General features: G+C 39.8%; 4 protein-coding genes across 5 annotated transcripts in view; all 4 read left to right on the top strand.

Annotated features, from left to right (window-relative positions):
• The first annotated feature begins 22,947 nt into the window (after positions 1-22,947).
• Rhbdl2 (rhomboid like 2) lies at positions 22,948-53,996 on the top strand. Its single transcript, XM_026393468.2, has 7 exons — positions 22,948-23,199; positions 27,141-27,289; positions 31,044-31,156; positions 46,326-46,426; positions 48,702-48,762; positions 53,012-53,073; positions 53,817-53,996. The coding sequence occupies exons 1-7, from the start codon at positions 22,960-22,962 to the stop codon at positions 53,994-53,996; spliced, it is 906 nt and encodes a 301-aa protein (XP_026249253.1). The 5' UTR covers positions 22,948-22,959.
• A 4,603-nt stretch (positions 53,997-58,599) lies between these two features.
• On the top strand, positions 58,600-60,147 carry Gja9 (gap junction protein alpha 9). The gene has a single exon (XM_026393466.2). It carries the CDS (start codon positions 58,600-58,602, stop codon positions 60,145-60,147), a length of 1,548 nt encoding a protein of 515 aa, XP_026249251.2.
• Positions 60,148-61,444: 1,297 nt separating this feature from the next.
• On the top strand, positions 61,445-67,608 carry Mycbp (MYC binding protein). Its single transcript, XM_026393467.2, has 5 exons — positions 61,445-61,528; positions 61,723-61,795; positions 65,570-65,618; positions 66,019-66,148; positions 67,558-67,608. Exons 1-5 carry the CDS (start codon positions 61,445-61,447, stop codon positions 67,600-67,602), a joined length of 381 nt encoding a protein of 126 aa, XP_026249252.1. The 3' UTR covers positions 67,603-67,608.
• A 4,047-nt stretch (positions 67,609-71,655) lies between these two features.
• Positions 71,656-72,089, top strand: part of Rragc (Ras related GTP binding C) — an 18,688-nt gene continuing 18,254 nt past the window's right edge. For both annotated transcript variants that reach the window (XM_077791121.1, XM_077791120.1), the window contains exon 1: positions 71,656-71,965. In XM_077791121.1, coding sequence (XP_077647247.1) covers positions 71,729-71,965 — 237 coding nt within the window. In that variant the 5' untranslated portion in view covers positions 71,656-71,728. The remainder of the gene's footprint in view (positions 71,966-72,089) is intronic.

The following is a 72,089-nucleotide window of genomic DNA, read 5'->3' as shown; positions in this document are numbered from 1 at the left end:
GCAGGATTTTAGGTAAGAAACGAATTGGTTCATCTTGGGTCAAATATTTTCCCCTCCTCTAATTACTGTGACTATTGCTGACCACACAATACACTGGCAGTATTCAGTCCTGAAGGGTGGTGTGGATAGGGGCAGCTCTTAGACAAAGGGGCTTGTGGTGAGCTAGAAGGATCCCTGGCCTTGGCCTTTCTAGCACCCAAACTTAACCAATCCTACCACCTCCCTTCTCTTAGTTGCTCATGTCTTTGCCCTGAATCCCACAGAAATTTCAGAGGAAATTTAAAGGCTCTCTGGGCTTTATTCAGTGGGCTGGATGGACAGAGATGGTGTGGAAGAAGACTGGTTTGCTGATTCCAAAGAAATATGATCTTGAAATTACAAGTCCAAGGTCAACCTCTGAATTCTGCAAGACTAGTAACTTTGTCAATGTCTCAGAACTCATCTGATTTGTAGGTCCTGACTCACATGACTGAGGTTTATAAGAAAACGCTGTACAGAAGCTTGGCGCGGAGTTCTGTGCAGTGGCGTCTGTAGCGGGTTGCCCAGCACGTCCAGTGCCGGAGGTGATCCGCAGAGGGATGCCGAGAGAAGCGGTATTGCTGCTGCCGCCGGCTCATCGGCTTCAGCCTGGAACCCAAGCTGGAGTCCGGCGTCTCCATGCAGAGTTTGCGGCAGAGCGGGACTGGGACCAGCTCCATCAGCCTAGGAACCTCCTACTGGCCTTGGTCGGGGAAGAGGGAGAGCTGGCAGAACTCTTTCAGTGGAAGTCTGATGCAGAGCCTGGCCCCAAAGCCTGGCCCCTGAGGGAACGGGCAGCCCTTCAAGAAGAGCTTAGTGATGTCCTCATCTATCTGGTGGCATTAGCAGCCCATTGCCACGTGGATCTGCCCCAAAAAGTGCTCTCCAAAATGGATACCAACCGGCGACGTTACCCTCGTTCATCTGTCACGTGGCTCAGCCCGCAAATATACAGACTTGTCTCATGGGGCCATCTCTGAAGACCAGACTATGGGTCCTGCAGACCTTGACCATGAGTCCTCAAGCCAGACCTCAACATAGAAACATGGGATCAGAACCTGCAACTCAGCATGGCATCTGAGAAGCAGAGGGTGGCCTAGCTACAGAACTTATTATAGTCCTTTCCTAACAAATCAGGGCTTAAGGGTCCCATTTCCCAGTTTTCAAGGCCCAAGAGCCTCCAGAAGATAGCCTTCTGGTGTTTTCTCCCCCAATAAAATGGTTTTAACTTCTAGATTCTTCTGAGGTGGCTAGGTAGGCTATCAGTAGCATTGCAGAAGGGCACCAGGAGTGTCTCTGAGCCTAGTCCTCACAGTTCTCTATTTTACCTTCTATCTGCAGGGCAGTGATCCAGTTGTTGGTAAATTCCTACTGGAATTTCATTCAAGTCTCTTCCCACTTCTGGACCTATAGTGGACATCAGAGGCTGTATACGGTGTCAGTTAACAGTTCACATTCAGAACCAGGTTCTCTAGGTTCAGATACTTAGGGGCTGGATAATAGTCATCATTTTACTTCATCTCTTGTAAAATGAAAGTAATAGCCTGGCACATAGTTTAAATAACTGTTAGTTTGTAGTTCTATTTTGCCTTTTCAACTCAAAGCTTTCAGGGGTCCATCAGGGACACAAATCAGGGCCAGATCTCTGATGTAGAGCAGAAGGGAGCTGCTTCTTCTCATGGGCACCTTCATAAAATTGAAGACCACATATCAATTAGGTCAATTTCTTGTTCTTCCTCTCCAAGTAAATTACATTGTTGAATTTGTACAGTTTATCTGTTGTGTAACCTTGGCACATCACTTTCCTATCTGAAACACCTATGGACTGCCTCTCACAGAGCAGGGTAATACCAAGAAAAGCACCTTAAAAAAAAGAAAGAAAGAAAGAAAGAAAGAAAATGCTGTACAAACTTTAAATGAAAATGTATTCGTTTACAAATTTTTTAACTTTTCCCAGATCTGTTTTGCAAATATTTTTTTGAATAATAATAATAATAATAATAATAATAATAATAATGGCCATGTCCTGTTCTGACTGCTGGGTATAGAGAGATAAATAAGATGTGGGCTTTGCTATCAAAGAGCTCCCTAAATTGTGTGTGCATTTGGTGTGGGAAGACATATTTTCTGTCTGAAATCATACAACTTAGGAAGCCAAATCACAATTAGGAAGTTGCTTGTTGAGCATAATCCTAACAAGAAACGTTGGTGGAGAGTTGGAATAGCAATGAGTGGTATGTCTGTGAGCCAGAGATATCTGGATACGAGAGTAGGCGTTGGCATAACCACCTTCCCCAGCACAGTTCTATAACGAGGCCCTGCCAGTGTTTGCCTCCTGATGCTCTTTGCACATCGATGGTTGCTGATAGCCTTTTTGAACAGTCCCTTTCTCTCTCTTTTTTCCTGTATACCTTCTTTCCATAGACATTTTTCATCTTACATAACAGCACAGCCTGTAGTCTGGAAGTGGAATGAGTTGATTTTCACTTTGGGTCTTACCCACATTGTACTGATCTTACTAGCACATTACTCAGGACAGGATATCCTCACTCCTTGAGAGTCCCTGAGTCTTTCATTCTTAATTGTGCCACTCTGATTAGATTCTTAGCATCTCTTTGTGGTCCTGTATCTTGCATAGGTCCCTTTTCTTTCCCCTCTCAGCTGTTTTTTTCAAAGTTGGCAAATGCCTTCAAGCTTCCACCCAGCCTCTCTTCCTCTGATCCCTAGTAGGTAATCTTGTCGCTTATTTTAATTAATAAAATTTTATTTTATTTTATTTTTGTAGTACTAGGGATTGAACCTAGGCGTGCTGAACCACTGAACTACATTTCCAGCCTTTTTTATTTTATTTTGAGACAAGGTTTTGCTAAATTGCTAAGGCTGGCCTCAAACTTGCCATCCTCCTGTCTCAGCCTCCTGAGGAGCTGAGATTATAGGCATGTGCCACTGTGCCCCCTTCTTGCCACCTACTTTAGCTAGAAATGGAAGTAGAGTGCAACTTCTTCATATGTAGATATAAGCTCCCTGCCAAAAGCCTCAGCTGTCCATCTCTAGTGCCCCAGGTCATATCCTGGGCTCCCCCTGCAGCCCACTACTGTCCCCACAGTTCTCATCTACTTTTGTGCCATCTGAGTCTGGGAATAGGAAAGTTGTAGAGAGAGTGGCTGAGTATTTCTTCTTGTTCCCCTCTGATCCACCAGTGGTCATTTCTCTCTTCAGTGGAAGCCATGTCAGGACCCTTGTCCACAACTCCAGCTCCCAATGGGCTCTGTCTACACTGTTTCTTCTTCTTGTCCCTTTAGACCCAGAGGTTGTAAGGGCTTTCCACTGTTGCTAGTTCCTGGATATTCAACATCTCTTCATGGCTTCCTTTACTCTTCCCAGATCTCTGTAAATAGTTACTTCATTAACTTTTTTTCCATTTATTGGAATAGACCTTCTCCTTCTTGTTGGGTCCCTGAGTGATACATAATTCGTATCTTTCCCTGGAGCAACTGCTTCCTGAACATTCCCTGACTCAACAAGTTCATAACACAATTCATTTTTTTCTCAAATTCCCAAACTGCTTTTCCTCTTGACATTCCCACTTTGGTTAACTATAATCTAGTCAATTATTTAAGTTGAAAACCTGGTATTCATCCCAGACTTCTTATTTATTTTATTTTTATTTTTTGTGGGGGAGGGTGTACTAGGGATTGAAGACAGGAGTATTCTACCACTGAGCTACATCCCCAGCCCTTTTTTTTTTTTTTTTTTAATTTTGAGAGAGGGTCTCAAGTTGCTCCGTCTGGTCTTGAACTTGGAATCCTCCTGCTTCAGCCTCCAGGGTTGCTTTGATTACAGGTGTGCATCATGGCATGCTGCTGAATTCCTTATTCTTCAAATCCATCAGTGCTACTCCCTAAGCATCCTTTGCATCCATCCCTTCTTTTCACTCCCACCCAGTGCCCTGGGTTAGGCCCACATCATCCATTATCATTGCTTTAACTTTTGTAGCAATCCGATTGGTATTCTTGCTTCAGTCTTGTGTCCCTCAAACCCTTCTTTATGTGGCATTTAAAATGCAATCTGAGGAGGGGGTGTAGCTCAGGGTAGAGCACTTGCTTAGCATCCACAAAGCCATCACCAGGAAAAAAATGCAACCTGAGAATTTGTTTCCTGTGTTTAAAACCTCTGATTCTCTAATACCTAGATGATAAAGTCTGAGCTCTTTAGCAAGGAATACCAGGTCCTTTTGGATCGGACACTCCTCACTCATACTCTAAACTTTTAATAGTCTATTTTGTATGTTATCTACTCTAAGAACTTTTCCAGAACCCTCCTCCATAGGGGAGTCCTCCTTGGTCCCTGCTGTGCCTCATTCTTTGTCTTCCCAGTAGAGTAGGAGGGCAGCAAACACATTAATCCACCTCTTCATTCTCAGGGCCTGGCACAAGGCAAACCAGTCTCAAAATGCATTGAATAAATAACCAGAAATTGGGTCGGTGTGCCAGGGACCAAGGCACAACCTTTGGTGGACAGAGCTCAGGGGGTTTGTGACTAAGCTTTGTGTGTGTGTGTGTGTGTGTGTGTGTGTGTGTGAGAGAGAGAGAGAGAGAGAGAGAGAGAGAGAGAGAGAGAGAGAGAGAAAGAGATATCAGGTCACCCCAGTCCAGTGCCCAGTACCAGGCCAGGCTTCACACCAGAGAACAACCCAGTGCAGAGTGACAGAGACCACCCATGAGGCCCTCCCCCGAGGGTTGAGAGTGCAAGGCAAGGGGCCAAGACACACAACTGGACTGTGGGACTTGGAGGAGGCATGGAGAGGGTGCAGCGCCCAGGAGAAGGCACAGGGAGGCGTCACAGGTTCCCTGGCACAGATCTAAGCAGGCGGAGGGGGAGGATTCATTCATCCAAAGCCAGCCTGAGAGCGGGACTGCCCGACAGGCTGGCCCGGCCCAGGCCCGGGAGGGGATTTCCTCAGACTCCCTGCCCCTGGGCTGGGTCCTGGGAACCTGTCTGCACGGTAGAGGGGAGGGAACTGGGAGCGCCTGGCAGGGCGGGAACTTGGGGCTGCTGGCAGCCCCGGTAGCCCGGGTCGTCTCAAACTCGGTGACCGGACTGTGCTGCCTGAGACGCCCCTACCTCGGGCCACCCGAGGTAAGGTCCCCGCTGGGGCGGTGAGGGAGTCCGGGTGTCCACTGGAGGCGGCGCAGGAAGCCCCTGGGCTCTATAGTCCAAGTCTGGCGTGGGTGCTCCCTCCTAACCACCCTTCCGGAGCAGCCTGGAGTGGCCGCTTGGGGTCCTGCAACTTTCGTTTTAAAAGTTGGCAGCAGTTGGACCAGGAGTCAGGGACTGTTTCCTCCAGGGACATGAGGATGGGGGAGATGTCCAGGTAATGTAATGCCCCTTCCTTATCCTTTTCAATCGCTGGCTTTCTCTCCTTCCATCATTTCTTCCCAGCATCCCTGAACCCCCAATTTTGGGCAGGAGTGTTGGGGATTGAATCTAAGGCCTCAAGCATGCTAGGTAAAGGGTCTACTGCTGAGCACCATCCCCAGTTATAACTCCATTTTTTTCTACCTTCAACTGAGCAGATTCCCAGCCTTCCTACTGGCAGACCTCTGCTCCCGCCTGGGCACTGGCGACCACAGGGTCTGCTGTGCTGCTTCCAGCAAGGCAGCTCCCGGGCTTATTTGTTTCCTCCTTTCGGGTCTGAGCATCTGAGGGATTTCACTACCTCATTCATTTATTATTATTCATTTGTTTCTTCCTCCTCTGTGAGTGTGTACTTGGATTCTCCAGGGACCGGGAAGCACTATGTCTGCTTCTCCTGGGATTAAGAAAACTGAAATTTATCCATAAACATTTAAAGATCATCTACAAGCTGGCAGGCAGTGTGGCAGGGTAGAAAATTATTTTGGAGTCACAGGGAGACTTGCCGTATCCCACAACTCCCACTTACTTCCTGGACCTCAGTTTCCTTGTCTGTAAAATGGTAGTTTTACAAAGATGACAAGAAACAAAACATGCCAAGTACTAAGGCTGGGCATATCATGGAGCCTGGATAAACATCTGCTCTTTCCTTCTTCTTTGAACCCCTTCCTGCCACACCCCTCATTGGCACCTCCCTTGCCTTAGGCTTGTAAAGATACCTGCTACAACCCCTGGCCTTGAAAGCACCTAGGTGGACTTACAAACACAGAACTGGGCAAAGCAGGGAGCAGGTGGAGGAAGAGGGAGGCCAGAAGGTATGGATATGGGACTGAAGAGGGAAAGCACTGGCAGCTGGTTGGAGGTAAAAACACTGAACCAGCGCTGGGTCCACACCTTCCTGTGTGTCTGAACTTGCACATTAAATCTTTAAAACCAACTCTGCCTGGCTGCAGGGCAAAGGCTTTGAAATACATTATCTCACAAAATCATAAACCTGTTATGATGTTATCCCCATTTTTCAGATGAAGAAATGGAGTAACACTGGTTAAGGAATTTATTTACCTAAAGTCACATGGCTAATAAGTAATGGATCTAGAATTGAGTCTTGTAGATCAGACTCTAAATTCCATGCTCTTTGCCTGATTCTTTCCTGTCTTAAGTTTCCTGGTACTAGAAAGGCTGAAAGTGAGGCCGTCATGATCCCTCAACTACTTAAGACACTAGTCTTTTCACTTCCTGTGCATCTCCAGCTTTGGGCTGCCTCAGCCTGGTGGGGAGGAGCACACTCTCTGATTCATTAATTCATCCACTCATTCATTCAATCAAGTGCCCTGTTCATCCCATGAGACTGCAAGGTTCCAAGAGGGTAAGTTCATGTCTGTTGATTCACAGTTATGTTACCAGCACCTTGTATGTCTCTAGGGTAAAACTGTTGGGCGAATCTTTTGTGAATAAATGAAGCTGACAGATATTTATTGATGGATTCCATTGACTGGGATAATAGGGATTCAAAGATAAGTAAGACAAAAGTCCTGTTTTGGGATGTTCACATCTCGTGACAGTTATAATACAAAGAATATACTTTAGACATGAGCAGAGGCTGCTGAAGGGCCTAAGAGGGGCATTTAATTCTACCATGCCTCCTTTCTTTCTGCCAGGCCTAGCACAGCACCAGGTATGAGATAGATGCCCACTAAGGCTTTGCAGACGAGGTGTAAAGGTCAGAGGGGTACTCAGACTTCTCCAGGAGAACAAACTGGGAAGGGAAGATGTTCTAACAGAGGGAGAAGCTTATGAAGAGGCTTAGTGGAAAGTGGGAGCTGGAACTGCTCAGGGCTCAGTAGGCTGGAATATAGGGTGTATTGCAGGGAATGGCAAGAACTGGAAAAATAGGTCTCAGGTCAGGAAGCCTTTGTGAACCTTGTTAATGAACTTGGACTTTATACCACAGGCCCTGATTTGCATTTCAAAAGTGTGACCAATGCTCAGGGTCTAGGTGATGACAGAGGTTTTCTGGCTAGTGGGGTCCTCTCCTTAATGAGGAAATAAGATTTTCTTTTTAGGACCTTGTGATGGTTTGCTCATGAACAGCCTCTTGAGTTGTCCCATGTCCTGGTCAATTAACATTTTGTCCTTAGTTGTACACTGGATCACTGCTAACTGTTCCTTCTAATAAAAGCCCTGAAATTTATGAATAATTTACATTTGTATAACTTGGAGCAGATTCAAAGACGTTCTTCTTGCTAACTTGCAGTCCCATGTGCTTTCTTATGTAAGAGATAGAGTTGTAGATGGGTGGCCAGGAATTCCACCTAGCTCTGCATGTGCCTGGGGAGGGTGTGTGGAATATGCCAGTCATCCTGCAACTGATGGTTTTGAAGGAGCCAGTTTCCAGATCCTCAGCCTCCACAGGTATTGCTTCTTAAATGCTTTCTTCTTCTTTAGATTCCTTTCAATTCTCCTTTCAATTTTGCTCTCATTGTTTCTCTTCTTTGGCTTTTCAAAAAAAGGTACACCTCTATCCATCTTTAATCTTTCTGTGACATATTGTTCAAAAGGACAATTGGAGAAGCTCTGTTCCTGAAAGAGAGCAAGCAAAAAAGTAAAATAAAATAGTAAGGGGTCACGCCTCACTACAGACTCATAGTATTTATTTATTCAGTTTAGTTTAATTCAATTTGCAGTACTGGTGATTGAACCCAGGGGTTCTCTATCATTGAGCTACATTCCCAGCCCTTGTTATTTTATTTGGAGATAGGGTTTTACTAAGTTGCCAAAACTGCCCTTGGAATTGTGATCCTCCTGCCCCAGCCTCCTGAGTCATTGGGATTACATGCTGTACCACCAGGCCCAGCTCATAGTATTTATTTTATTTTAAAATACTTGTTTGATGCTATTTATGTGCTAGACACTGTTTGAAGAATTTTACAGAAAAGGAACCAAGTCTATAGATACTTTGATCTTTTTTTTTTTTTTTTTAAACAGATGAATTTCCTGAGGCATGGAGAGGTTTGGTGAGTTGCTTGAGGTCATAGAGCTATTAAGTGATAAAATCAGGATTTGAACTCAGGCACTTTGAACTCCTCTAGAATTGGGGCTGTTAACCGTGATGTCTTTCTATTAACCTTAAGTTATTTAGCTCTTTATGTATTGTACAATTAGAGTTGCAATGAGCCTGTTGTCATGGGAATGCAAATGAACACATTTATAAAACTTTTTTTAAAATGCAGTGTATTTTCTTACAGATAGAAAAAAAATCCATCTAATTTGGCTGGTTGGTTTGACAGTGAGGAGTGGCTTTGCCAACGGGATTATATGGTAGACATTTCCTGTAAACTGAACAAGCTAAATCTGTAGCTCCAAGGTTTGGGTGAAGATATATTTAAAGCATGTCTCTAACAAAGACTATGCCAGAGAACTTGGTCTTGGAACCCATTTTAGCTTGCGAAAAATAATTTTAGATATTAACTTAAAAATGTGTGACAGGGGCTGGTGGTGTTGCTCAGAGGTAGAGCTCTTGTTTAACATGCATGAGGCCCTGGGTTAGCTACCCAGTTTAAAGAAGGGACATAACATTTTCAAAATACTTATGGGGACTCATAAACAAAAATATGTAAAAAAAAACCTTCCAAAGCGCAGCACATGTAGACAGCACTGGCCATGTAACTTAGTGAGGGTAAGGTTCCTGATGAGGTGAGGTCAAGTGGCTTGCTCACAGGAAGGCAGGGGCAGAGTTACAGCAGGAACCAGGTTTTCTTGGCTCCTACAATGTCAGTGTTCTTTCCATACTCCATATTTCTTTCTTTTAATTTTAAATACATTTTTTAGCTGTAGATGTACACAATACCTTTATTTTATTTATTTATGTGATGCTGAGGTTCAAACCCAGTGCCTCACACATGCTAGGCAAGTGCTCTACCACTGAGCCACAGCCCCAACCCCCCATACTCCATATTTCCTCTTTTCTTCCTTCTTTTTCATTTGATGGATAATTCAGCAAACTCTTAGCCCCATTCTGTGCTAGGCTGGAGTACAGATGGAATAGAAAAACAAACATTTCTGTCTTTTCTGGAGCCAGTAAAGAGTCAGACAATAAATATACCAGATATTTTTAGATATGATAAATGCTGGGTACAAATAAGCAGGAAAATGTGCTGGAGGATGTGAGGGTGGGAGAAGGCGTGGCTGGGGGAGACTTCCTAGGGAGGCACTACTTGTTATGAAGAAGGGTGTGTGTGTGTGTGTGTGTGTGTGTATGCTAGAGTGAGGAGGAGGAGGGAGTAGAAAAAGCTACACCAAATGAATGGCAAGTGCAAAGACCCCGAGGCAAGAGTTTGATGTGTTCTAGGAACAGAAAGAATCCCTGTGGCTGCAACTCAGAGCTGTTGGGAGAGAGTGGTAGAAGCTGAACTCCATAAAGAAGGCAGGAGCTGAGGTCAAACTGGGACCTTACCAGTATTTATCCTGAAGACAGTGGGTAACCATGGAAGGCTTTTTTAATTTTTTATTTTTTATTTTTGGCAGTTCTAGGTATAGAACCCAGGGTCTTGTATGTGCTAGGCAAGTGGTCTACCACTGAGCTACACCTCCAGCCCTTTTTATTTTATTTGAAGACCAGCTGGCCTTGAACTTGCAACCCTCCTGTCTCAGTCTTCCAAGCAGATGGGATTATAGGTGAGCACCATGGGGGCCCAGCCCTTATTGAAGGTTTTAAAGGAGAATTAATATACTCTGATTTATGGGTGTTTTTTTTTGGGGGGGGGAGGGTAAGTAGGAGTGGAAATGGAGGTAGAGACTGATTTGGGAGGCTATTTCAGGTAAGATATCTGCAGTCTGATCCCTGGAGGGATCCAAAGATGGTCAAGGTTAATGAAAGGCAGAATGGTATGAAATGTCATTCTGTCTCTGGCTCAGATGAGGGACGTTGGTAGCTGTTGCTGTATAATAAACCACTCCAAGATTTAGTGATTGAAAACAATTACCATGTTATTTTGTCTTTTGCTGTTTTCCGCATGGGTAGCTTGGGCTTCCTCATAGCTCGGTGGCTTCAGGGTAGCCAACCTTCTTACGTGGTGTCAGGCTTCAAGGAAGGAGCTTTCCAAGAGGAGCCACATCTCTTAGGGCGAGGCCTTGGATGCACTCTTTCTGCTATGTAGTATTGGCCAAAACCAGTCATAGGGTTGGCCTAGATTGAAGGAAAGTGGAAACAAACCTGATCTTTCAGAGGGAGGAATGGCAAATAATAGGCTCCATTTTTAGTCTGCCATGCTAGGCTTATGGAAACTGAGTACTGTAACCACTCAGATGGGGCTGACCCATTTTTTAGTCTAAATCATAGCACATTGTGTTGGAACAATTTATAGGTCTTTATTCCCTACTGAATTCGGGAGCCTGGAGAAATGAAAAGTTTTTTTTTTGTTGTTGTTGTTTTGTTTTGTTTTTTCCCTATGTGTTTCCAGAGCCCATCGCATATAAGGCATTCAGAGAAAGTGTGTCCAATGAATGTCCACATAAGCATTCAGTGGTTATCAAAACATGGTGTGCAAAAGACTACCTGGGAAACCTGTTAAAAATGCCTACAGATTCCCAGCATGACCCAAGCCCAGAATCTCTGAATCTTAATCCCAAGGTTAGGATTTTATTCTTTGATGCTCATTAAAAAAAAATTCCCAGACCCAGGTTTAGTGGTACACGCTTATAATCCCAGTAAATCCAGAAGCTGAGGCAAGAGGATCACAAATTTGAGGCCAGCTACTTAGCAAGATCCTATCAGAAAATAATAAAAAAATCTGGGGATGTAGCTCAGTGGTAGAGTGCCCCTGGGATCAAACCCCAGTGCCAATTAAAAAAAAAAAATCCCAATGTACATGTCCCAGCCTAAGAGACTCTGATTCCATTGATCTGGAATGAGTCCAGATAAATAGGCTCATCAGAAGATTCTGATATGAGGCCAGGGTTAAGAACAATAGCTTTAGGTATAAAACCAAGTATCTTTACCTAACCTCCTTGGATGATTCTGAGCTGATTGATCTGGGACAGGGTGATCAAACACCCTTGGTTTGCCCAGGTCTGACCTGATTTTAGCTCCAAAAGTTTCACATCCCAAGAAACTCACAGTCCTGTGCAAACTGGGATGATTGGTTATTATCAATAGATCACTGAAATGTTTAAGAAACATTTCATTGAGGTAGCAAAAGTCTTTATGGGAGAAAACACCTATAAATTTCTAATAAAAAAGCAATGATTTTTATCTCATTACTTGAGAGATTGAGGTAGTATCATGATGCTTTCAAACAGCCAACTGCTTGAATTAGGGAGGAAATGTCTCAGGGTCAGGATCCCATCAGCCCTGTGTGCTGGTGTGCTAGGTCTTTTGGCTCACGTAGTGTGTCCATTTGGGGGGATTCTTCCAGACTGTATTTCCTAGTGTACATGAGGAAGCTTCTAAAGCTCAATCAATAAGGATGATGATGATGGGTTGAGGATAGTATAAGATGCAGGAGGGATTTCCCTATGTCTCCTACAGCAATGTGTGTTATTATTACTATTATTAACATTATAATGGGGGTACATAAATCTCTGTAACATATTAAACAGTTCTGGGAGGAGGCAGACCATATAGTGGAGAGGCCTAGGATCTGGCCTCTCCTGGATGAGTGGATTTGTTCTCCTGCTGTGCTGTCACGAGATAAGTAATCCTGGGTGCCTTGTTTTTGCCTTAGTTGTTCATCTGTAAAGTGGAAATAACAATGATTTCGCTTTCATAGATAAGGCAGATGGGAGGAGCCACCAAAATAAATAGGAGAAAGTGGTTCTTAGACTGGAAAGGGTGAGGTGTTATGATGGTCTAATGGGAAGGACACGAAGAAGCTATTCTGTGTGTGATCAAGGCTCTGGTCCCTCCACCCTGAACTGCAGTCAGAGCTGTGGGGGTCCAAGGAAGACGCCTTTAAACCATGATGAGCTCTGGTGAGACCTCAGGAAGCAGAGTGGCCCTACCTTAGTTGCCCTCACTGGGGAGGGTATGTGTGCTTTGCCTCAGAAAAACTGTTGAAAACCTGGGTTTGTGAAGCATTTTTTTGTTTTTAAATCTTTTCCCCTATTTATTCCAAATGTGCCTTCAGAGATGGAGCAAAAGGCAAACAACCACAACCACAAGCCCATAATATTGAAAAGCCAGTTTCTGAATTTATGTAGCTAAAAAAGCATCGTTTCAGGCTGTGACCACAGAGAGATTGCTGGACTCCTGAAACTGGGCATAATGATGGTTTGCTGTATGATGAGGGAGGCTGTTAATCTCTGTGGCCCCAAAGCCCAATCTGTGGCCTCTCCAGTTACCCAGGTTGCCTAGCAACGCCACCAAAAGCCTCCCCACCAGGCAGCAACTGGGCGCGCCCAACCAGCCAGCTGCTTGCCTTCTGGGCTCCCTGGCCACATCAAGGCTGGACTCAGCCCGGGAAGGGGCCCGCCTGGTACCAATGAATGGGTGGAGCCAGCTGTTTAGAACAACAATCCAGATATTTTAAACCTACTCGTTTCAATGCAGCTAGGAAACAGCACAAACTACTGACCATGAGTGTCTTCCACCAAAGAGGAGTTGTCCTAAGGGTATTGGCCTTGCCAGTGCCCTTCTGGGCCAGGTGAAGGAGGTAAGGTGAGCCTGACTTAGTCTTTCCGGTTCTCAGAGAGGCAGATCCTTTTCCTGTCCTGGGCACTTGACTCCATCCAGATCCCTGTGGTAGAAGTGGGGGTTGGGGGATTCCCAGCCCCAGTGACCTGCCAGTTCTTCAACAGTTTTCCTTTGAGAATTCCCTGGGTTTGGTCTGGGTCTGTCTGTGCAGCCAGACTATGAAGAGAATATGAGGGTGGAGGGAGAGGGATGGGATGGAAATAATCAAAATGCGCAGCAGAACACTCAGGGCTGTGGAATTAGAAGCACGGGCTCTCCTGGCACCCTCCCCTTGCTTGCTGTAGGGCCTCTGGAGCCTGAGTTTCCTTATAAGATGGGGATGTTACTACCCTGCCTCCCAAGGTGGCTGTGAACTATGATGAAGAGGAAGCTCACAGGGTGCGTAGTGTGGAAGCTGGCACCCAGTGCTCACTACCGTGGCCATCAGGCCACTTGATTCTTACAATTCCGTGAGACGCTCAGGGTAGAGGTGAGCTCTGTTACAGCCAGGGAAACTGAGGCCTAGTGACATGCGGACACCGGGAGTGGACGGTAGGCGTTCACGGTGCCACACAAGCCGTGCTGTTCCTCAGGGGCAGTCATCACAACACAGTGGCTCTACTGGTCTCCTCTGAGGACTCAGAGAGGGCAGGATGGCGGTGGGCCATGCGAATCCAGAGGAAAAGGCGCTTTGCAACAGAAAGTGACACAAGATCTAGTCCATGTGGTGTGGATGTAGTTCCTTCTTCCTTTCCTTTTTCTCTCTGTACCTCTTTCCCCCCTCCTTTCCACTAGCATTCTTTTAAATAAACTTTTTTGGGGGGAGAAGGGTAATTTTAGATTTATGGAAAATTTGCAAAGGTAGTGCCGAGTTTCCTATACCCTTTATTCAAATACGAAGTTATTTTTATTTTTTTTGGTGCTAGGGAGTAAACCCAGGGCCTCATAAATACTAAGCAAGGGCTCTACCATTGAGCTACATCCCAGCCCACAGATATTTTTTTGAACACCTACTATGTGCCAGGAATGGTGCTGGGTACAAAGAATATAGCAGGGAACAGGTCTCTGCCCTCCACGACAGCATGAGTATAGTATGTGAGCTGGAGTAGACTTGGAGACCCTTATTCTGGTTCTTTATTATTATTTATTTTGGTACCAAGGATTGAACTCACTGAGCCACACCCCAGACCCTTTTTATTTTTTATTTTGAGACAGTCTTGCTAAGTTGCTTCAGACCTTGCTAAGTTGCTGAGTCTGGTCTCCAACTTGAGATCTTCCTGCCTCAGCCTCCTGAGCCACTGGGATTACAGGCATGTACCATCATGACCAGCTCAGTCTGGTTCTTAAAGGGGCTGCTGCCTCCACTTCATCTGGTATACTTGTCAGAGATCTACTAAATCTATTCAATAACTCTTTGGCAGTGGGTCTTGGGAATCTGCATGAAAACAAGTGCTACAGGGGATTGTAAAGCCTAGTCAGTATCTTGAGGAACTACTAGTCTAGTGAAGACTATTCACTGTGCAGGTAAGACAGCTGTGACTCAGAGACAGAAGGAACTTGTCCCTGGTCACAAGAAGTGGCAGAACCTAGATCAGATCACAACTTTCCTGAATCTGTGCAACTTATACTATGTCTCCTAAACACAGAGAAATGAATTTCACTTGTAAGAAAAGACTCCAAGCTAAACATGCTTAACCCAAGGCCAGTATCATTCTAAATGGAGAACAATTGAAAGCATTCCCCCTGAAAACTGGAACAAGACAATGATGTCCTCTTTCACCACTTCTATTCAATATCAACCTTGAAACTCTAGCCAGAGCAATTAGATAGAAGAAAGAAATTAAAGGGATACAAATAGGTAAAGAAGAACTCAAACTATCACTATTTGCTGATGACATGATTTTATATGGAGAAGATCTGAAAAATTCCATCAGAAAACTTCTAAAACTAATAAATGAATTCAGCAAAGGAGCAGGATATAAAATCAACACCCAAAAAATCAAATGCATTCCTATACATCAGCAATGAATCCATTGAAAGAGAAATTAGGAAAATTACCCCATTCACAATAGCCTTAAAAAATAAAATACCTGGGAATCAATCTAACAAAAGAGGTGAAAGACTTCTACAATAAAAACTACAGAAAACTAAAGAAAGAAATTGAAAAACCCAGAAAATGGAAAGATCTCCCATGCTCCTGGATAGGCAGAATTAATATTGTCAAAATGGCCACACTACCAAAAGTGTTATATAGATTTAATGCAATTCCTATTAAAATCCTAATGACATTCTTCATAGAAATAAAAAGGCAATCATGAAATTTATTTGAAAAAATAAGAGACCCAGAATAGCTAAAGCAATCCTCAGCAAGAAAAGTGAAGCAGGAGGCATCGCAATGCACCAGACCTTAAACTACACTACAGTCATAGTAACAAAAATGGCATGGGATTGGCACCAAAATAGACTTGTAGACCAAAGGTACAGAATCGAGGACACAGAGACAAACCCACGTAAATACGGTTGTGATATATTAGACAAAGGTGCCAAAAACATTCCTTGGAGAAAAGATAGCCTATTCAACAAATGGTGCTGGCAAAACTGGAAATCCATATGTAGCAAAATGAAACTAAACCTCTATCTTTCACCCTGCACAAAAATCAACTCAAAGTAGATCAAAGATTTAGGCACTAGAAAAGAGACCCTGCACCTAATAGAAGAAAAAGTAGGCCCAAATCTTTTTTTTTTTTATATATTTATTTTTTAGTTTTCGGCGGACACAACATCTTTGTTGGTATGTGGTGCTGAGGATCGAACCCGGGCCGCACGCATGCCGGGGGAGCGCGCTACCGCTTGAGCCACATCCCTAGCCCAGTAGGCCCAAATCTTCATCACGTCAGCCTAGGATCTGATTTCCTTAACAAGACTTCTAAAGTACAAGAAGTAAAATCAAGAATCAATAAATGGGATGGATTCCAATAGAAAAGCTGCTTTTCAGCAAAGGAAACAATCAATAATGTGAGGAGAGAGCCTACAAATTGGGAGAAAATCTTTACCACATGCACCTCTGATAAAGCATTAATCTCTAGGATATATAAAGAACTGAAAAAACTTAACACCAAAAAACCCCAAATAACCCAATCAATAAATGGGCTAAGGAACTGAACAGACACCTCACAGAAGAAGAAATACAATTGATCAACAAATATATGAAAAAGTGTTCAACATCTCTAGCAATTAGAGAAATGCAAATCAAAACTACTCTAAGATTTCATCTCACTCCTGAAACCCTATTACAAGATGAAACAAATGTCAATCATCAAGAATACAGGCAACAGTAAATGTTGGTGAGGATAACAGGGAAAAGGCACACTCATACATTGCTGGTGGGCCTGCAAATTGGTACAACCACTATGGATAGCAGTATGGAGATTCCTTAGAAAACTTGAAATGGAACCACCATTTCACCCAGCTCTGTTTCTACCCAAAGGACTTAAAATCAGCATACTACAGTAATGCAGCCACGTCAATGTTTATAGCAGCTCAATTTACAATAGCTAAACTATGGAACCAAACTAGGTGTCCTTCAATAGATGAATGGATAAAGAAACTGTGGTACATTTATATTCAATAGAATATTACTCAGCATAAAGAAGAACAAAATTACGACATTTGCCAGTAGATGGATTGAGTTGGAGAATATCATACTAAGTGAAATAAGCCAATCCCCAAAAACCAAAGGGCAAATGTTTTCTCTAATATGCAGATGCTAATTCATGATAAGGGGGAGGGGCACAAGAGAAGAATAGTGTTACCTGAGATTAGGTAAAGGGAAGTGAAGTGAGGGGAGGGGAGGGGATGTGGGGGATAGGAAAGACAGTAGAATGAAACAGACATTATTACTTTATGCACATGTGTGACTGCATGATCAATATGATTCTACAACATGTACACTCAGAAAAATAAAAAATTATATCCCATCTATTTATGATATATCAAAGTGCATAAATGCATTCTACTGTCAGGTAAAACTAATTAAAACAAATAAAAAAGAAAAAAAAAAAAAAACTCCAGATGGAGTTTACAAGAATGTTCTGACCATTCAGCTAAATCAGTTACGTTCCTGGTCACAAGGGACTGAAACTGATCCTGACTGATAAAAATCAGAAAATGAATTTAATTGAAAACACATTTGGGTGGGTTAAAGACTCCTGGAGATGGAAGATGGCTTGGGACATGAGCAGAAAGAAAGGGCGCCAAGGCAGCGAGCATTCCACCCCAGTCCCCTCAGAGACAGCGCAGAGCCTCTGCATGCTCAGTGCTGCTGCTCCCTTGTCGCAGTCCAGTGGTGCTGGACACTAGATGCCACACCGACCCCAATGGCAAGGTGTTTGGACACCAGATGCTTCGGCCATTGTTGTAACCACTGAAAAGATTTTCCCCATTCCCAGCTGCATCCTCCACCCTCCTAAGCAAATGTGACTGACTGGTTAAGCTGAGGTCACCAACCAGAGCCCTTGCTGCCCAGGGACCTGGAAATGTGAGTTTTAGGCATTTTAGCTTCTGTAGTGGGATGTGGTCCTTGCTGCCCACCAAGATGAGATGAGAAATTTCCCAAGAAAACTGACCACACAACCATGATCTAAGTGTTATCAAAAGAATAGACTGAGCTGGGCAGGTGGGCACACGCCTGTCATCCCAGCTACTTGGGAGACTGAGGCAGAACGATGGCAAGTTTGAGGCCAGCCTCAGTAACTTAGTGAGACCCTATCTCCCCACCACCACCCCTAAAAGGACTGGGCATGTAGCTCAGTGGTACAGGGTTTGTCTACCACGTGTGAGGCCCTGGGTTCAATTCCCAGTACCCCAAAAACAAGTAAGTGAGAAATAAATAAATAAAGACTGAAAGTCCTTGACATTTGCAGACTGAACACATATAGTCTGGGCGTTTTATTAGCTGCCCTCGTAGGCCCACTGTGAATGACTGAGCTGAATGATTTGCTTTGCCCAGGGCAACCATTTACTGTGCCTGGATAGCTCACGAAACTTCATTATTCTCTACTGGTTATAGCCTGTGTGTGTTATGCATTTTATGTAACTGCAGTGATTGAAATCTTTTTTCTTGTCTGGGGAGTAGAAAAAACTCATGAAATAAGTCACTTAATAGTGACAGTAGGAGAAATGAAGAGAAAGTGAAGAGACCTGGGAAAGTGACATCATCATCATCATCATCATCATCATCATTTTTGCCACCAATAGAAGTTTTGAGTAAAGTGGAGTGGGATATCAAGTTCAGTGATATCTAGGGTCTCGATATCAATACAGCCACTGTGTGTGTGTGTCACAGACAGAAGTGCTTTGGGGAGTTGCTCTAGTGGGCGTCAGCCAATGGAAACTGCTCTTCAAGAAAAAGCTGAAGCCTTATTACAAGATGAAGAGAGACACACTGGCTGAGTTTCTTTTTTCTTCTTTGGGAATTTAGGTGCCAAGTATTAAATATGACTAATGCTTCTCTAACAATAAATTTTTATAAGTAACTTTACTTCTATGCTTTCAGAGCATTTAGAGACTATTGAAATAGAACCAAATTTTTTTCTGACTATAATTTACAATGTAATTCTGGGAGATACTATGTAATATATAGTGAATCAGGCCAAAGGTCTTTGAAAAAAAAAAATCCCTTGCTAATGTCAAGGGTCTCCTATGGAAATCTCTTCATGGAAATCTCTTTCTGTTTTGTTTGTTTTTTAAAGATAGACAACCATTTTGAGTAAACAAGCACAGGCCCTACTCTTCCCAGTCTTTGGCCAACATATTGGCTCTGTGATTCTTTTTTTTTTTAATATTTATTTTTATTTATTTATTTATTTATTTATTTATTTATTTTTAGTTGTTGATGGACCTTTATTTTATTTGCTTATTTATGTGTGGTGCTAGGAATCAAACTCTGTGCCTCACACATATGAGGCAAGTGCTCTACTGCCGAGCTACAACTCCAGCCCCTTTTTAAAAAATATATTTATTTTTTAGTTTTAGGTTTAGGTTTACACAATATCTTTATTTTACATTATGTGGTGCTGAGGATGGAACCCAGTGCCTCATGCATGCTAGGCGAGCACTCTACCACTGAGCCCCCACCCCAGCCCCCTGGCTCTGTGATTCTTGACACATGCAGTGCTTATACCAGGCAAAGTCAGGAGGCAGGGGAGTTCTTTCCACCTTGTCTGTTCTTAAGAGAACTTGTCAACCATGAAGGGAAGGGTTTTGGTTCTTGGTGTGCGTGGCAGGGTGAGAAGATTTCACAGCAGTGCCAACCAGTTTTGATTTGCATGTGTGTGGCCCTGCAACAAAGAGCAGGCAGAGCAACTTGCTCAGATAAGAGGTGGGAGGGGCAGCCTAACATCACGCCCATGGTAAAGAGTCTTAGTAAGAAAGCACAGTTAGTAAATATCCATTTAATGAGTGACATCGTGACCAAGAGTCACCAAATAAATAATTGGATAGCTGTGGATGCTTTTATATCCTGGTAAGTCGATACTGTGTGTGATCATTGCCACTTGTTTTAAGAGTCCTGTTCAATTCTCTTGGGCCTCCTATAATGCTGGTATAGTGTGCTTTCACTATACCAGCATTATATCCCACTTTGACCTAGAGAGCTCATGGAGTTCATCTGCAGGCCACACCCAAACAAGAACAAAATTAATGACCTTAGATTAGAGTTGGCTTTGTGAGATCCTAGGGAGGGAAACTTTGGACCCAGGAACAGATATCCTAGTGAGCAGGTTTCAGTGCAGGGTAAGGAGGTGCTACCTAAGAATTAGAAAATGCAACATGAGAAAATGCAACAGCCTCACTGAAGTACATTTATGTCATTTATGAATTTTCTTTTTCTTTTTTTTTAGAATATGGTTTTTTTTTATTAGTTGTTCAAAACATTACATAGCTCTTGACATATCATATTTCATACATTTGATTCAAGTGGATTATGAACTCCCATTTTCCCCCCCATATACAGATTGCAGAATCACATTGGTTACACATCCACGTTTTTACATACTGCCATCTGTTGTATTCTGCTGCCCTTCCTATGCTCTACTATCCCCCCTCCCCTCCCCTCATTTACGAATTTTCATTACTATAAGTAGTTCTTCACTGAACATCCTTGGAATATAGTTTTGTGTGCTTGCTCAGATACATTGCTGGATAGTATTCTAGAAGTTGGCTGTTCAGTTGAAAGGTATATGCTTTTTATGTATTACACAGGCTGCCTAATTGTCTTCCAAAAGGCTGTGTCAATTTGTCCCTCACACCCTGCACTCATTTCCAACAGCCTCGTAAGTATGGGATAGTATCAGTCTTTTTGCACTGTTGCCAATCTGATAGGTAATGTAGTTAACTATACAGGGAAATTCAGGCGTGGGACAGGAGAGAAACAGGAGTGGGAGGGATGGGGAATGTCAGGAGGAGCACCTGGCAACATCGAAGGCCCAGGTGTTAGGGAGAAGATGAATCAGGGAGAGGCCCCTGTGCCCAAGGAACAAAGGGACAGCCAGGTAGGGAAGTTGGAGTGTGATCTTGACTGAAGAAAAGTAAAAACCAAAGCTGCAAAATCACTCCCCATGAGCTTGCCTGACACTGTGGCTCCAAGTAGCTGGCTTTATATCAGATCTCTTTACTGCTCATGCCAAGGGACAAAGCAGACACACAACAACTTCTGTCTGGTTCCAGTGGGTCAGATACCTTTTCAACACAGGAAATATGTTTAGGTATTTATATGTGTAAAAAGCTAAGCTGAAGTCGTAATATTTCTGGAAATCTTGAAATCTAAAGTAAAAGAAAAATCTAGAGAAAAATGTAATCTTTATTTTTCTAGCTTCTTTTATGAGTTTAAAGTTATATTGTTAACAATGTGGAATTTTATTTCCTAATAAAGTGATCATGTACAGTATTTAAATTTATAACATGGCTTATTCACACAATGTTAATACTTCCCAATTAAGCTTATTATTTTATTTGTTATTTTTTGTGGGGAGGGTGGTGGTGGTGATACTGGGACTGACTCCAGAGGCTCTCTACCACTGACCCACATCCCCAGTCATTGATTATTATTATTATTTTTTTATTTTGATACAGGGTCTCACTAAGTTGCCAAGACTGGCCTTGAACTTGCCATCCTCCTGCCTCCGCCTCTGAAGTTGCTGGGAGTACAGGTGTGTGTGCCAATGTACCCTGCTGGGTATTTTATTTTATCTTATTTTTTGCAGTACTGGGAATCAAATCCAGGGACTCACCAAATGCTAGGTAAGTACTCTATCAATAAGCCACATTCCCAGCCTGAACTTATTTCTTAAATGTTTTAAATTTACAGTTAAAGATTGCTGATCTTAAATGCACACTCTAGTTTTCTCAACTATAAGAAAGGGGTTAAAAACTAGAAATAATTATCAATGTTCAAGAAAAATCAATGAAGTGGCTATAGGTCTACAGATTTAATGTCTGACCCCATGGGAGGGTTGAAGAAGCCAGGGAGGGACGAATTCTTTATTTAGAAAAACTGCTGCAGAAAAGAAAATTAAAAGAATTCATTTCCTCCCTAGAGTCGTTGAATATAACCTACTGTAAATTGGACACTTGCCTAATGAGATTCATTTGGAAATAAATTAAATTTGATCTGATTTCCAATAACTTGCTTTTGAAAACAGGCCCCAGGCTTAGTTCTGTCCATTCCATCCACCCACCCTTCCATTGCCAATAACTAATCATTATGCAGTGTTTACTATATGCCAGATACCATTCCAAGTGCTTTACATGCATTAACTCAAATAGTCTTCCAACAATGCTATGGGGGTGACTATTATCATCTCCATGTTAAAATGGAATCTGAGGTTTCCCAGTAAGTTAGGTAGAGAATTACCATATGTGTCAGTAATTCCACTTGTAGGTAACTGTCCCAAAGAATTGAAGACAGGTATTCGAATAAAAATGTGTACAAGAATGCTCACAGCAGTTCATTCATAATGGGCAAAAGGTGGAAACAATTCAATTTCCATCAACATGGATAAACAAAATGTGGCATACAAATCTATGTAATGCAATATTATCCACAAAGAGAAAGGAAATTCTGACAACATAGATAAACCTTGAAAATATGCTAGGTGAAAGAAGTCAGACACAAAGGACCACATAAGTATGACTCCATTTATGTAAAATATCCGGAATAGGTAAATTCATCGAGACAGGAAGCAGATTAGTGGCTGCCAGGGGCTGGGTGAGGAGGGTATGGGGTTTTTGTGTGGGGAGATAAAAAAATCTTTAGAATTAGATAGTGGTATAGTTACACAACATTGTAAATGTACCTAATGCCATTTAGTAGTATGGTTTAAACAGTTAAAATGGCATAATTTATGTGTGTGTATTGTACCATGATTAAGAAAAATTTAACTTGAGGTTAGGAAAATTTAAGTGATTTACCTAAGGGAACCTTACAGGTGACATGGGTAGGACTGTGTTTTAAACCCAGTTGTCAGGCTCCATGGCTCATCTTTTTATTCAAAAATATTTATTTATTTATTTACTTATTGGGAAAATAACACACAAGATTTATTACATGCCTAAGACATGGGAGATTAGATTCCATGCTTTTCAAAACAAGCACAAGAGAGTACAGTGAAAACTTAATTCGGGAGGTTTAGACCATTTTGATCATCTTTAGCTGCCTCCTATCGATACACAGGAAAGAGGAGGGAAACCAATTCTTGGACCAGAGAACCAAGGAAAAGAGCCACAGCCTGAGGACCAAAGGGTCCCCTTTAGTGACCTGACGTTCTTGTCCCTTTCAGGTGGAGGGAGGACTCCAGACAATGGCTGCTGCTCATGATTTGGAGATGGAGAGTGTGAATTTGAATATGGAGAGAGAGAACAAAGAGCTGGAAGAAGAGAAAACTTGGGTGGATGGGGGAGGAAAAGACCCCCCCAAGGGTAGAAAGGTCCACAGGATCGTCTCCAAGTGGATGCTTCCGGAACCAGTCCGAAAAACTTACCTGGAGAGAGCTAACTGCCTCCCGCCCCCAGTGTTCATCATCTCCATCAGCCTGGCCGAGGTAAGCGCCGTGGGTGCTGGGCGCCCACGCACTCTCCAGTGGGGAGATGGGAACAGAGCGGGATAAGACCTGGCCCTGGGGTGGAGGCCCCGACTGGTGCAGCATGCTCCCCAACCGGGCCCTTCTGTAGAGCTGCCTTTCCTGGCTTCTGGTGCTTTTCATCCCTCCAACCAAAGGGGCAGTTTAATTGGTCAAACAATTTTCTTGAGTTTCAGAGGAAAACAGCGGGATCCTCTAAAGATGTCTCCTTTGGCAGCCTGGGGTGTGTGCTCAGTTTCTGATCTGGTCAGTCCTTTTGGGTTCTATAAGAGTGCTGGGCTCAGAAGGATGGGACAACTCACCTGAGGGCAGGTCTTAGTGACTGGGGCAGAACTAGGCTCTTCCTGAGAACTCCTCTCATCTTTGTGCTCTCACAAAGAAATCGGCAGAGCATAGCTGCATGTGGGGTGTGACTTCAGGAACATAATTCTCTTTCAGCTCAAATGATTATGATGACTTGGGAAGTTTAAAATCTTGAAGTCTAGCTGCTGGCGGGCTAGAGACCCAGGGAATAGCTGCAGTTTGAGTCCAGGGCTGTCTACTGAGTGAATTCCTTTTTTTTTTTTTTTTTTTGGTGCTGGGATTGAACCCTGGGCCTTGTGCATGTGAGGCAAGCATCTACCCACTGAGCTATACCCCCAGCCCATGGACTCCCTTTTCCTAATGGAGGGCAGTCTTTTCTATTTAGGCCTTCAAATAACTGATTGGGTGAGGCTCACCCGCATTATGGAGGAAAATCTGCTTTACTCTACTGATTTAAATGTTAATCTCAGCTTTAGAAAAACTAGCTGGGTACTGTATTCACCTTGGAATGGTGACACATAAATTTAGCTATCATGGGAGCCAAGTTTCTTATGGCTTATAATGATAAAAATGAATGTGTAAGAATTCCCAGGAGACCCTTTGTCAAGGTTTTGGTTGAAGGCAGGTAGCTCTCTGTTTTCTCATGGGGTTTTATTGTGAGACTTAACCTGTGACTGGGAAGTTATTAGGCTGTGGATGAGGATTCTATCTGCTTCTCCCTTCATGTTATCCTTTCATCTTACAGGTTTTCTGGTGTGATCATGTTCCCATCAGCTGTGTGTGTGGGTGGGAGGAGGGTTGGAGAAGAATGGGGTAAGGATGCATGGTACAAATATGACTGCTGGAGTGTGAGTGCTACCTAGAGTGTGCAGCTTCCTGCAGTAAGTCAGGGGGCAGGTGCTAGGATTTCTCACACTTACAGAAAGATCTGCTTTTAAAATTACTTTAAGTGAACTTTTTTGTTGTTGTTTGGTAGTGCTGGTGATGGAACCCACAGTCTTGTACTGCTGAGATATATGCCCAGGTCTTAAGTAAATGTTTTATTTTGTAATAATTTTAGCTTTATAGAAAAGGTGCAAAGGTAGAACAGTGAGTTCCCCTATACTCACCCAATTTCTCCCATTGTTAAATGTACTAACATTCCATAGAATGTTACATAGTACATTTATGAAAACTAAGAAGCTGATGTTTGCTGTAGTACAGGTTGAGTATCCCCTTTCTAAAATGCTGGGAATCAGAAATATTCTAGATTTTAGTTTTTCTGATTTTGGGATATTTGCATAGACTTTCCAGGTTGAGTAGATCTAATCTGAAAACCTAAAATACAAAATGCTAAGGTCCTATTTTATTTTTTGGTATTGGGGACTGAACCCTGAACCCAGCAGTACTTAACCATGAGCCACATCCCCATCTTTTTTTATTTTGAGACAGGTCCTGCTAAATTGCTTAGGACCCTCTAATTTGCTGAGGTTGGCTTTGAATTTGCTATCCTCCTGCCTCAGTCTCCTGAGTTGCTGGGATCATAGGCGTGTACTACCACGCCTGGCTGATCCAAAACTTTACAAGTGTCATGTTGGTGCTCAAAAAGTTTCAGATTCTGGAACAATCAGATTCTCAGATCAGAGATGCTTAACCTAGGCTGGGGTTGCAGCTCAGTGATAGAGCAGTTTCTTAGCATGCACAGGATCCTGGGTTCCATCTCCAGTGACGCAAAGAAAAAAGGTGTAGAGATGTCTAACCCATACTATTAATAAAACACCCGACTTTATTTGGATTTTACCACTTCTCCCATTAATGTCTTCTTTTTTGTGTTCCTAGTGCCCTCCAAACCAGGGAATCAAATTGCATTTAGTAGTCACATCTCCCCAGCCTTCTTGATCCCTGATGGTTTCTATTATTTTTCCACAAGCTTGGCAGTCTTGGGGTGTACTGGGGTACAATGTCCCCCACCCTGGGTTTGTTTGATATTTTTCTCATAATTAGACTAGAGTTATGAGTTTGCGGGGAGAATACCACAAAGGTGAAGTGCCCTTCTCTTCCCATTACATCAGGGAGTAGGGGATATCACATAATGTTACAGGGACATTACTTTTCACCATTTGGTGGAGGCAGTGTTTTCCAGATTTTGCCACTGTGGAGTTAACTACTTTTCCCTTTCCTTACTGCATTCCTGGAAGCCAGCACTGACTTACTTTTATATTAATTGTAAATGAAGGGTCAAATAGCGGGGGTGGGAATGTGAGGGCAGCAGGTATTTAAGGGGATGGAAGAGAACCTAGTACTAGATAGCAGGGGGTCAAAGGCAGGGAAAGGGGATTCTTGATAACAGCTGGTCTAGTGCAGCCCCTGACCATGGGAGGAAGGAGTTGACCACAGTGGGGGATGGTTGGGAAACAATTGTTCAAAAAATTGTTTTCTTAGTACCTGTTGGAATGTTACATAATTTTTTTTAGCATCATTGTCAGAATTCCTATCTTCATCCCAGTGTCGGTGAAGACAAGATGAAACCAAACTACAGTTTCTTCGATAGTTATCACAACAAACTGTATTAACTGATGCATCAATGAATAATAACTCAACAAGTAATGCTCAATCACTGAGTCGATTTATTTTAGGAGGAAATGGACATATTGATAGATTCCTCCACTTTGAACTGCTTACAAAACTTGCCTGGACTATGTATCACTTGTATGCATTGTGCTCTATCTGTTGATGCAGCGAATTATGGTAGTGCTGGCGTATCTTTGCTGATGTGTCACCAGTGTTGCAATTTTTCCTAAAGAGCAGTCAATTGACTTGGTGTCGTGGCATTTCTGTATCCTCCTCCCTTCTACTAGTGATGGTCTAATTTTGGGGGCCAACAGAGGTGAGGCAAAGAACCTCACTCCCCCACTGGTGCATAGGACTATCCACAAGTATGGCTATATGCTGGACCGGTAGTCAGTGACGGGTATGATCCAATTGCAGTGGAATCAACCTAAGACAGGAGGCTGACGCCTAGAGGTCAGTTTTCCAATGACGGGTAAGAACCATATGTTGAATTGGACAAACCTAATAGGCAGGGTCCCTAGCCACATTGCTTGTTGCTTAATTAAACAGAAGGGGGTAGATGCTAAGAGCCACAGCCAAGTAATATGATGCATGGCATTTTTGGTTGAAAGGTGACAGGAGACGCCAGCTAGCCATTGAGATGATATGATTATGTTAAGATTTGCATTCATATGGATATTGGACTCCTGCTGTTCACCTTGGCCTGCTATAGGACTCCTGGAGAGTTCCCATTGGTTGGGGAAGTGCAGTAGGAGGGAATTCTGGGGGAGGAACTTCCTTTGGGAGAACGCCGCCATGTGTGTGTGTGTGTGTGGGGGGGGCAATCTTCCCAGGCGCTTACCGGGCATTGGTGGCAGTTTCAAAAATAAAGTTTGTTCCTGCTTGAGTGGCTTGTGATTTTGTGCCCAGCCAGACTGCGGCAAGTAATTGCTGTCATCTTCTGAGCCCACTCAGATCTGATGATTTAAACATAGTTACTGCCTGTAGGCTTAATGGGGCACTCTCTGGCAATGGTGTGATTAACATTCATGTCTGCCCCTCCCTGTCAGCTGGCAGTGTTTATTTACTATGCTGTGTGGAAGCCTCAAAAACAGTGGATCACCTTGGACACAGGCATCCTGGAGAGTCCCTTAACCTACAGTCCTGAGAAGAGAGAGGAAGCCTGGAGGTTTATCTCCTACATGCTGGTCCATGCGGGGTAAGGAGTGACAGTTAAGTCATTGGTGTCAGAGGTGATTATAAGTAATGTAAGAAATTGTCACTTCTCACTGTGTGTGTGTTACTGGGAATTGAGCCCAGGGCCCCACACCTGCTAGGCTAGCACTTTAGCCCTGAGCTATACCCCCAGCCCTTTTTAGATTTTGGGACAGAGACTCATTAAATTGCTCAGGTTGGCCTTGAACCTGTGATCCTCCTGCTTTATCCTTCTGTGTAGCTGGAATTACAGGTGTGTGTCACCCTGCCCACTGTCACCCCTAACTTGTGTTTAGAGCTTTATTATCATAAATAAGGTACTTTCATGTCCATTTTCTTGTTTGAGCCTCACAGCAGCCTAGGAGGTGAGTATTTCTCCCATTCTTATGTCTGAGGATGTAATCACTTGCTGCACATCCCACAGCTGATTCAGAAAGAGACCTTGCCCCACAAGTGCTAACAATATAAACTACTTTACATTGCATTATAACTATTTAATGTTTGTTTTGATATAGGAATTTTAATGAGCAGATGCCAAATAATTATCAAATCAGACATAGGTCTCCCTAGTTGATGGATGTTGTTAAATGTTTTCTAATTTAGGTTATGTAATGGTAGAACCAAATGACCATCAGCATCCCCCCCCCCCAATAATCCTACACCACACTCTTTAAAAAAATTAATTCATTTTCATCAGTGTGAAATACTGTTTTGCATTTGATATGTTACAGGCAATAGGAGGTGCGGTGCTGCATTTTAGTTGTGTCATTTCCTAAAAGCAGATAGTCTTTCATGTCCTCAGCATCCACCATCTCCCATACGCGCTGAAGTCCGTCAGCAGCCTGCTGCCAGACCCACCTCTTTGGTGGACTCCTATGGTGTCCAGTGAGGCCAATCCTGTCTATGTGGCCTACCCAGCTGTGGTGTAAAAGATGACTCTTTTGGTCAGTGGCTAAAACAACAACTATTACAGGACACAGAGGTTTGATGAGTCAGGTATAAAAATCCCCAGTTGCTGAGTTTCTGTCCATACTTCCATACTTTCAATTTCCATTTTACAAATCTTTTCTAAGCAAATGTGGCTTCTGCTCTCAAGGACATTAAAATGAATAAAAGAAGAATAAACCAATAGTAATGTTGGCAATATAGTACAGTAGCTACTTCTTTTTTTTAAATATTTATTTTTTGTAGTAGGACACAATAACTTTATTTATTTATTTTCATGTGGTGCTGAGGATCGAACCCAGGGCCTCGCTCGTGCTAGGCAAGCACTCTACCACTGAGCCACAACCCCAGCCCCAGTAGCTACTTCTTTAAAATGGGATTTTAGTACCACCTCTTAAGGTGGTTGTGATTAAATGAGACACTGCTACAATTTTCACAGTGTCTGATATATATATAGTAAGACACTCAGAAAGAATTTGCATGTCTGTGTAGGACATGTCACATATGGGGTTGTATAAGAGATGCTTTGGGATGTGAATTAACAAATAGAGACCTTTTTTTGGGTTGTGTGTGGGGGTTATATGATGCTGGGGATTAAACCCAGGGCCTTAAGCATGCTAACAAAGTGCTCTACCACTGACCTACAGCTCAGGTCAAGAGGCTAATTTTTTTCTAATATGAAAAGTACAAGGTAGGTGATCGGTTCATCAGCTTATTGAATCCAAGGCTCTAGGTTCTGTGTTGGTGTCTCTGCTATTCTTTTGGCCTTTTTTGCTTTCAGGTTGGCTGTTACAATTCTGCATTCAAAGCAAAAGAAGGGGAAGGGGGACACCAGGTACAGGCGAATCCAGCCCTTTAATCAAGACGGAGCTCTCTTAACAGTGCTCTTACTTGCTCACTGGTCAGAACTATGTGACTGGACCTGGCAACTCCTAGCTAATAGAGGTTGGGAAAGTCAGCATTAGATCTTGTAGCCTGACTGGAGGAGGCTGGGTAGGGAGAAGAGAAATGGATGTTGGAATCGTTATAGTGTAAGATAAACAGAGAGAGGGAAAGAGCAGGGTGGGGATGGCTTCTCAGATGACAGATTGAAATTGGATCTTGAAAGTAGGAAAAATTTGGGTGAAAAAAAATAGTAATTCCATTTAAGGTAGATGACACATTGTAATTTTAATGCCACTTTTAGTCTTACTGTTGAGCAGCAGAAAGTTTGTATGGGGTTTGGAGTTTTTATGATATTGGTCACCTTGTCCTCAAAGGGTTCTCAGAGGACAGGATGGCTTTGTTTGAACTTCTCATTTAAATTCAGGAGCAGATATTTCTAATCTCCTTTATGCTTGAGATATCCAGAATAATAGTATAACTGTCCTTGCTAGACTATTCTGTGCTGAATGACACATAACTCTTGTATGTCTTTTTTTTTTTTTTTTTTTTTTTGTGTGTGTGTGTGTGTACACTGCAGTTTAACTCAGGGGCACTCAACCACTGAGCCACATCCCCAGCCCTATTTTGCATTTTATTTAGAGACAGGGTGTCACTGAGTTGCTTAGCACCTTGCCGTTGCCGAGGCTGGCTTTGAACTTGTGACCCTCCTGTCTCAGCCTCCTGAGCTTCTGGGATTACAGGTGTGAGCCACCATGCCTGGCTCTCGTATGTCTTTGAAGATGTCTTGGGCACTCATAGTTATAGCTGGGAGCACAGGCACCATAAAAGTAAATAATCCATTCTGCAGGATGTATCCAGAGAACCTCTTCAGTGACCTGTTGGATATCTGTAAAGTACATGATGAATCTCTAAAACTAACATGAGAACTGCTGCACTGTGGAAGATTGATGCATCTATTTTGTTTTGGAACTTTTGGTACAATCTGAAATCTCCTTAAAAAAACAAACAAACAAACAAAAACACTGTGCTGCATAGCAACTAAATTAAGAGTTACTTTAATGTGGGAATTTTTCAAATTATGTTCAGATTCTCCAGAGATGCTTTGTGGGTTCAATAAGCAAGATAATAAAAACTTCGTTTAAAAATATTTTTACTGGGCTGAAGACGTAGCTCAGTGGTAGAGCACTTGCCTACCATGTGTAAGGCCTGGGTTCAATTCCCAGCATTGAAAAAAACCTCTGTGTGTGTGTGTGTGTGTGTGTGTTGTGTGTATAAATATATTCCCATATGTGTGTGTATACATATGTGTATACACATACACACACACACACATATAATAGAAACATATTTAAAGACTATAATAAAAAAATACTCACATTCAAATATGTTATATGCCAAGTTGTAGTATGTGGGAATTACTTTAGCAAGTCTCAAAGGTACTTTTTAAATGTAGAAACAGCAGTGAAATTTCTCTTGCCTTTTCTGTTTTATTAAATATCCCGAGGTTGCAAGATAGACTGTTTAAAAATCTGTTGAAATTTAAATTCAGTGTGAGTGAGTCAGGATTTTTTTAAAAACTACAATGGAAACAAAATCAGATGTTGAGACTGCCATGATTGTGGTTGTCATCCAGACCCCTAATTTCAAGTTTATGTTCCTTAAGCCTGCCTCTCTGATGTTTCCTGTTATAATTGTTATAAAATGGACTTATAGAATACATTTATACTTTTAAAATGTTGTTGTATCTGTTTTACATATTGAAGTGCCTTGCAAGATTTCATTAAAAAAAAAAAAAAGAAAGACTTGCCTGCTAAAAAAATTAGAAAACGGAATTCTAGCAAGTCCAAGTCCTTAACTAGAGACAACATCTCAGAGCCTACTAAAGAAATAACTGCTTTAATATTTGACAACTGTGTTTGTCTTTGCAGAGTTCAGCACATTGTGGGGAATCTTCTTATGCAGCTGGTTTTGGGAATTCCCTTGGAAATGGTCCACAAAGGCCTCCGAGTGGGGCTGGTATACCTGGCAGGAGTGATTGCAGGTCGGTGTTCTGAAAGTAGCAGAATCAACAATTCTGGGCTCTTAGGATTAAAAGCAAAAATAATAGATATTTATAGTGGATTTCCTTTTTCTTTTATGCCTTACTTTTCTTGTTTTGTAGTACTAGGGATTGAACCCAGGGCCCTGTTCATGTAGTTTTACCACTGAGCTACATTCCCAGCCTTTTTATAAATTTCATTTTGAGAAAGGGTCTGGAAGTTGCCCAGCTAGACTTAAACTTGTGATCCTCCTGCCTTAACCTCCTGAGAGGCTGGGAGCATAGATGTGTACCACCATGCATGGCTATAGTTTTTATTTAAGTCAAAGTTTATTGTGCTCCTAATATATGTTAGGGACACACTAAGCATTAGAGATAATTTAATTGGAGATGAGATATTAGAGATAATATGAACACATGAAAAAGAAGTCCTGGTGCCTTTATTCAGGAATCTCACATAGTTGGAAACTGCAAGCATTTTGGTGTATAGGATGCTTATATTGGGTAAAGGCCTAAAGCCAGGTCATGAAGACTCTTAAGTGTCAGGCTAATGATTTTTAGAAGTAATATGATTAGGTTTGCATTTTAGAAAGACAATGTTGGGCTAGGGATGTAGATCAGTGGTACAGTGTGTGCCTAGCATGTGCAAGATCATGGGTTTGATCCCCACACATCATCACACACACAAAGGGACACAAAGACTGAGGAGGAACTAGTAGAATATGGTAGTAATTTCTAAAATTGTGCCTAAGTTGATTAATTATGGTGTGAGAAGAATATATTAGAATTCCTGTCAGTTCATTTATATAAACATTTTAAGATATTAAAAATTTAATTTTAGATAATTGTAGACATACCAGCAGAGGTTAAGAAATATTGCCTAATGATCCCATGTACCCTTTAACGAAGGTTGCAAGATAGACTGTTTAAAAATCTGTCGAAATTTAATGGTAACATCTTGCAAAACCTTAGCACAGTATCATGACCAGGACACTCATATGGGTTTAATCAAGTTCCAAAACAATCCCAGCACCCCAATGATTCATCATCAAGCCTTTTATAGCTCTGGGTTCATCCCTGTCAGCCTACCACACTCCTATATCATGGGCAGTCACTAATGTGTTCTCCATTTCCATAATTTTGTCATTATTAAATGAAATAATCTAGTTTGGGATTGGCTTTCCTCTAGGATTGTATTCCTCTAGGTTGTTTCATGTATCAATAATTCATTCCTTTATATTGCTGAATAGGACTCCATAGTATGGATGTACAACTACTTGTTGAATGATTCGCTCATTGAAGGGCATCTGGGTTGTTTAGAGTTTTGGGCTATTTGTGAATAATGCTGCTACAAACATTTATGTACATATTCTTATGAATCTTAAGTTCAGGGTTTTGTGAACATAAGATTTCATTAGACTACAATAAATGTCAAAGAGCACACCTGCTGGATCATACATATGATGGTAGCATGTTTTATTTTTTTCTTTTTTTTTTTTTTTTTTTTTTTTTTTTTTTAAAGAGAGAGAGAGAGAGTGAGAGAGGAGAGACAGAGAGAGAGAAATTTTAATATTCATTTTTTAGTTCTCGGCGGACACAACATCTTTGTTGGTATGTGGTGCTGAGGATCGAACCCGGGCCGCACGCATGCCAGGCGAGCGCGCTACCGCTGAGCCACATCTCCAGCCCGCATGTTTTATTTTTTAAACAAAAATTCCAGAAGGTTTTCCAGAATATCTATCCTTTTATATTCCTCCTAGTAAAGGACAAGTGATTCCATTTCTCCATATTCTCAATAGCATTAAAATTTGTTGTTATTGTTATTATTTTTTTTACTTTTTCTGAGAAGAGGGCAATGATATCTTATCGTGGTCCTAATTTACCTAATGGCTAATGATGCTGAACATCTTCTTATGTGTTTATTTGCCATCTGTCCATCACCTTCAGTTACATGTCTGTTAATATTTTTTGCCCATTTTCTAATTGAAATTTTTTAACTATTGAATTTATATATTCTGGATACTAGTTTTTCTTTAAAAATATAGTTTATAAGTTTTTTTTTTTTAAAGAGAGAGTGAGAGAGGAGAGAGAGAGAGAGAATTTTTTTTTTAATATTTATTTTTTAGTTCTCGGGGGACACAACATCTTTGTTTGTATGTGGTGCTGAGGATCGAACCCGGGCCGCACGCATGCCAGGCGAGCGCGCTACCGCTTGAGCCACATCCCTAGCCCAAGTTTATAAGTATTTTCTCCCAATCTATAGCTTGTCCTTCCATTATCTTAACATGGTCTCTCACACAGCATGAAATTTTAATTTAATTTTTTTTTTTTAGAGAGAGTGGGAGAGAGAGAGAGAGAATTTTTAATATTTTATTTTTTTTTTTAGTTCTCGGCGGACACAACATCTTTGTTGGTATGTGGTGCTGAGGAGCGAACCCAGGCCGCATGCATGCTAGGCGAGCGCGCTACCGCTTGAGCCACATCCCCAGCCCCATGAATTTTTAAATTTTTGATGAAGTCAATCAAGGTTGTCCTCCCTCCCTCTGCCAGTACTAGGGATTGAATGCAGGGCCTCACACTTGCCGGGTAAGCACTCTACCCCTGAGCTACATCCCTGGCCCAATCAAGTTTTTTCCAGTTTTCTTTTTATGAATTAAGTTCTTGGGGTTCGCTCTTTACTGAGTCCTAGTTCTGAAGATTTTTTCCCTACATTTTCTTCTTAAAAGTTATAGTTTTTTTGCCTTACATTTAAATATGTGATCAGTTGTGATTTGGTTAATTTTTCTATGATGTATAAGGTTCAGATTGAGGTTGTGTTTGTTTCTTTGACCTATGAATATCCAATTATGCCAGAACAATTTGTTAAAAGAACTGTTCTTCCTTTACTGAACTGCTTCTGCACTTTTGTCAAAAATCATTTGCCTGTAGTTGTATAGGGGCTACTGTGGCTTCTTTTTATTCCATTGATCTGTGTGTCTCTCAACTGATACTATATAGCATTGGTTACTGTAGCTATATAATAACTCTTGAATTCAATAAGAATGATTCCTATTTTAGTTTTCATTTAAAAAATATTTTTGCTGTTGTAGTTCCTTTATCTTTCCATATAATTTTTACAACAATCCTGTGTATAACTTTGAAAATTCTTTCTGGGATTTTGGTAGGAGCTCATTAAACCTGTACATTAATTTGGGGGAGAACCAAAATCTTTACTGTGTTGTCTTTCAATCCATGAGCACAGCATGTCTCTTATTTAGATCTCCTGGATGCTACTATATTTTTAATCAGTGTCTGTTCATTGCTGGCATAGAGCAATAAAACTATTTTTTTATATGCTTATCTTATATCTGTGACTTTCTTATTAGTTCTAGAGCTTAGTTTTTTTTTTTTTTTTTTTTTTAGATTCCTTGGGATTTTCCATGTCGTCTGTGACTCATCATGAATAGTGACAGTTTTATTCTTTGCTTTTCAATCTGTATGGCTTTTTTTTTTTTAATATTTATTTTTTAGGTGTAGATAGACACAACACAATGCCTTTATTTTTATGTGGTGCTGAGGATCAAACCCAGGGCCTCACATGTGGTAGACAAGTGCTCTATCACTGAGCTCCAGCCCCAGCCCCAGCATGGCTTGTCTTTTTATGCCTTGTATGGTGGCCAGCACCTCCACCACTATGTTCAGTGTGGGGAGAACAGATATCCTTGTCTTGTTCTTGCTCATCTACAGAAAGCAATGAGTCTTTTACTACTAAGTAGAAAGTTAGCTGTTAGTTGTAGGCTTTCTGTAGATGCTCATTACCAATGCATTTCTTTCTTTTTCTTACAAGTGTCTGGTTTGGTTGCCCAGGTGGCCTCAAACTCCTGGACTCTATCCCAGCCTCTTGAGTACTGGGATCACAGGCATGTGCAGGCATCTGGGTTACCAATACATTTATTTCCAAAAAATGAGCAAGAAATTGAGTATAGCTAGTATGTACTGCACAGGTTGAGATGGGCCCCACTGTCTTTATGTGTTGTAAGAGGACATGCAGTTTCCGGGGCGTAGGGTGGGAGTTCCACAGCACACAGTGACAGAAAGCTGTACCTGACTTGCTGTCCTTCATGTTGCAGGATTTATTGCAGTCTGTGTGGGCCTGGTTAAATAAGTAGGGTAATCTTCCTAAGGAGTAAAGGACATCCTGTGTAAGGAGTTGTCGAAAGGATCTTTTATTATTTCCCAGAGATTCATTGATTATTTAATGGTAAATTACTTAGATTAGTTTATATGTTTTTCTTTTACAAAAAAGATGGATGTCCAATTTGCTGACTTTTTCTGTGATAATAAAAGTGTTTTTTTAAAATTTTTATTTTTTAGTAGCATGCTACTTAACAGATGTTAGGAAAACAAATATGCAATATGTCCCTTTGAGGACATGATTATATTTTTTCCCTCAAAGGAGTGAGAAAATAACTGCTTTTCTAAAAATACTCATGCTATGCAAAAGGCATTTTGAAAGTTGGAAATTGTTTCGTTATTATGTGATTTTGCTGCTGAAAATGATGCAACATCTCATAAATTCACACTAAGAAGGCAGGGAAACAATTGGTTTTAAAATTTCTCAGTGAAGAGTTTTGGTGAGCTTTAAATTTTAATGTAGCACTTTGATTATTTTGCAATAACAAATGACTGACATTGGGGAAAGTGAGAATTAGCCAAATTGCAACAAAATTTTTGCATAAATTGGAGTAAGCACAGTCAGTGATATAATTATATTTGAAACTACATATCATTTTTAATTTTAAATTTGGCCATGATAGTCATTTCTATAGAAAATAATTGAATTTAGAATTACATCTTTGTATTTCTGTGTCATGATATTTAACCAAGGATTTCAAACTATAATATGAAGCCTACTTAAGAAACACTACTCATTGAAAGATTTTTTTATACCATTAATGAAGTAAAAATAATTTGAAAATACTGTTTTTAAATTCTATTTTTATTTTAAAAACATATTAGTATAGTAGTACATATATACGTAACTTATAAATATGTAAAATACACCTATATTTCAAAAGGTAGTTGGGTTAGTTTCCTAGCTGCTATAACAAAGTACCATAAATTGGGTGGCTAAAAACAACAGGATTGAGCCAGGCACAGTGGCACACCCCTGTAATTCCATTGACTTGGGAGGCTGAGAAAGGAGGATCACAAGTTCAAGGCTGGCCTCAGCAACTTAATAAGACCTTGTCTCAAAACAAAAAAATGAAAAGGGGATGTAGTGGTAGAATGCCCCTGAGTTCAATCCCCGGTACCACAAAATAAGTAAATAAATAAGGCAATAAATAAATAAATGAAAATAAATAGATTGAAGAGAAAGAAAAAAACACACCCAGGAATGTGTTGTTTCACAGCTCTGGAGGCTAGAAGTCTGAAATTAAGCCATCAGTAGCACTCTGCTCCCTCTGAAACCTGTAGGTGAATCCATCCTTGCCTTGTCCTAGTTTCTGGTGGTAGCTATGAGTCTTGGTGTCCTTTTCTTTTAAGGTACTGGGGATTGAATCTGGGTTCTTGCACATGCTATGCAAGTGCTATATCCCCCCAGCTACATCCCCAGCCCATGTTTTCTCTTCTAGGACACCAGCCATTGTGGTTTGGGGACCCACCTTGCTTCAGAATGACCTCACCTTAACTAGTCATATCAGCAACAACCTTATTTCCAAATATGGTCACTTATGTCCAAATAAGGTACTGGGGGTTAGGACTTTAACAAATCTTTTTTGTTTGGGGAGGTACATAATTCAACCTATTATTAGTTCTTACCATTTTTTTTTAACTGATCAAAAGTTTGCCAGCTTCTTATAGCTAAGGATTCCAGTAAGGACTGTGATAACCAAAAAGGGCAGGGTGCAGTGGCAGATAAAATTGAATGTGAAAAAAAAAGAAAGATAATTGACAAGGCTTAGTGACATAGCTCCCCATCCTGCCTCCCTCCTACTTTTTTTTTGGTATCCACCTCCTCCTTCTGTTCCTGCACATACCTCTTTTGTCCTGCCCTTGAAGGTCCTTTGGGATGGTCAAGCCTTGCCTGATTCCAGCTTCTACATCCCTGTTTTCCCCACGGCTTGATTTCAGCCCTGCCCCAGTCACAGAGAGCCAAAGGAGAACATGAATAACCTGTTCATATCCTCTGCCTAATTTTGCAATAGCTTCTTGGCAGGTGTCTCTTTGCCAGTCCGGTCTATCCTTCACATACTGCTGTTTGGATCATCTTCCTCCAACAATGATTAGATCATATTGTATACCCTTCCTAAGAAATTTATAGTAGCCAAAAGAAAGCCAAAACATCCAAGAATGCTCTTCATTCCCCTCTGCTGCTTGGCTTCCTTGCCTATCTTGCTTTGTTTTTTAGATTGTTTCACATGTAATATAATTCCTTATCCTTGACTTCTGACAAAATGTGTCCAGGTCTGTGGATCAGAAGCATCAGCTTCACCTGGGAGCTTGTTAAAATGAAGCATGTTGGGCCCCAGATCAGACCTGCCAATCAGACTCCTCCTTTTAACAAGTTCACAGGAGACTCAAACATACATTAAAGATTGAGAAATGCTTGGTGTGCTCTCCAGCACAGTGTCCCTCAGGCTTACAGATGGTCAGAATCATCTGGGGAGCTTGTCGCAACCAAAGCCATCCAGATCCCAACAGATCTACTGAATCTGAATCTCTGGTGATGTGGCCCTGGGATCTATAGCTTTTTTGTTTGTGCAGTGAACACAAACTGATAACTACAAACTGTATACCTTTAAATTGTGTAATTTGATAAGTTTTGATATGTATACATAACCATCATCATAATCTAGTCACCTCCCAGAACATTATCTTGTGACCTCCCCTCCCCAGCATATATTTTCTGGAATTATAGGTTGTGTTTTCTAGAATTTTATTTAAGTGGGATCCTAGAGTATATACTCTGTATTGTCTGGCTTCTTTCACTCAGTGTAAATATTTTTGAGATTTTACCATGTGTGTGTGTCAATACTTGATTCCATTTTATGGCTGGATAACATTTCATTGTAGGAATATACTACAGTGTGTTTATTCATTCCTGTCTTGTTGATGGACATTTGGGTTGTTTTCAGTTTTAGGTTATTACAAATGAAGCTGCTATGAATATTGTGTTCAAATGTTTGTGTGGACAAGTGTTTTCATTTCTCTTAGGTAAATATCTAAGATTCGAATGACTTGATTCTATGGTAGGGTATCTTTTAGCTTAAAAAAAATACACACACAAACACGTTAGTTGTAGTTGGACACAGTACCTTTATATTTTTTTTAAAGTTATATTTATTTTTTAGTTGTAATTGGACGCAATACCTTTATTTCATTTATTTATTTTTATGTGGTGCTGAGGATTGAACCCAGGGTCTCGCATGTGCAAGGCGAGTGCTCTACCGCTGAGCCACAACCTCAGTCCCCTTTATTTTATTTATTTATATGTGGTGCTGAGGATCGAACCTGGTGCCTCACACATGCCAGGCAAGCACTCTACCACTGAGCCCAACCCCAGCCCATCTTTTGTCTTTTTAAGGAACAAACTTTTAACAGCATCACTGAGATATAACTCACATATTGTACAGTTCACCCATTTAAAGTGTATAATTCAATTCTTAGTTAAATTCACAGGGTTATTTACTCATTATCCCGATCTAATTTTAGAACATTTTTATCCTCTAAAGAAATTCTGCACCCAGCAATAGTCATCCCCTACTCTACCCCATCCACCTGCCCCAGGTACAAGCTACTGTTGGTTCATTCTAGACATTTCATGTAAATAGAATTATACAATACGTAGTCTTTTGTGACTGGATTTTTTTCACTCAGCAGAACATTTTCAATATTCATTCATGTACCACAATCACATTTTATTCTTTTTTATTTCAGGACAACATACTACTGTATGGATATTTTCTTTATCCATTTGTCAGTTCATGTACATTTGGCTTGTTTCCACTTTTTGGCTCTTAAGAATAATTATGCTGTGAACATTTGTATACAAACTTTTGTGTGGATATATGATTTCATTTCTCTTGGGTATTCAATTAGGAGTAGAACTGTCAGGCCATATTGTAGCAAAGTTCCTGTTCCTCCACATCCTCACCATTTGGTTTGGTCACTCTTAATTTAGCCAATCTATTAAGTGTGTAATATCTCAGTGGGTTTTAATTTTAATGTGCATTTCTTCTGAGCTTCTCTTGTGCATGCTAGGCAAGCCCTCTACTGCTGAGCTGTAGCCCCAGCCCTAATTTGCATTTACTAATGACTAATGATTGTGAGCATCTTTTCATGTGCTTATTTGTCATGCATGTTAAAGGTCTGTTTAAACTATCTGCCTATTTTAAAAAAACTGGGTTAGCTAGGAATGGATATATATATATATATATATATATATATATATATATAACCATTTAAAGAAACAAATGAATATATATTCATTTGTTTCTTTAAAAAATGGTTATATATACAAATATACACACACACACATATACACACATATGCGTACACACATAATACGTGTGTGTATGTAATAACAAGTCCTTCATTAGATATATGGTATGCAAATATTTTCTCCTGAGCCATGTCTTGTTTTGCTTTCTCTTAATGGCATCTTTTGTAGAGTAGAAGTTTTAAATTTTTATTGTCTGATTTATCAGTTTCCTAAATTTAGGGATTGTGCTTTTTATCATCATATCAAAGAAATTTTGTTTAATATAAGGTCACTATGCTTCTTCTAGAAGTTTTATAATTTTAGCTTTATATTACGTCTTTGATGTTTTTATATAAGTATGCTGCAAAGTATGAACTGAAGTATTTTTTGCACATAGATGCCTGGTCCATACCATTTGTTGAAAAGAATCTTTTTTCCACTGAATTGCTTTTGTATCTTTGTTGAAATCAGTTGTCCATATGTATGTTTGTGTTTATGTGTGGACTTTCTATTCTGTTTCTCTTATATGTCTATATATATCTTCACATTACACTGCTTTGATTATTGTAGATTTCTAGTAAGTCTTGAAATCAGAAGGGCTAGCACTCTAATACTGTTCTATTTCAAAGTATTTTGGCTATTATAGGTACTTTACATTTCATTATTAATCATCTTGTTAATTTTTACAAAAAGAATCTGCTGGGATTTGGATTTCAATTGTATTGAATCTATAGATCTATTTGGAGAGAGCTGACATTTTTTTTTTTTTTTCAGTAATGGGGATTGAACTTAGGGCTTCATGCATACTAGATGATCATTCTACCACTGAGGTATTATCCAAAACCCTTTTTAAAATTTTGAGACAGGGTTTTGATAAGTGGCCCAGGATGGTCTAGAACTTGTGATCCTCCTGTCTCAGCCCCTGAAGTAGCTGAGATTATGGGCTTGCACACTACACCTGGCTAGAATTGAAAGTTTAACAATTTTAAGACTTTCAACCAATGAACACACAAAAATACAAGCTGGCCTAGCATGTGCAGGGCCCTAGGTTCAATCCCCAGCACTGCAAAAAAGAGAGAGATACCCAGAGATAAATCTGGGGAAAGGAAGAGAGAAGGGAAATTGCATGGAAATGGAAGGAGACCCTCATTGTTATACAAAATTACATATAAGAGGATGTGAGGGGAAAGGGGGAAAAAAATCAAGGGAGATAAATCTGACCAGAAATGTACAAGATCTAAACATTGAAAATTTTAAAACATGATCAGAGGAATTCACTAAGTTGTGTAGGACCTCACTAATTTGCTGAGGCTGGCTTTGAACTTGTATCCTCTTGCCTCAGCCTCCTGAGCTGCTGGGATTACAGGTATGTGCCATCTTTAATAGCTAATCAATTTGTAGTGGTATAATATTTTTCATTCCAGATATTAGAATAAAATATTTGTATTTTTCCTTATTCTTTGATTAGTTTGATTAGAGGTTATCATATTTATTGAGCTTCTTAATGAAAGAACAGCTTTTGCTGGGCATGGTGGCCCACACCTATAATTCCAGTGGCTCAAGAGGCTGAGGCAGGAGGATTGCTAGTTCAAAGCCAGACTCAGCAACAGCGAGGAACTGAGCAACTTAGTGAGATCCTGTTTCTAAATGAAACACAAAATAGGGTTGGGGATATGGCTCAGTGGTTGAGTGCCCCCAAGTTCCATTCCCAGTACCCATCCCACCCCCCCCAAAAAAAAAAAAAAGAAATACCAGCTTTTGGTTTCATTATTTTTTCTCTACTGATCCCTTTTGCTTTTCATTTCACTGATTTCTATTCTGGTCTTTATTGTTTCCTTTCCTCTATTTACTTGGTGTTTCACTTGCTATTTCTAGTTTGCTTAAGATGGAATGTAAGGCTACCAACTGGAACTTGCTTCTTTTAGAATACCTGTGTTTAATGCTATACATTTCCCCCAAAATATTGCACAATGGCAATATGCCTCAAACTTTGATATGTTGTTTATTTTTATTTAGCTTAAAATACTTGCTAGTTTTCCTTTTGGTTTCTTCTTTCCACATGGGTTATTTACGTGTGTCATTCAGTTTCCAAATATTTGCAGATTTTCTAGAGATGTTCTGCTATTGACTTCTAGTTTAATTATGGTCAAAGAACAAACTTTGTATAACTTGAATCCTTTCAAGTGTATTAAGGCTTGTCCTATGGTCCAGAATATGGCCTGGTGGTAAGTATTCTGTGTATCTGAAAAGAATGTGTGTTCTACTGTTCCTGGATGGAATATTGTGTAAATGTCATTTATGTCAGTTTTATTATGTTTATTCTATAGATTTACTGGTTTTCTGTCTACTTTTTCTATAGTTTAAGAAGGGGATGTTGAATCTCTGATTATAATGATAGATTTGTCTGTTTATCATGTGGTTCTTTCATTTTTTGCTTCATTTATTTTGAAGTTCCATTGTTATGTATGTAAACATTTAGGATTGTTATGTTTTCCTGATGAATCAATCCATTTGTCAGTATGAAATTATTTGTGATAACACTGTATGTTCTAAAATTTACTTTAAAACCAAACATCTTCTTTTAAATTAGTGTGAGTATATCTTCTCTATCATTTTATTTTTAACCTAATTTGTGTCTTTATCTTTAAACATTTCTTGTAGGCAGCATATAGTTGGATCCTATTTTTTTAATCCAATTTCATAAACCCTTAATTTAATTTGGGTGTTTAAACTATTTGCATTTAATGTGATTAATGATATTACTAGGTTTGAGCTCAATATGTTGCTATTTGTTCTGTGTTCCTTTTTTCCTGTTTTTCTTTTCTCTTTTTGCCTTTTTTGGGTTTTGTATTTTTTATGATCTTATTTCATCTTCTTTATTGGCTTATGAACTATGATTCTCTGATTTGCTAGTTTAGTGTTTGCTTTAGGGTTTATGGTATCTGTCTTTATCACACAGCCCACTTTCAGGTGATATTATATCACTTTGCATGTAATGATAACTTTGTAAACTATATACTTCCATTTATCCTCGTTAGCCTGGTGTTATCATACATTTAATTTTTACATGTTATATCTCACATTACATTATTACTATTATTTTTTATTTTAATTTTTGAGACAGAGTCTTGCAAGTTGCTGAGGCTGGCCTCAAACTTGTGATCCTTCTGTCACAGCCTCCCAAGTAGTTAGGATTACAGGTGTGCACCACCATGTCTGGCCACATTATTATTTTTGCTTACATAATTATCTCTTTTTAAATTTTTTGTATTTGTATATGGACACAATACCTTTATTTTATTTATTCATTTTTATATGGTGCTGAGGATTGAACCCAATAGTCATATGTGGTAAGTAAGTGGTCTACCACTAAGCTATGACCCCAGCCCCCATAATTATCTCTTAAAGAGATTTAAATGATAAGAACAAAAGTTGTAGTGTTTGCTCATGTTCTTATCATTTGCAGTGCTCATCATTCTTTTGTGCAGCTTGATATTTCCTTTAGAGATCTTTCTGCCACACGACCAGCACGCTAGCTTCATACTAGAGGTTCCAAACATAGAAGTTAACTAGTGAGATCAAAATAAAGACACATTTTACCTTTTTCTTGCCCAGCTAAGAGACGGCTTCTCCTGACTCCTGCTTCGAGCCACCTGGCAGTAGCAAGGTTTACACAAGAAACCAGCAGGAGAGAGAGAGGCAAGCCAGAGAGTGAACTTTTATTGGGGAACAAAAAATTCAGGGGAAAATTCCATCCAATGAAAGTCGAGGGGGACAGCATTCCAAGGTCAGGGTCAGTGATTGGTTTCCAGGTCAATGGTCAGGCACACTCCCACACGGACAGGCCCTCACACCTGGAAAGGGTGGGGAAAGCTCTGACTCAGCTGGTCTGAGTGCCTCACACCCAGTCAGGGAGGTACCCAATCACACCATAGATCTTTTTCCATCTGCCTGAGATTTCCCTTAACACTTCTAATGGTATGGTCTGTAGGTCAATTCTCTCAGGTTTTCTATATCTGAAAAAAATAGTGAGCCTTATCTCTTCTTTTGGAGGATGGGAGGGCTAGGGACTGAATTCAGGGTCTCAGGAATGCTAAGCATGTGCTCTACCTCTAAATCTGGTGCTGGAGATAAAACCTAGGCAAATGCTCTTCCACTAAACTACCCCACCAGCCCGGCCCTTCACTATTTTTTGTGGGGTACCGGGGATTGAACTAAGGGACACTCAATCACTGAGCCACATCCCGAGTCCTGTTTTGTATTTTATTTAGAGACAGGGTCTTAGTTGCTTAGCACTTCACTGTTGCTGAGGCTGGCTTTGAGATCCTCCTGCCTCAGCCTCCCGAGCCACTGGGATTACAGGTGTGCACTACCATGTCTGGCCCCACCTTCATTTTTGCAAGGTATTTTTAAGAGATATAGAATCCAAACTTGACATTACTTTTCTTTCAGTAGTTTAAATATATTGTTTTACTGTCTTCTCGCTGTGTGTTTTCCAATGAGGAATCCATTATGTTTTTTATCTTTGTTCCCTAATATAAAAGATGTGTTTTTTTACTTTGGATTTGAAATTTTTCACTGGTTTTGAGCAACTTGATTTTGTTTTTTACTATAATTGTCTTCATGTTTCTTGTGCTCGGGATTTGTTGAGCTTCTTGAATCTGTGGGTTTGTAGTTTTCATCAGACTTTGGAAAAAAAACCTTAATTTTTTCAAATAGTTTTTCTGTATTTGACTTCTCTCTTCTTTATTGGGGACTTCAATTATATATTTGTTAGATTGCTTGAAATTTTCCCCTATAGCTTACTAATGCTATATTTATTTTTAAAATATTCTGTGTGTTTTGTTTGGGATAGTTTCCATTTCTGTGTCTGTTCATTAAATATTTCTTCTGCAATGTCTAATTTGCCATCAAACCTATTTAGTATTTTTTATAATTTTTGACATTACAGTTTTCATCCTTAGAGTTGATTTGAATCTGTTTTATATCTTACATGCCTTTAACTTTTGAACACAAAGGATACAGTTGAATAATTGTTTACTGCTTTTATAGCCTAAATTTAACCCTTGAGTTATTTCTGGGTAAGTTTTATTTGGTTGACTTTTCTCTTGTGTCTCATCATTTCTGCTCTTCACATGTCTGATCATTTTTGACTGGAGGCTATACATTTTATCTTGTTGGATGACAGATATATTTGTATTCCCATACATATTCTTTAGATATGTTCTGAAACTCAGTTAAGTTACTTGAAGGTAGTTTGATCTTTCCTGGTAGGATTTGTTATGTGAAATTGTGTTTCAAGTCAGGTTAAGTGCTAATTATTCTCACTCTGGTCAGGATCCTTTTGTGTACTCTAACCAATGTTCCATGAATTATGAAGTTTTTGTTTAGAAGTTATCTAGCCTGGTGCTTGCTGTATGAGCAACAGGTGGTGTTCCCACATGCTTTTTGGTGGTTCTTTCCTTGGCTTTGGTCATTTCCTTATGTGCTTCTTTCTTTGTGTGCAGCTCTCTTTTCTCTAGTACCCTGTCTTATGAACTCAAGTTGCCTTGATCTATCTGTACCCTAAATGCCATCTTAACAACTTCTGGCTTGGTGGGATCAGCCTGGGTTCTCTCTTCATGAACTGCAGGCTGTAATCTTGCTTAAGGTAATAAGTACCTCAGCAATCAAATACCTCACCTAAATTATTTCCTGTCTCTGAAGGTTCACTGGTCTTTGTTGTCTGAGGCCCAACTTGTTTGTTTTTGGTACTGGGGTTGGATCCAGGGATGCTCTACTATTGAGTTTCATCTCCAGTACTTTTTATTTTTTATTTTGAGACAGGATCTTGCTAAATTGCCTAAGCTGGCCTTGAACTTGTGATCCTTCTATCTCAGCCTTCTGAGTTGCTGGGATCATAGGTGTGCACCACTTTGTCTAGCTCAAAACATTGTATTAGAGTTTGCATGAGTTGGTTTGTAAAGCATTGTTCGGTCCAGGGATCAAGGATTGGGTTAGGAATAAATTCATCTTGCTTGGGGGAATCTGATTAAATGGTATGTTAATAAGGATTCTGAGACTACATCTTGATTCCATAAGAAACATAGCCTTCAGGGCTGGGATTGTGGCTCAGCTGCAGAGTGCCTGCCTAGCATGTTCGAGGCCCTGGGTTTGATCCTCAGCACCACATAAAAATAAATAAATTAAATAAAGATATTGTGTCCAACTAAAAAATAAATATTAAAAAAAGATACATAACCTTCAGATAATATTGGAATGTTAGGTATTTTGACAGTTTGATTAAATATTTGGAGTATTTTGAAATAATAGTTCACAAGTTTATAATACATTTCAGGTAGTGTTCTAAGTACTATATACGTATGTCCCCAAAAACTCATTGAAGCTAATTCTATTAATATCCTTATTCCGTAGGTAGAAAAACAGCATAGAGGGGTTAAATAACTTCTTCATATCACACATTTGCTAAATTTAGCTCCAGAAATGCGCTTGTTTCTGTAATACTACTTTTCTAATAAACACTTACTGTTTCAGAAAAATTAAAGATAAACTATGTATCTCTACTTATATAGTATACAAGTGATAAAATGAATTTGTTGCTTGTTAATGTGAAAATGGCCCAAACTGACCAAACTTTTACCTTAGATTGGAAAGATTTGTATCTCATGTTTCTCATCATGTCTGATCCTTTGTGTTTTATTTCTTTAGGTTCCCTTGCCAGTTCCATTTTTGATCCACTCAGGTTTCTTGTGGGTGCTTCAGGAGGAGTCTATGCCCTGATGGGAGGTTATTTTATGAATGTTCTAGTGGTAAGAACTTTGGGAACAGAATCTATGGAGGATATGATGATGATGATGATGATGATGATGACGATGATGATGATGATTTTTGCAGTGCTGTGAATTGATCCCAGGGCCTTGGGCATGCTAGGCAGGTGGTCTACCATTGAGCTATATCCCTTGCTTCTGCTTTTTTCCAAAACAATAACTGTTACTTGGTTCAGAGAATCTTCATTTAACAATATTTAGGGAATACTCATCTTTTTGAGAATCATATGGCCCTCAGAGTTTATCCTTCATATTTTATATTTTCTTGTTATCTCAAAAGTAATGTGGATTAGCCAGGCAAGGTGGCACATACCTGCAATTCCAGTGATTCAAGAGGCTGAGGCAGGAGGGTCGCAAATTTGAGGCCAGTTTAAGCAATTTAGTTGAGGCCCTATCTCAAAATATAAAATAAAAAGAGTTGGGATGTAGTTCAGTGGAAGAACACCTCTGGGTTCTATCCTTAGTAGCAAGGGGAGGGGGAAGGGCAAAGTAATGTGAATAAATAAAATTTTAAGTTTAAAAAAAGAAAGTCAAGGTTCCCAGTATAATGTCTTTTTAATAGTCTGACATGCATGTATAAACATTTTTCTATATGTATTTAAACTCCACCAATATTATACAGAAATGGCTCCCCTTGTACTGTTCTGCATCTTCATGGGGCATCCTGGCCATCCACCCATGTTAGTACACAGAGAGCTCCCTCTGCCTTTGCAGGGCTTTAGAGCATCCTTTGTATATTTGTATCATGATTTTTTTTTTTAAAAACAGAATCTCATTGAAAAAAAAGTGGGGTTGGGGCTGGGGTTGGGGCTCAGCCGTAGAGCTCTCATCTAGCATGTGCAAGGCCCTGGGTTCAATCCTCAGCACCACATAAAAATAAATAAATGAAACAAGGTATTGTGTCCAACTACAATTAAAAAAATAAATATTAAAAAAATGTGGGGCCATTTTGCTTTTCACATTATAAATAATGCTGTAGGGAATGTTCCTTTACATTTATGTTTTGCATTTGTGATTTTTTTTCTTTTTGATAGGATAAAATCCTAGAAGTGAACTTACTAGGTGAAATTTTAACATTTCAATATGCAAATTCCAAATTGCCCTCTAAAACTGGCATATAATTTTACATTCCCATGATAGTATGTGAGTGCCAACCATTTCTTAACACAGGAAAAAAAATCCTGACTTGGCTTCAACCTTTTACCCATTTAGGTGTACTATAAAAACACTCTAGGAGGACAAATACCAAACAATTCTAAAACTGTTCCAGAGGTAGAAGTTACTTCTTAGAAAAATATTTTTCAACTTTGGATTACAACCCATTAGTGGTTGTGAACTCAGTTGAAGGTCCTGGGCTCCAAAATCAAACAAACAAAAATTTCAGTGTGTGTCACATGGACTAGGAGAAGGCACTCTTTGATTTATGTGTGCAGTGGGTTGTTACATTATTTCTTACTGTAGGTCATGTTCACAGCAGCTTGAAAATAGAATTAACACCCCTGGTGCAGCATCTTCACTTCATAGGAAGGGAGTTAATAACTTAAAGGGGAGGGAGAAGCAACTTGGTAAATTAAAGTGGAGTATGTGACTCAGCAGTTCTCTAAGTGACACCAGGGCTATCACAGGCAGGCACATTTTTTCAAAGTTAAAATAGAGCAATGTATTTCAATCAACATTTTCCTTTCTTTTGAAATTACTTAAAAAAAAATTGAAGTGATACTCAAATTTTAGTTAAGTCTTTGTTAGCTACTTGGGAAATGAGAGTGAAGAAGTGGCAAATAAGTATTTCCAAAAAAAGCTTGGAACTATTGCATCAGTCTTAGTTTAATGGCATTTATTTATCTAACTATCCACCCATATATTCATTTATTGACATATTCAGTGCAGACTTTTTATTACCTATATTTAGATAATTTCCAGCTAATAAAATTTCCCCCTTCCCCCTCAGTTCTGAGGATTGAACCATGCTAGGCAAATGCTAGGCAAATGCTCTACCACTTAGCTGTACCCGCGACCCCCTAAATTGAGTCATAAATCATAGAATTAAATGCCATGCTTCATTTTATTGTCCAAAGTGCACTAGCATTGTATTTCTTAAAAACTTTTTTAAAGCTTGGCTGTTACAACAATGCTTTGTTTGGCAAATATCTGATGCTTAAACATAGGTTTAAATCACAGAGCTGGTGAAGAGGGGGTAGAGCTGAAGTTTCCTTTGCCAACAGATTGCTTACATTATTGTGACTTATCTCTTTGCAAGAATTTTCGAGAAATGATTCCTGTCTTAGGAATTTTCAGACTACTGGTCATCATCCTTATAGGTAAGTGAGTTCGGGGAATATTTTACACCTTTGGTTTAATTGGATCCACCTTCAAAAGGCCTTTTCACATTTCCCAAACACTGCCTAGGGTCAGAAAGAATTGTTGGCTTCATAGGATTAGGCATGAAGGGAGGAATTTCACAGGAACCACCTCAGGGCGGTTCTTAGAGGGGCCTGGTGAAGTGTTTGGGCTTGCTGTTTCTTTCTAGAGTGGGGAAAGCCAACAAAGCAGAGCTCTAGGTGCCCCCTCTACTTCAACCATAATGTTTTATAAACTGGACTTTCTCTTTCAAATGTTGGAGACTGTATGTGACTTTTGTCTGCAAAGGAAAAGCCTGGAAACCACTGAGATAATCTGCTGCCTTCTCAAGTTTTACATTTTCAGATTAAAAAAAAAAATGATCTAGGATATAAACTCTGAGTGGCAGCTGAGGACTGAGGACAAGAGTGGAGGTCAAGGAACCGAGAAGCTCAAGAGCTAAGAGAGTGACTAAGGTGGCTTTTGAAATCTCTATGAATTCTAGAATTACACGCTAGAGGAGTTTTGGTATGGAAGAACACGCCATATGGGGGGGGGGGCTGGATTTTTTTTCTTTTTGGTGTTGGGGATGGAACCCAGGACCTGGTGTTTGACAGGGAAGTGCTTCACCACTGAGCCACATCCCCTGTCCTGAGAGGCTGGGATTTTAACTGAGTCTGAAAGTAAGGATAGATCTGGGTATTAGCAGGACATACAAGGTAGAAGAAAACAAGGGCAGAGGCACGGGTGGTAAGTTTTCAGGGACCTGCTTCCGGTGGAGCTATACTTATTGGGGGAATTGGGGGAGGAGGACAGACCCTGGGGTCAGACTTGAAAGCCAAGGCAGAGGTCACACTTGGTAAAATCTCGGGTTTTTGGTATCAAGGTTTCCATATTCCACATACAGGAACAGGGGCAACTGCCTCTGTGGAAAGATCCTAAATTTAGTTTATGAACCACTTAACTATAAAAATATCAACATTTCATTCTGAGATAAGAGTTCACTTGTTTATAGCTTATTCCATACTGTAGATAATTTCTTTTCATAAGAAATAAAAAAGTTAAGGAAAAATTGTTGGAAGAGAAGGGAAAAGCAAATATCTGGCCCCTATGGGAGCTCCTCAGTTGTTAAGAGTCATCATCAGAACCCATGAACCAGTCATTTGGGCAAACAAATGTTGTCATACAAGTGACCTGGGTCTTTAGTCAATCTGCATGAAGTCTTTGTAGAATAAGCCTCACATCCTTAGTGGGGAAAGGATTTTCATGCTTTTCAAAGTTGAAGTGAAAACCCTTGCTTCATGTGCAGTGTATCTCCAAAGGTGGTTTCTGTGATGTTCTGTCATTCTCAAGGTGCATACTAAAATCACCACATGACCTGCGTTGCTTTGTAGGATCTGCTATTGTCAACCTTCCCTGATCCTGACATATCATTTCTAAAAGTTTTTTGGCTTGAAAATGAGAATTAAAACACATACCAGATTCGTAAAATTACAAATTAAGGAATATAAATATATTTTAATTTGAAACACATTTCTTGAAAACATGTACATTGTTTGGTTTTCTTTTAATTGGTAAACATTACCCTTAATTGTGAAGGATAATTAGATTAAGGACCACATTCATGGGATATGTTATTTAACTAAGAAACTGAGCTTACCTTGGGTAAAAGTTCAGAAAATCTCACATTTTCATCCTTAAAAAAAAAAAAATCTACATAAAGCCAACTCCTTTAAAATGAGTGTCAATAACTAGGTGTAGGAATACATTTCTGCAATCCCAGTGACTTGGGAGGCTGAGGCAGAAGGATCACAAAGTTTGAGTCCAACCTTAGCAACTGTGCAAGAGCCTGTGTCAAAATAAAAAATAAAGGGCTACAGATGTAGCTCAGTGATAAATACCCCTGGGTTCAACCCCTAGGACCCCCCCCCAACAAAAAAATTATTAAAAAGTGCCAACTTTTTAATGAGGCAGCAATTAGGTTTATTGGAATAAGGGCCTCTTTTCAGGTGGGAAGACATGTTTCAGTTTAAAGGCTGCAGCAACCCAGGAGCAGGCTCCTCTAGGAGGAAGAAAGATCTAGGCAGTGATATAAGAAGGGGAAGATAAACAAGAAAGAAATGGGATGGAGAAATTGAGATGGTCACAGAGACTTTTTTTTTTTTTTTTTTTTGAGGCTGTCCCCTGCTGTGGAAGACTAAAGTGAAGGTTTCCTGTTGGCTGCCCTGGTCTTTGGCAGAGTTCTTTCATAGTCCTCCCTGCATGTTATTTATGCTGGATCAGGAAATGCAAATGATGAATGAAAATAGGATGCAGAAAAAAAAAAAAGATGCAGCCCCATTTACCCAGAACTTTGTGTAACAGCCATTTACAATTAAATCGCAATCAAAGTTGGGCACAGTGGCATGCATCTGTAATCCCAGTAATTAGGGAGACTGAGGCAGGAAGATCATAAATTCAAGGCCAGCATAGGCAATTTAGCTAGACCCTGTCATACAATAAAAAATAAAAAAGGGCTGTGGGGAAAAAAGGGCTGGGAGTGTAGCTCAGTAATAAAGTGCCCTGGATTCAATCCCTAGTAGTGGGGAAAAAAATTAACATTGAGTTAATGTTAATTTCGCCCTCAATCTCTGTCCCGTGACTTCAACATCAATATGATATTGAATGGGAAACCAGCCAGAACACATGGTCCTGATGCTGTTTTCCCAAAGGCAAGGACTAGGCCTTTCCATCTCCTAGGACACGGTGGCTCACTAAATAGAGCGCAGGGAACTGGGGGATGGGTGTGGAATGTGATAGCTACAAGAGATGTTTCCAAGCTCCCATGTAGGGCAGAGTTCTTCAAGGCAAAGCAACCCAGAAACTCCTCTGTCAGCACAGACCTGACTTAGGAAGGAAGTCTAAGTTCTGGCTCTCATGTTCTGTTGAGGAATGTGGACTCCTTTCCTTTCATGGTCCATTTTCAGTACCCTTGATGGTAAATAAAGGCAATTAGTATGGTGCATAAGAGTGGAGTCTTGGTTTCTTTATGTATAAAATGCCACCATTGTTCTTCACTTGGATTGCCACAAGTAATCCTCTAGTTGGTTTCCCTGCTCCTATTCTTGCTGTCTTATTATCTTTTTCCTATATGGTGGCCAGAATGATCTTTGTAAAAACAAGTCAGATCATGTCACTTCTATGATCAGAAGCTTTCACAGGCTTCCAATTACTCAGAGTAAAAATCAAAGTCTTTATAGTGCTTCACAAGGCTCTTATGAAATGTATCTTCTGCTGTGTGATCTCATCACCTACCACTTTGTCTTTAACTCTAGTCCAGAATCACCTGGAAATCTTGTTAAAACAGAATTGAACTTCATCCTCGGTTTCTTGTTCATAGGTCTAGGTGCAGCCTAAGAATTTTTATTTTTAAGAACTCCCAGGTGATGCTGGTGTTGCTGGTCTTGGGAAAACACATTTTGAAAACCACTGATCCAGCCATATCAACTGCACTGGTACTCCCCAAACACACCAGGCACATTCCTGTCAAAGAGACTTTGTGCTTGCTCTTTTTCCTGCTTGGAACAGATTGTTACTTCACATATTAGCATGGCCTGCTCCCTCATGTCATATTCTCAGGAGATCTTCCCTCCTATTAAAAGTCACATCCTACCCTTGGCATTCTTTTTTCTTTTTTTTTTTTAGAGAGAGAGAGAGAATTTTAATATTTATTTTTTGGTTATCGGCAGACACAACATCTTTGTTTGTATGTGGTGCTGAGGATCGAACCCGGGCTGCACGCATGCCAGGCGAGCGAGCTACCGCTTGAGCCACATCCCCAGCGCCCCCTTGGCATTCTTGACTTTCCTCTGTTATTTCCTTCACAATACTTAGCACTGTTTGATATAATGTATGTTTTGCTTGTTTGCTCCTCTAGATCATCAGCTCTATGGGGCTGGTCTCTGAACTGTTCACTGCTGCATGTATACCGACTAGAATTGTGCCTGTTACATAGAGAATAATCAATAAATCCTTGTTGGATGAATAAATATAAAATGGAATAATGATAGTACTTACTTCATAGGGTTGTTGAGAGGATTACTGAATTAATGCATGTAGAATGTTTAGAATGGAACCTGGAACAGAATAAAACTCAGGAATTGTTATATATCATTATTAGAGGGGAACCAAAAACAGTTGGTGCAATATTGTGGAGATCCTGGGCCTTCATCAGGGTGTTTTTCCTTCTAGTTGTGTCAGACATGGGATTTGCTCTCTACAGAAGGTTCTTTGTCCCTGAAAATGGGTCTCCGGTGAGTTGCTTCTTTTTTTTTTTTTTTTAATTAAAATTTCTTTATCAAAAGGGTCATTGAATAAGGAATACAACTCTATGATTTAGGGCAGTCAAATATCCATTTGGAAGTTTTAGAAAACTCGTAAGGAAATCAGACTTTTGGATTGTCCTCACTTACCTCACTGATCACTGCACTTGCCATGTTGATAGCCATTCCAAAACAGGAGAGAAAGGATTTCCCTGTCCACAGAGAATAAAAAGCAGATTGAAATACAGTAATGAAAATTTGGCTCCATATGAATTTATAACACAAAGAGAACTGACTTTCAGTTTTGCTGGGATTAATCTTTAAGTCTGGAGTTTCTATTTGAGTATTTGTGTATATACTATTATTTTTTCAACTCTGCATCCCATTTCAATAGGATGTTCTCATAGAGATCCCTCATGGCCACTCAGTTCCTAGTCTCTTGGTTGGCATTATATAGAACCATCCTAAATGTAATGATGATCAAGAAGAATGAGAAACAATGGCCCCTGTTTTATGTACTCAGAATGGTTAAAAATGACATTTTTTAGCTTTGCATGTTTTAGAACATCTTTTCTCTGTGTACATGGGGTTTTGTGTCTCTTCTGTTTTACTCATAGTTCTCCAGACTTAGACTCTTGTTTGTTTATGATGGTATTTGTGTTTCACTAAGAGAGATACAGCCAAAACATGCAATTAGCATTTTCTTATTTCCACTTTTCTTCTTTTCTCCAAAGGTGTCCTTTGCAGCTCACATCGCAGGTGGATTTGCTGGAATGTCCATAGGTTATACTGTGTTTAGCTGCTTTGATAAAGCACTGCTGAAAGATCCAAGGTTTTGGATAGCAATTGCTGCTTATTTAGCTTGTGTCTTATTTGCTGTATTTTTCAACATTTTCCTGTCCCCAGCAAACTGACCTGCCCCTAATTTAAGCCCAATAATAAAAAGAGCCATATGAGGGAGAAATGGAAAACTTTATGAAGAAACAGAGTTCCAACAAATGCTAGCAGTTTTATAAAGAGGATAAAACAACACCTAACTCATCAGTTGTAAGCAAGGACTGCTTACAAAAGGGCCTTCTGATTAGAGGAAGAACCTTCTGAATGCCAAGAGCAGGGAGAGAAAGAAAAAACACTAGTAGTAAAAACCAGAGATTGGGTCTTCCAGGCACATGGTATGCATGGATATATTCTATAAAAGAGAACTGGCTTTACTTGGAGGACATACTTTGGAGACTGTTTCATAGAATCCATGGATACTGTACTATGTGAAAAATAAAAACTTTTCTTATCTGTGTTATACTCTTGATATACTTTTTTTTTTTTTTTTTTTTTGTACTAGGAACTGAACCCTGGGATTACCCAGACCTTGGGCATACTAGGCAAATGCTCTACCATTGAGTTACATCGCCAGCACTTTTAATTTTGAGACAAGAGTCTCACTAAGTTACCCAGGGTGGCCTTGAACTTGTGATCCTCCTGCCTCAGCCTCCTGAGAAGCTGGCATTACAAGCATGTACCATTGTGCCCAGATAAAGTAAAGGTTTTAACAAGATTAAGATACATGTATTGCTCTGTAACTTGCTTTTCAATATGACAGCGATCTTTCTGTATCAGTTCATAGAGACCTTCGTTCTCTGAGTTGAATGATACAGATAGTCCATAGTTAAACCATTTCTTTATTGGACTTTTAAATTGTGCTAGTTTTGTATGGTTACCAAGAGTGAATGTCCTAGTATATGCAGTATATTTTTAAGTGTTTGCTGAATGAATATTTCAAGTATCCAGTAGAAATGTTAATTGTGATAGATTTAAATTGCTCTTTGAGTATTTGTATCCAATTATATTCTTACCTAACATATACAAGTTTTCCTCTACTTTGAAAAAAGATGATATTTGAAATCTTGAAATTTTTGCATTTTGATAGTTAGAATATAATGCTTTATTTGAATTTATCTCTGACTACTGAGGATGAGTATTTTTAAATTTTACCAATAATTATATATTACACAGCATATATGTTTTATAATATATAAACATTAATATACACATAATGTAAACAAGAATATATGTATATAATTGTTCCCTTGATGAAATGTTTCTGTTTAATCTAAAAAGTAGCTTTTCAGGGGAGGAATATTTATCTGCCATGGCCAATGCACCAGGTCACTAGCTCTGAAGAGACCTGTTTAATGACCTGAAGTACAATGTAATTGTTAGTAGAAAACTAGAGAGAGCAACAGAATTTATCTAACCATAAAATCGAACATAACCCATTGATTATGGGCTGATGAAGAAGTTATTATCTACTAAGAAAGAAAGATTTTTTTGGTACTAGAAATATGGGTTACATAACCAAAAATAGTGATGTTTTATTGGCAAAAAATTACAGTAAAAACACATACAAACATCTCCTGATGTCTTAAATTTGACATCTCTGAATTACAGAGGAACCATTTATTCAGTTTAATTTGGAGCTCATAATGCTCTTTTAGATTGTATTTTACTATTAGGAATTCTTTAAAAATTTTTTATCAGTGCATGATAATTAGACATATTAGTGGGATTTGTTGTTACATGTTCACATATGTATACAATATAATGTGGTTAGTTTCATTCCCTGGAAGCATTCTTTATCTGTGATGTCCAACAAAGTAGCCACTATGTACATGTAGCTCTTTAAGTTTCTATTAAACAAAATTAAAACTTCATTTGCTGTCATACACAAACTAGACTGCAAGAGTTCAATTGCTGCATGTAGCTGGTGACTACCTTATTGGACAAAGCAGAAAGAGAATATTTCCAATGTTGCAGAAGTTAGTTCTATTGGCTAGTGCTGTTGTAGAATGAGCAGAAAGGGAAATGGATTTTAGTTGCTAGCTGACTCATCCATGGCGCTGAACTGACCAGAATCTGCTGTATACCTCAAAGGGATGCTTTCAGAGAAGCTGAAGACAGCCATGGTATAACTTCTAAGCATGATTTGCTTCTCAGATTTATCAAAGCTTAAAAAGGTTTGTGTTAATCTCTCTCTTAACTAATTAAGAAATAATTGTTTGAAATGTTTTTAACTTTTGCTTTTGAATTCTGTGGAACTGTATGTGTGTGTAATAGTTTTCATATCATTTATCATGAAAGTTTTAATTTATAATTAAATTATACCATAGTAAAGGGCTCATGGTAAAACATTAAAAAACAAAAATATAAAAAAATTAAGTCGATTTTAATTCCATTATCCAGAGATAATCTGTTAATATTATGACAGATATCCTTCTAGAGTTTTTTATATGCATTACTCTACATATAAATAAATTTATATTAGTGGACTATACTATTTTGAATTGCACTGAAACAAAATGTTAAATGTCTTTTTATGTTAGTATACATTTATCATTTCTACTAGCTGCCTGGTATCACACTGTGGATGCATCATTATTTATTTAACCAATCTTTCTTGGATGGATAATTATTTTGGATGTTTTTAATTCATACTAATATAAATAACAATAATAACATGCCAATTCACATTTTAAAAGTCAGAGTATATTATTATTAATATAATATAGTCAATATAAAATTTTTCTATCAGGAATATGGCTAAATTTTAGACAACTGCTGCTTTTGTAAGTTTTATTAACTGTACAAATCTTTAAAAAACTAGAGACTCTAGAACCAAAAAGCTAAAACTATCACTATTCAACATTCCTAAACTTAAATGACTTTTTTAAAAAGATGAGGTTGAATTACCTTTTTTTCAAATATTTTTTTTTTAGTTGTAGATGGACACAATACCTTTATTTATTTTTATATGGTGCTGAGGATCAAACCCAGTGCCTCACACGTGCAAGGCACGGGCTCTACCAGTGAGCCACAACCCCAGCCCCTTAAATGAACTTTTAAGAGAAAACATGATCTCTTGATGTTTCTTTCATGCAAATTTTAAGTATGTTTAAGAGGAAAAATAGTAGTTAGGAAAGATAGTTAAGAACTGACTCTAGAGCCACACTGATGGGTTTGAATGCCAGCTTCAGCTGTGTGACCTTGGCAAATTAAGGCATGCCTCAGTTTCTGCATCATATAGATAAAATGGGATAAATAACAAATGGGTGAAATAGCCACCTCATAAGATCTTTGTGATGAATCTATCAGGATTTTTGTGATGAATGTATCTTGTAACTATAGTATCCTAGTATTTTCTTTGATTGTGTATTATTTCCCTTTATATAAAGGACACAGGACATACATTTATATGTTTTAAATGAAAGGGAATTAAAACATTCATTATTTCTATCTTTCCTTTGTGGGAAAGCCTAAGATAGCCTTCATAAATATTATATGGAATTTATTGGCCAATAATCCAAGTAGCTAAATTCTAATTTGTCCCACTGTTCTCTCCAAGAAAGAAGCTACATCTTAAAGAGATAAGACATTGTTACAATATTTTCTATAATACCATCACCACACCAGTGATGAATTTATTTCACCCCATTCCTAATAATATTTTAGTAACCATACAACAGCTGAGAAATTTTAGAGTATATTTTAATATGATAAAAATTTATAAATTTTTTATAGCAAAGTGTAAGAATTTTATAAATATTCATAAATATTACTGGAATTGATTTCTAAAAATGCTCAACAACTGCCAGAAAGAAACCAGAATTTAGATATTCAAATGTGTATTAAAAAAACTAATCTAAATTCAGGCTAGGGATGTGACTCAGTGGTAGAGTGTCTGCCTAGCATGTGTGAGAACCTGTATTCAATCCCCAGCACCACAAACTAAATAAAACAAGGCAAAACACAAAACAAAATAAAAAAAAAAAAAAACACATTAATCTAAATTCCTATAGCAAGAGCCAGATTATTTCCTCTGGTTTCATTAAATGCTGTACTTTATTGAATTATCAGATGAAGCACATTCATTTTTCCTGAGTATAAATGAAAATTTACAATCACTTTGCTTATAAACTCTTACGTAAAATAATCTTAATAGGTTTGTTTGTAAGATCAAGTCAGTATTTTTAGGACTGTCTCTTAAGAGTTCCCAGTTAAAGAAAATTAAACAAGATACTTAAGCTAAGTAAGATGACTTATGATGGGAATCTCAGAATTCTATTTTTATTTTTTATTTATTTTGTGGTGGGGCTGGGGATTGAACCCAGGGCCTCATGCATGTTAGGCACACATTCTACCACTAAGCTACATCACTAGCCCAACAATTCTGTTCATAATATATACATGCTTCCTCTAGGAATCACCTTTTTTTTTTTTTTTTGCACTGTAATGTCTAAACAAAATTCTTTTAAACTCCTCAAATCTAAAATACATTCTTTGTGGCAGATTGTTACTGCTATCTAGGGAAAAAAAAGTAAAAAAATCAGCACATGGAAAGAGTGATGATTTGTTCATATTTTGGCCATAGGTTTGCTTTAAGAAACAATGCTCCCTTCAGAATGGAAGAATTTATCTGCCTCCTGTTTGATGGGGTTCAGAGCTAAGATGGCTGAATAAATAAGCATGGGGGACTGGAATCTCCTTGGAGGCATTCTGGAGGAAGTTCACATTCACTCCACCATGATTGGAAAGATCTGGCTCACCATATTATTCATATTTCGAATGCTTGTTCTGGGAGTAGCAGCTGAAGATGTCTGGAATGATGAGCAGTCTGGCTTCATCTGCAATACACAACAACCAGGTTGCAGAAATGTATGCTATGACCAGGCCTTTCCTATTTCCCTCATTAGATATTGGGTTCTGCAGGTGATATTTGTGTCTTCACCATCTCTGGTCTACATGGGCCATGCTTTATACCGACTGAGAGTTCTAGAGAAAGAGAGGGAGAGGATGAAAGCTCAATTAAGGAGAGAACTGGATGGGATAGAGTTTGAAATGCCTGCAAATCAGAGGAGATTAGAGCAAGAGCTCTGTCAGCTGGAACAAAGGAAACTAAATAAAGCTCCGCTCAGAGGAACCTTGCTTTGCACTTACGTGATACACATTTTCACTCGTTCTGTAGTTGAAGTTGGGTTCATGATTGGACAGTACCTTTTATATGGATTTCACTTAGAGCCTCTATTTAAATGCCATGGTCACCCATGTCCAAATATAATCGATTGTTTTGTTTCAAGACCAACAGAAAAGACAATATTTCTATTTTTTATGCAATCCATAGCCACTGTTTCACTTTTCTTAAACATTTTAGAAATTTTCCACCTAGGTTTTAAAAAGATTAAAAGAGGGCTCTTGGGACAATATAAATCGAGGAATGAACACAATGAATTCTGTGCAAAGTCAAAACAAAGTCTAGCCAAATATCAGAGCACATCTGCAAATTCACTGAAACGGCTGCCTTCAGCACCTGATTATAATCTGATAGTGGAAAAACAAGCACACAGAGTAGCATACCCAAGTTTAAATTCATCTTCTGTATTTCAGGCAGATCCTGACAATCATGACATAAATGATGAGAAAAGCATTTTGGATGAACAGGAAACTAATGAGATGTACACACTTAGTACTACTTGCAGTCACCCTCAACACATCAGCTCAAAAAATAACAAAGACACTCATAAAATATTTAGAAAAGAAGTTAATGGTAACCACTTGCGGGAAAAAAGAGAAGTTGATGGCAAAGAGAGCAAAAAGAACCATTATTCTAGAGATCACTGTTCTATTCCAGGTATTGCTATAGATACAGACAACCACATGGGGCAGTCACCCCACACAACTTTCTCCCTGGCAGCAGACTCCTGCACCTGGAAACCTCGGTGGCTCAGTACTACGTGGGGTCCCTCTAAAGAAGATGCAAACCAAGGGTCATCTCCTATAGGTAACCTCCGGGGCCAGTTCAGAGAGAAACCTTCCTCCTTCAGAAACCTTCCTCCTTCAGAGAGAGACTTTCAACCACTTGACATTCCAAATACTTCAGATTCTTTGGGAGAGTGGTCCTTTGAGTCAAAGTTTATTAGAACCTGCAACAATTCTACGGATTGTCCTCCAAATCATTTAATGTCCTTGACGAACAACTTCATTGGTAGGAGGGTTCCAACAGACCTTCAGATCTGAACCGTTGTTGGTTTTAGATATTCTGCACATTATGTCATCAGAGTAGTAACAGTGGTGGTGGAACATGGAGAAAATAGATAAGGATACTTCTAAAGACCAGCTGTTGTGATAGACAACTGCAAACTCATTTCAGAAATGGAAAACAGCTCTAATTCTGAACTGTGAAGGGGGAAGTTCTAAATTCAAAGACGTAGGGTAGCCAAATTAGGATGTATTTTTTAACCTCCCTTAAAAATATGCGAAACTGACTTGGGGAAAATCACATGTTCTGATTCGATCCTAAATGGTTTGGGATCAGATTTTTCTCACAGCCTTAGAAAATTGTTCTTGATCTATGTAATTACTCCTTTTAGTTACTAATCCTTTATTTTGGATACTAGGTTAATGTTGTTTGCCCTGGGACTTAATAACTTAGCTTCTTTATAAACTGCAAACTGATGTGTGTTGAATATAACCATAATATTACTATCTAGTAAATAAAATATTGAAAAAGATGCAAGACTTTCTCTCACCAGTTCATAGCATGGTGATTCACATTCTGGATTGGAGTCTTTCCTGGCTCTCCTATTCACTGGTCATTTAACCTAGTCATGTCATTTTACTACCATACTTACCTACAAAGATGTTGTGTGAATTAAAATGAAAAAAAAAAAAAGGAAAGAAAGAAAAAAGAACTATGTTTAAAACGCACTGTACCTCGCGCACAGTAAGCGCTCAAAAGGTTTTATTAGCACTTTAGTGCTGATCCTCCAGAGGGCTACTTCAAGTCAGCCACAAAACAAGGAGACTCCAAATGTAAAACTGGAGCCAAAACATACGATTTAAAATATTATTCTCAAGCCATTGGAAATCCAAGAGTCGTCCTGCTTTGGTCGTGCGTACTTTTTCCAGATGAGAGCCAAAAAATCCAACACACACAGGTCAACACAGCTTCGAAGACCTGGGTTCGAAGGGCGAGCCCACTACAAGTAGGGCGATCTATCCTCCTACGAGGGTGTTAAGCTCCAGGACCCCGAAGGCCCCGCCCCCAGGCACCACGCCCACTCCGGGCTCCACCTGGACGCTTACTCGGAGTTGCCTAACCCTCGCCTCTTCGCTAAGCAACCGAACCGCCCTGGGGACCGGAAGAGGAAGGAAAGGCGCTACTCCGACAGCCAGAGGGGCGGGCGTACGCAGTCTCCCTCAGTTCTGCCGGCTCCTGGGGATGCTGAGCGTCCTGTCGCCATGAAAACAGGCCACACCCCGGCGATGCCGGCCCGTGGTTCGCAAGCGCGCAAGCGCGCGCGCCCCTCCGCGCATGAGCAGTGCTCCTCCAAGCCCGCCAGCCACGGTCTCCGGCGCCAGCTACGCCGCGGCCGCTGTCACTATGGCCCATTACAAAGTGAGGGGGGCGCGGCGTGGCTGGGGGAGTGCGGGCGGTAGCCAGCCGCTGGTCGGCTCCGGGTGGGAGATGGGGGTGCGTGCAGGTTTCGGGGGCCTGAGGCAGCGAGGCGGAGGTGGGGTTGCCAGACTCTAAGCGCCTTCTTCCTGCTCTGGCCCCCGGGCTCCGGTCACTGACCCGCGGTGTCTCCTCAGGCCGCCGACTCGAAGCGCGAGCAGTTCCGGAGGTACTTGGAGAAGTCGGGGGTGCTGGACACGCTGACCAAAGGTAAGCATGGCTGGGAGAGGGTTTCACGTGCCCTCGGCGCGGTGCCCCTGAAGGGCCACGGCGTGGGGAAGGAGGAGGAACAGGTGGGGCCCGTCTAGGGTCCAGAGAAGAGTGCTTGGGAATGAGCGGGGACCGGCTCGCTCTGGCTGCCAGACGCTGCCTGGTGGGGTAGCCTAGTTCACGCTATCGCTCTCAGCGCGGGGAGTGAAACTCTTGCAGCTGTTGCAAAGTCTCTCCAACTTCCGTTGCTTTGCCTCGAGCAGCCGCAGTGAATATGTTTATTGAAGACCTTGAGGTCCCAATTCCTTCCGCTTTACCGAGTTTGCAGAGTCCTCAGAATCTTAAGAAATATTTTCCCTCGAACAAAGAGCAACTTGAGAAATTAGCAGATTTGAAAGTGGGCTATAAAGTAGTTGAGTGAGGCTTATCCCGAAGTAAGTGATTCATAGACAATTTGGCTGTGGCTTTTCAATTCCCTATTTCTTAGTCTATAGCAATTCCTATTTTGTGTATAAAGTAGAATTGCAGTTTAAAGAATTTGAGGACGCTTCATAAATAGTTATATTGTTTACGCTTTTAAAAATGGAAGTTTACTGTTACACTGTTACATCTCTTTCTTCCTGGATTCAAGATCTAAGTAGACAAGGAAGGTGCTTGAAACAGGAGGATTCCAAGAGATAGTGAAGTACTGCTTACTAATTAGCTCAGCTGTAATTTGAATGCCTGTTATATACTGCTTTATGCATTGACTGGGATTTTCAAAGATGATGGAATCCTGGCAGGGGTGCAGACATGGATCCATAAGAGAATGAGAAATGACTGGATAATAATATCTGCATTTTGTGCAGAAATAAAGGTTAGGGGAAAATTCTGGGAGAAATCCTGGGTCTAGCAGAAAGCAGGCCTTTTCATTCCCATGCATGGATATGTTGACAATTTTGAATTGCTTCTTGTCTAGGTTCAATTAGTAGTTTCCCTCCATCTTTGCAAATAATGAGATACTCTGAAAATGCTGTGCTATGTTGTCTCCCCAAGTATCATAGATGCTTGGAATTTCATTCCTTAGGAAACCCCATACAGTCCCTTTTTTCCTTTAAGCAATTAATAGGTGTCTATTCTAGACAGTGGGGCTAGCAATGGAAAAGAAAGAGTTCTTGCCCTCATGAGCTTGCATCCTGGTTGGGGAGACAGATAATCAAGAAATACAGAGTGTCAGCTAGTGGTAGTGTTACAATTTAAAACTGATACCAATGTTAGAAGATAAAAAGGTGATGGGTAGGATTTGTATGCCATTTTACACAAGGTAATGGGGGAAAGGCCTTTCTTATGAAGTAACTTTTGAGCAGAGATCTGAATGAGCTAAGTATATTGTCAAGAGTTCCAGGAAATACAGGTTGAGCATCTCTAATCAGAATATCTAAAATTCAAAATGCTATAAGATTTGAAAAATTTTGAGCACTGACTTGATGCTGCAAGTGGAAAATTCCAGTCCTGACTGCATGTGACATGTATATACATACCTTCAGGCTATGTATATGAGGGGTGCATGAAGTATAAATGAATTTTGTGTTTACTCTTGGGTTCTACTCCCCAAATATCTTATTATGTATATGAAAATATTCCAAAATCTGAAAATATCATTTGGATAAAGAATACTGAAACTGTACATGGTGGCTAAAGTGAGTGAAAGACAGATGGTAAGGCAGAAAAGTGACAGTTGTAGAAGATGACTGACCAGAGAGAAGATGCACAGCCTTGTGACTATACAAGGATTTTCCTTCATGAGAGAGATCCCTGGAGGCTTCTTATCCCTGTTCACACCCACAGAAATGTAACCCTTCAATCTCCTTAGATAGCCAGTCTTCTAAATAAACACCAGAAAACATAGTATCTATTGACAAGATTTATGTAAAAATTTATTTTCATCTTTAAACATATTTCACACACATACATTTATCTATTTATTTTTGAGGTAATACTGGGGATTGAACTCAGTGCCTTGTGCATGTGAGGCAAGCATTTTACTGACTGGGCTATATACCCAGCCCCTCAAATTTATATTTTTTATCCCACTATTTTCAAGAGGATTTGAAATTGCTTATGACATTAAAACACTATAAGAAAATCATTTAGAAGCGGTGGCATTTTAGATGTTTTGAGCACTATATTAACCTCTAAAAAATCCTGGTTAAGGGGCTGGGGTTGCACTTGCCTAGCATGCGTGAGGCATGGGTTTGATTCTCAGCACCACATAAAAATAAATGAGTAATAAATGAGTAAAATAAATGAGTAAAATAAAGGTCCATCAACATCTAAAAAATACATATTTTAAAAAAAATCCTGGTTAAGGCAAAAGGGGAACATGATTTGAAATAGACTTGTCCAAATAGAAGGATGTGTATTAATTTATAGAAAAACTCAGAAAACTTAGCATTTACATTATGTTTTGCATTTATCAACCTTGTAAATATCACTGACGGAAATTTAGAAACTGAAAGAAATGGAGTGGGAGAAGAAATGGGGAAGGATAGGAGCACTGATATTCATGTCTTGTAAAGTTAGGAATTCAACAGAGATCAGTAGAAATGAATGGAAGAAGAATTAGGTTTGAGCATTTAATTTAAAGAAAAAGGTAATAAACAGGAATTAGAGTACTGTAGAAGACAATGAAAGGAGAGAGGAGAAGCTGAGAGGACAGTAGTGTAAATATACCAACTTCCCAAAAAATACAGTGTATTTCAGCGTTGTTAAAAGTAGTTGCACGTTTGAATTTTTCATACTGTTATTTTAAATTAATAAAGCTGTAAAAATTAAAACACATACAAATTAGTTTAGAACAGGACTTATTAACTTAGAGTTTATATATGTATATTTTTCTTTTTGTATGGAGTTATGTTTTTTGCTTTCATCGAATTTTTCAAAGGGTTCCATGCACAAAACAGTTAACCACTGGTTTAGAGAGATTTTTTTTTTATCTGAATACAAAATTCCAGGAGGTACTCATTCAATACAAGATGATCAACATAGTCCTCACATGAGTTATCTCCTTTCATTGTCTTCTACAGTACTCTAATTCCTGTTTATTACCTTTTTCTTTAAATTAAATGCTCAAACCTAAAAATTCGATGAAAGCAAAAATCTACTGTAGTATATATTTTAATGCTGATTTGAGCTTCATTCTTGAACATTTTGAAATGAAAGCTTCTTCAAGTAATTACCACAGCCTTACTCTTTCCTAAAGTTTTCTTACATTTATTTTTTTTCCCCACAATTCTATCTAGTGCAGGTCACTGTTTAATTGGATTACTACATCTACCTCTTAACTGTTGTTCTTCCTGCCATTATCCTTGACCCACTTCAGTCTTCCACTGAAGTGGATCCTGTAACTAAAGGCCAACAAAATTTGCATGACCCTCTGTAGTCTGGCCCCTGACCACCTTTCCTGCCACATTACCCATAACTCCATCCAGCTGTACTTGATATGTCAGTTTTAGGTCTATCCTTCCCTTAGGATTCCTTCTTTGTTTGATGCCTAATTCTTTCAGTGTGCTCCCAAATGTACTATTTAGCATTGCTGCTTGATACTCTTTCTTGTCTAATTCCTTACTTTAGCATTGAACTGTAAATTAGTTGGGAGCAGGGACTTTGTTCACCATTGTATGGACAGTCTTAGCAGTGTGCTTGGCACTTAGTATTTACTGAGATATGGAATATAATTTCTGCCATTCAAATTTAAGACTTTAATTGTTGCTCTTTCTGCTTTTTGATTTGCAGTGTTGGTAGCCTTATATGAAGAACCAGAGAAACCTAATAGTGCTTTGGAGTATCCTTTTCATCTTTGAAGTCAGAAAAAGGCCTTATTATTGAAATTCTTATTTTTTCATATACATAATAACCTTTAAAATATTTTTGCTTATTGAAAAGGTTATTTTCCTTTTTGTTTTTTTTTAATATTTATTTTTTAGTTATAGTTGGACACAATATCTTTATTTTATTTACTTGTTTTTATGTGGTGCTGAGGGTTGAACCCAAGGCCTCGCACGTGCTAGGTGAGCGCTCTACTGCTGAGCCACAACCCCAGCCCTCCATTCTGTTTTTTGACAATGATATCTGGGTAAATATTGGTGGGTGGTTGATTATGGTCTTGGATATTGATTCTATTCTGGGCTAGTTCATTAATTCCATTCAACTTTAAGAAGTAAAGTTCTTAACATTGATATTAGTTTTTTAAAGCATCACTTAGGAGCTGCTACCCCAGAAAATCCAGAAATAGAGTTGCTCCGCTTAGAACTGGCAGAAATGAAAGAAAAATATGAAGCTACTGTAGAAGAAAATAAAAAACTGAAAGCAAAGGTAAATTTTTAAGGAATTCATGTTAAAAATACATTTTCCTCTAGTGATTATATGATCATAACCTCACTAAAATGCACAACTGGGGAAGGAGGAGGGTGAATATTAATGTGAATCAAATGCAAGGCAAACTTATGCCCATCTAGAAAAGTCACAAGACAGACTGTACATAGAATAAGCAAAGTGTGGTCAAGAAGAGGTTCTTGGGAACCTGCATCAACAGAAAGATAGAAACATTGGTTATGGCTGCTTTTAAGCAAATGGATAATTCTAAAATTCTTAGTTTAGGTCAGTTTAGGGGCACTGCTTGTAAATGGTACTTCCTAGAGTTGTGCATAATCTGCACTGTCATTTGGTAGCCCCTGTGTTAACAAATTTACAGAAGTAAATTGCACTTAATTTTATCTAGGCTTATATTTTTTTCTTTGTTCCAACTCCCACAAGGACTTGCAAAAACTTCAAATCATCAACTAAGCCTTTGAAATTTTACTGCATTCTGAATCACATAGTACATTTTATGTTACTCTAGGTATTTCTCATAATGTGTTTTATGATCTCAATAACTCTGAGATAAGTTAAACAGGTACTCAGGCCATTTTATAGGTGAGAGAATTTAAAGCACAGTGAAGTTAACAAACTTTTCAAGTATGACACCTAATTGGAAGAGTACAAAACTTAACCAGGTTAAGGAAGCACAACTTAATATATTAAAGAAAATGCAGTATCTTAAAATGCAGTATCTTAAACTATCTAAGATTCCACACTAGGCAAGTGCTAGTAAACTCTGGCACCTTTTAAGTCAAAGACATTAGTTACTTTTTTTTTTTTTTGTAAGTCAAAGACATAGACTAGCCATATTAATACTCATTACATAAATCTTTCCCCTCTACTTTTTTTTTTTTTTTTTTTTTGAACCCAGAGGTGCTTTACCATTGAGCCACATCCCTAGCCTTTTTTTATTTTTGGACAGGGACTGACTTAGTTGCTGAAACTGGTCTTGAAATAGAGATCCTCCTGTCTTAGCCTCCCGGATTACTGGGATTACAGGCATGCATGACCACACTGGCTTCCTCTACTTTTTAGGGGAAATTTCAGTAAACTTTTGGTGGAGTGGAAGAAAGTTCCTTATTATAAGGCATAGTATCTTTATGAAGACTTAGATTATTGTATAACAAGTACTTGAACAGTTCAGTCATGAACTGAAATTGTAGTTTCTCAGTAACATTAAATGTTTGAAAAGGGCTTTCATTAGGTTTGATTATATTAAATTACTGTTTTAGAAAGCATAGTTTCTATAAACTTATTACTGATTCAGAAGCTAAATTGAATATAATAAACTCATTTTGTTTTATTAACTTTTTTAACCAATTTAGAATAAAATTCACCTAAACTCCTCTGTCTTTACCCCATAGCTTGCTCAGTATGAACCACCTCAGGAGGAGAAGCGTGCTGAATAGGATTCTTCTCAGTTGAAAAGACACTGAAAAAATGGTTTTGTATGACTTGAATAGTTTGTATAGTATATAATCTTTTCTGAACAGATGCTATAAAACTCTTTTAATATGTTAAATTCACACTTCAACTGTTATAAACACATATACTTAGAATCACCAATAAAAACTCAATATAACTTGCTTTGGGTCTTAAAGCAGAAGAATCCAAAGTGAATCCTGAAAAAAAATTAAACAGCCATCTAATTCATTAAAAGATATCTATTTATTAGTCTGATTAGGAATAATGGTACTAGTTGTATTTTAGCCAAGGAAGATTAGCATGGAGGTATTCCTTGGTTTAGTTCAGGATATAAGAATAGATAGAATCATTCTCGACAATGAAGATGACAGAGTTTATATTCTCTTTAGGCAGCTGGAGAGATCTGTGTGACAAGATGCTTTTGCATGGGTTCCCACAAATCATCTTCTCTTATTTATATAATGCAGAACAAATAACTCTTCTTTGCCACCACTTTGCCTTAGGTAACTGTGTGTGTGCCAGTTTAACTCTGACACCACGTTTTCCTTCTATGCAATCATGCCCTATCTGATAATGTTGCCTTGTTTTGCTGTGTGCTTTATTGGGTCCTAGTTGCACATTAGCCTGTCTGTTTTTCAATTTGATTAATAATGCAGTTACCCTGATTGTAATTTATATAATTTTAAACAGGATCACACTATTACCCTGCCTTACTTAGTTGCTTAGTTGAGCACAGAAGTAATATAAAATTCTGGTTCATGCACAAACTGGAATGAGAAGAGGAATGAGCCATATATCATGGGCAATGTTGGGTATAATTATATAGTGGTTTTTCCCCTCAGAGTATTTTTCTAATTTTCAATCATTTTATCTTCATTATCCCTGTGAAGTAGGTAGGGCAAGTATGAGGGGAGGTTGGGCACTGAATTTTTAGGCCAAAGACTGATATTACAAACTATTTGCTAACTACAGAACCTTGGGCACATCAGTTAACTGCTCTTAGATTCACTTTCCTCATCTGTTAATTGAGAAGAATGTCTGTGCTGCCTACCTCACAGGGTTGTTGTGAGGGTCAAATGAGAATGTATGTGAAAGATTTGTAAATGGTAAACCACTATATTCTTGTTTGTTAGTCTTTTTCCTTTTCTTTTGGAAGATTTACAATCTTTTTGTTTTGTTGTATTAATCACTTATTTTCCTCACTGATAGACTGGCATTTTGAAGAAGTGTTCCTATTTCATGTATTCCATCCCTATTGTTAGAGAACTTGTCTTTATTCAAAACACATCCAAAGCAAGCTGGTTTAACTAGCAAAGACACTGACACCTGCTGAAAACTGACCAGGCCAATTATATGGGCATTTAAATCAGTTGTGTTGACAACAATGTGGCTGATTTGTCTCTTCTAGTCACAAGTTTGTTTTTGGAGAATGCCAGATACTACTGGAAGAATATTTACTTGGATAGATTTCTTTTCTTTTTGGAGTGCCTTCTATGTGGACAGCAGTAGCTAAGGGCTGGGTATAATAAAAATGAATGACTTGAAGTAGTTTATAAAACAGGTACATAAACAATTACAAGGTTAGGATGTGCTAAAAACTGTAAGAATAATAAAACATGACCCCAAGAGAGAGAAGACTTGGCTTCTTGAAGCAGTTGATGTGGCAGCAGTCCCTTTGTGGATACAGACAAGCACATTTTTTTTTTTTTTCCCTGGCAGCAAACCCTCTTGTTTTTTTAGTATTACTATTTACGTCAACAAATTAGTGACACTGTCTTGTACCATCCCTTTGGACAGAATGGCAACATATGGGTTGGATAATCACACCTTAAGTGGAAATGACCTGCTTTTAACTGCTGTACTATCCAGTGATGTTTCAGAATTTGGGGTCAGCCTGGCTTCTGGAGAGCCTCTTCAACATTTCTATCAAGGATTTGGATGAAGACTGTGTATATACTCAATGGATTAGAAAATGGATCTCTTCAGTCCTGCTATACTTCAGCTGACTTATCTATAAAATATAGATTTCACATCTTGCCTACCTCACAAGGTTATTGTAAGGATCAAATTAAATATCATGAATGTAACAAGTGCCTTCAAAACTACAAAAGAATTACAGATCAGGAGGTAATAATGCCAAATGTGTGAGTGCCACAAAATTGGAAGGGCTGGTTGGTAGACAATATTGGAACAAATTTTAAAATGGTTATCTATCTAGAGTACCCAAATTCTGGGCCCAAACCACAAGTTGAATATCAAATCTTAGAAATGTAGTTATACTAGTTTAGGAAATAAGATTGCCAACAAAATAGTTCCAGTGATGGCCAGTGTGAACTACTTATATTCTGTAGATACTTAAAAAAAATCCAGTCTGGAAAGGATTAGGGGAAAGAATACTGTGTGGGTCAGTACTGCTCTGTAAGTGCCAGACATTGGAAGCTTGAATGCATATAAAGGAAGAACAGCCAATAGGGAAAGGGGATTTGAAAATATAAGGCTGTGCTGTTCAATATGGTTGCTATTAGCTCCATGTGGCAATTAAAATTAAAAATAATTCAGTTTCTTAGTCACACTGGCAATGGGTCTAGTGCTCAATCCACATGTGGCCAGTGCTTACCATATTGAACAGCAGAAATTCAGAACATTTCTATCATTACAGAAAGTTCTATGGAACAGTTCCATAGAAGGAATAGTTGAGAGAACTTAAGATGTTTAGTGTGGAACAGAGAAGACTGTCTTGGTGGGTTAATGAAGACTGCAGTTTAATATTTGAAGGGCTGTTATGAAAACATTATATTGTGTTCCATTTTAGGCTTCAGAGTATGATTATTGACTTGAATAAGAAAGTTTTAAGCAAAACTCTACCCCAATGGAATGGCTGCCTTTTGAGAAAGTGAGCTCTCCTCCTTTGGAATATAGTCCTAGATGTGCATGAAGTGTACTCTGCTTTCATAATCAAGTCTCCTTGGAAAACCACCCCAACCTTTTAAAAACGTGTATGGCTGTACTTTGTTGTCAAATTTCCTTCTAGAGACTGAAAAGCAACAATTCTTGTATTTTTTCTCAAACATTCTTGGTAACCAACATTTGCTTTAGTGTGCTTCCGTTATTCTTTCCTTGGGTCTCTAATCCGAAAAGATCAGAGAAGCAGCGTTCTACGGTGTGTGTGTGTGTAGGGGGGTGGAATTACTGGAGAAGTAAAGTTTTGACTACGTGGGAAGGACAGGAAATTGAGTCCTGCTGAGTTTGAAGTGGTAGCAGCTTTCAATACCAGCTATTTGCTGAAGAAAGAAAGTCTACCTTGGTTGCATTTGCTTTCCTATCACGGTCCTACTACTTGCTAAACGAAGCTATCACACCCACCCATGACTGCCTTGGTTGAGGCTTTGCCTTCCAGCTGGCTCATCCTTCATACTTCTGCTCACCCCAACTGCATCCATCCGTCTAGACCTACTCGGACGCCAATTCTCCCGCATTTCATCTGTGCCTAAGGCATTCCCACACACTATCTCGTGCCGAGGCTACTTACGCAGAGGTCCGATCTCTTAAATCTTCAAGCAGTTGTGAGGACAGGCAGGTCCAAGTCGGTTCCAGTTTCAAGCCCCTTGTTAGATACTCAGGATGTCACAGGCATCAATAAGTATCGGTTCGGCGAGTACAATTGGAGGAGGAGGACAATCGGTTCTTCTCCCCTTGTGGTGCTCTCGAGAGCTCGGAAGAAGGTAGAGAAACTGAGGAGAACTGTGCGTGCAGGGCAGGACCAAGGTGCGTGCGGGCTGGGCCGCGGGCAGAGAGACAGAGCCCGGCGAGAGGCGCGGCCGGGCGGCCCTCCTCGTGACTCCTCCTCCCCCCTCTGCTGCTGGGAGTCAGGTGATTCCGGGCACGTGACGGGCACCACCTACCCTGCTGCTTCCGAGTGGCGGCTCGGGCAGCCAATGAGGCGTTGGATCCCAGCTCGGGGCCTATGAGAGTCGGGCTGTGCGGGGGGGCTGGCCGGACGGCGGCGGCTGCCGGGGGCGGGGGCGGTGGCAGCGGCGGCGGCGGCGGCGGCCTGGGGAGGCGGCGGCCTGGCCTGGCCTGTCAGGGCGCGGGCGGCGGCGGTCCAGCACCATGTCCCTGCAGTACGGGGCGGAGGAGACGCCCCTCGCCGGTAGTTACGGCGCTGCGGATTCGTTCCCAAAGGACTTCGGCTACGGCGTGGAGGAGGAAGAAGAGGAGGCGGCGGCGGCGGGCGGCGGGGTTGGGGCGGGGGCCGGCGGCGGCTGTGGCCCGGGGGGCGCTGACAGCTCCAAGCCGAGGATTCTGCTCATGGGGCTGCGGCGCAGCGGCAAGTCCTCCATCCAGAAGGTGAGTGGAGCCGTGCCGGGTCCTCCCGCCCTCCCTCCGCTCCCCTCCAGGGGCTCAGGTGGCCGCAGGCGTGGAGGCCCGGAGGAGGGCGGCGGCTGCGCTGGCCTAGCGCTGGGTACCAGCG

This window comes from Urocitellus parryii, chromosome 11, assembly GCF_045843805.1.
Source record: "Urocitellus parryii isolate mUroPar1 chromosome 11, mUroPar1.hap1, whole genome shotgun sequence".
In the NCBI taxonomy this organism is placed as follows: Eukaryota; Metazoa; Chordata; class Mammalia; order Rodentia; family Sciuridae; genus Urocitellus; species Urocitellus parryii.
This window is presented reverse-complemented; position numbering and strand designations above follow the sequence as displayed.

Coding starts and splice junctions, on each gene's coding strand:
- Rhbdl2 (XM_026393468.2), top strand. CDS start 22,960: ATGGCTGCTGCTCATGATTTGGAGATGGAGAGTGTGAATTTGAATATG. Junction 46,427..48,701: donor ATTTTATGAATGTTCTAGTG/GTAAGAACTTTG, acceptor TCTCTTTGCAAG/AATTTTCGAGAAATGATTCC. Junction 53,074..53,816: donor TCCCTGAAAATGGGTCTCCG/GTGAGTTGCTTC, acceptor TTTTCTCCAAAG/GTGTCCTTTGCAGCTCACAT.
- Gja9 (XM_026393466.2), top strand. CDS start 58,600: ATGGGGGACTGGAATCTCCTTGGAGGCATTCTGGAGGAAGTTCACATT.
- Mycbp (XM_026393467.2), top strand. CDS start 61,445: ATGAGCAGTGCTCCTCCAAGCCCGCCAGCCACGGTCTCCGGCGCCAGC. Junction 61,529..61,722: donor TCACTATGGCCCATTACAAA/GTGAGGGGGGCG, acceptor GTGTCTCCTCAG/GCCGCCGACTCGAAGCGCGA. Junction 61,796..65,569: donor GCTGGACACGCTGACCAAAG/GTAAGCATGGCT, acceptor TTTGATTTGCAG/TGTTGGTAGCCTTATATGAA.